The sequence below is a fragment of the Hyposmocoma kahamanoa genome, unplaced genomic scaffold, assembly GCF_003589595.1.
Source record: "Hyposmocoma kahamanoa isolate Upper Pololo Valley unplaced genomic scaffold, ASM358959v1 66, whole genome shotgun sequence".
Classification (NCBI taxonomy): domain Eukaryota; kingdom Metazoa; phylum Arthropoda; class Insecta; order Lepidoptera; family Cosmopterigidae; genus Hyposmocoma; species Hyposmocoma kahamanoa.
This window is the reverse complement of record NW_020653854.1, coordinates 2,809,800-2,874,596: the sequence shown is the minus strand read 5'-3', so window position 1 is coordinate 2,874,596 and position 64,797 is coordinate 2,809,800. Positions and strand designations below refer to the sequence as shown.

The window sequence follows — 64,797 nt, the reverse complement described above, 5'->3', positions numbered from 1 at the left end:
ATGGAAACTTCTTCTAGAACTGCCAAGATGTTCTTCTTTTTTCTTTTGCATTAAATTGCAAAGATCTGAGGGGCACTGCCACTGCGTCCTTCACCCTGAGACATAAGTTGACAAGTGCCATGAGCATGTAATTTCACCAGCACCCTTACCCTTCAGTACCGGAATACAGTAATGCTGACATTACTGCTTGGCGGCAGAAATAGGTAAGGTGTCAGTATTACCCTGAGTGCACTCTTTCACAAGGAGCTCTATTGATACTGAAATTGTATACACTATAGACGAACTATGCCCATATTTTCTTCTATGTTCTCTCTCTAAGTCTGTTTCGTTATTTTACTAACATTGTCTTAATGATCAAACTCAGTTTTTTCTTTTTTTATCTAGTCACTATATTGTCACTCCTACAACAACGTTCTCCTGTTGCACTGTTTGTCGTTATGTCTCTAAAACTCACACCAGACTTACCGCGCGATGCTTTCGTTTGTACAGTGTTCCACTCTATTTTCATATCCAACATTCATAAATATTCATTTTTCAAATATTTGGTTGCATTATGCATAGTCTTTAGTGCTGCATTATCGTTACACGGGATAACGCTTTAGGTCACTACCCATCATAAGATTCTTATTCTTACTAATATTATACTTGTATACCACAGAGATGTTCGTCATGTGACCATCACAATTATTATTTATTACATTTATACATACAGTAAATTTCATACCATAGTCATCAATATCAAAAACAAAACTCAAAGCTCAGGCATTCATAGATTGTGGAATTCTTGCTTGATAATCTGTTCCTAGGCAATTCGAATTAAGGAATTTTTAAGTCGAGAGCGTAAAGGTTTTAACGGTTTTAAAAGAAACAGGGATCCTATTGTTTGTTGTTGTTTCTTGTAAGTTGAATTATTTTTATGACGCTTTTGCCTTGTGATTACATGTATCTTTGTTATAGAAAGGATACGAAATGTCAATAAGAAACGTCACAAAGCCACCCTTTTCCTAGATGAACTAGATCCAGTATCATAACATCGCGTGACTACTAGTACTCAGAGGGTTATTTGACAGAAACAAATTATGGTTGACTGGAGCAAACGACAACACGCGTGGTCAGTTCGCGTGACAGTCGAAGTAGTTAGTTACTTGATTAGACGAAACTTGTAAACGAGACATGAATTGTCTATTGAATTTGTAGCTTTAAATATTGCAGGTAATGGAGTTTATTTTCATGGACTGTACATAATATATTTCCACGATTTTGATAACATAATACCGCGCGAGAATAGCATATTAAATCATTTTAAAAACATGCCTGTGAAATACGAATTTCAATTTGTTACATTCTGTTTAACTAGTGACGTATAAGCCTATAGTATATGCTTCAATAAATAATAAATTATTACTACAAAAATAGTTTTTATAGAGTTCAAATATAGCTTGAAATTGTTTAAAGTTTGTGAAAATTTTTATTTCTTGCATATCATGATGTTCTGTAAAAATACTCTACTAGTTGTTTTCATTATCGTACAAAGATCTGCCAACAACAAAGAAAAATTCCTACTATCTGACTGGACTCTAGTGGAGCAGAGTAACAGCAGTACAGCTCCTTGTGAACTTGTCAACTTATGTCTCAGGGTGACGGGCGCAGTGGCAGTGTCAGATCTTTGCGATTTAAGATCTGAGTGGCACTGCAACTGTTACGGACAGGTGTGTCGCTTACCATCAGGCACACGACTTGTTCGTCCCATCACTTGGTATTATTAAAAAATGCCAGGATTACCGCTTTTAACCTACTAAGTTACTGTGTGAGTTACCAGATCTCCCTACGCGCTTGTTACAGAACTTTATATCCGTCAAGTGCGTGCGCCGTCAGCGCACCTGTGAGCAACTTATTTGTGAAAATATTATCACCATTACAAATCCAATATATGTCATGTTAGGCATGAGTCGTCTCTAAGTCAAAGTCAAAGTAATTATTGCTTTTATGAGTTACATACTGCTCTTAAAATTAAAATAGTATCAACATGACCCTGTTAGAGCGCTGCAATTAAAAAATATACATTAATTAAAATTTATAAAATAAAAGAACGTAATAATAAAGTAATTTTAAAGCTAATAGATTAAAATAATAGTAAAGGTAATAATAACGTAACATGATACTTTTTATGCAGAATGGTACAAAAAGGAGACGGTTGGTAGTCATTCTTCAAAGAACTGCTTCAGGCTGTAGTAACATTTTTGTATCAAATGAACCTTTAGTTGTTTGGTGAATAAATTATATGGGGTCTGGGATGATATTTTCTTAGGCATTCTGTGGTAAATTTTAACAGCCATTACATAAGGTCCCAGACGGTATATTTGTAATTTCGACCTAGGTAGTGGTAATCTATTTTTATTTCTCAGGTTCAAAATATTGTTGATATTTTTTGACAAATTGACATATTTTTAAAATAATATGTAAAGATGGTAAGTAAGAAGTTTTAAATTTATGAACTGCGGTTTACCACTTTCTATTGGGTCGATATTTACTAGTATTCCAATACATTTCTTCTGCAAAGTAAATAACTTTAAAGCATCAGTGCTATTCCTCCACAAGGTGATACAATAACTCAATCAAGCATGCGCATAAGCATAGTAAGGTTTTTGTTTGACGATAAATGGTAATCTACAGAGTTTGCTTGATATATTTTTGATGTGTTGTTTGCAATTTATATTTGTGTCAATGGTTATTCCGAGCAAATTAAACATGTTCACTGTATCAACCGGAGTATATTAATTTTAAGATTTATATGTAATGGAGTCTCCTGATGTGGTCTAAATTGTATTATTTTAGTTTTTTGTAATTTATACGATGTTTTGTATGATACCCTGTCAAAAACCTTACTCATGTTCAGGATAACAGCGACTGTTTACTATTAAGGAAGTCTAATTTTTTTTTTAATATTTACAAACAGCTAATGCCGTTGATCTATTTTGTCTAAATCCATGTTGGCTCTCATTTAATTATGTTATATTTTTCACAGAAGAAATAGTCTTTGTGACATTGCTGATTCAAACATTTTTGCAATGATTAGATGAAGTGCTATAGGTCGATAATAAGTCCGTGAGACGCCATATTTGTATATCGGCTGGATAATAGATATTTTTAGTCAGTCGAGAGCAGTGCCCCCGGAAAAGGATTGAGTAATTAAAAATACAAGTGAAAGAAGTAGTTCATTCATACATTTTTTTATTAATGTTGGTGGTAAATCGTCCAAACCAAAGCTTTCTTTTTGTTTAGGCCATAGTCTTCTCGTTGGCAGTTGGTATGCGAGTTGGGGACTTCAAAACGTTTTCCAAGCAACCTTCAACATACATAATACATCACATTTTTTCAGTTATTAAAGTGACAAATAAGAAGTTCAATTTGTTGCTGTTTGGATCATCTACTAAGATTGAAAAGCCTTTTTTAACAGCTTCACCCATTCATTGACATTTACTCTCGCAAGCGAGAGATGGCGGTGCATGAGTATAGTTTTTTTATTATTATTCCAGAACGTACTAAATTCGGCAAAATGTAAATTATCATTATTGTCTATGTCGAAAGATTCAATCAAGGTACGTTTGTGTTGAATTCTTGTTCCATTATCCTTGACAAATCTCCCATAGTTAGTGCCACTCCACCACATGCGACACGACACCGCTCGCGACTTTACCGATGTTTGCCCATATCGCTGCAAGATATTCCATGTTTTTGTAATCATTTTTTGGCCTTCATTCGGTTGTCACTTCACTCTATCTATCTGGTTATAACAATCACGTTATCAGTTCTGCCCATATTCATTTTAATTCTGTTGTTTGATCGCCTATGTCTTAGATCTTAGTTCATTCTCGGTTGTGACTTTGATGTTGTCGCTATATCAAAGGAAAATTTATTATCACAATTACGTTTGGGCAAAAAACAAAAGCAATTTCGGCACAATTCTTAATTATCACCGCAATCACCACCATAATTAGCATTCCTCCAAATTTTGTATGGAAATATGCATAAACAGCATGAAATTATTCGCTCATTTCATATCTCGCGAATTCGTCATCGAACCCTTTACGAATTAACGCGTTCATTAAAACAGAACTCATTTGGCTGACCTTCATTGGTCGAGCATTGTTAATGTCGATGGCCATTAATTTCTCATTTATCAGGAATCCGGCAAGTCTGAACTGGAAAGTCCATTTTTGCGTCCGCATTATGTAATTGAACCTCAAAATCATCAAAATATTTGAAATGGATTTTACAATTAATTTATTGGGAACTTTGAATTTAGGGTAATTGTTTTTGTTCCGGTATTTGCATATTTGTTATTTGATGTAGGTAGTTCGTCGTATCAAGCTGATAGAAATATGAAATAATTCGGTGGAATATAAATGCGATTGTAAACGAACAAAATGCGCGGATTGCAGATGTGTTAACAAATGTAATAAATCTGACCAAATGTATCTATATCAGTATCTTGAGAGTAAAGCACCCGTCGACCTAAATTGTTTTCAAATAAATTAACAAGTCCTCATTTTCATAATAAATTAACAAGACATCAATCTAACCTGATTGTAAGAGGATGAGGTCGACGATGGAGCATACAAATCTAAATTATGCCTCTTCACAGTCGCCTAGAAAAGGCCCAAGTTACAACGTTGGTTGGTTGACAAGTCTCATGTGTAGGAAATGAAACTATTTTTCCGGATTTAAATCGCGTTGTTTTTTCAAACAAACCAAGGTTTTGAGCCTTTTGAACCTAAGAACTCGATAAGTCTCATGTGTCTACAATTTCACCAACATCTTTGTGCGCACATTACTTGCTTGGTGACAGAAATAGGTATGGTAGTAGTATTAACCTGGACTAATTGGGAGTAAAACTGTCTGACCGCGGAAAAGTATATACACAAATCGTTAATGTTGGTCAAAAAGCCGCCAGCCTAAAATGCAACTGGTCCGGACACGTTTACTGTGAGTCACCCAGCGTAAGCTGGAGACGTGTAATGGCGTGTCAAGCCAGTTGCTCATATGAGATCTAGTACGTAGCTTGTACTGTGGGTGTAAGAATGAAAGGGAGACCTTAGTCCAGCAGTGGGACAGTAACTGCTAAAAATAAAATGTATCTATACTACAATTCATTGTAGTTTGCTTTAAAACATTTTACGCCATGATTGGTATTTTTTTTTTTGTGATATTATAGTTATTTTCTGTCATTCTCACACCTGGGTTCATTGCCTAATTTCCGTGACAATTTTTATTATTTTTATTGTTGGAGGATCTTGGTGGCCCAACGGCTTTACAGCTACCAGCAGCTGACTAGCGATGTCGCTTTAAAAAAACCGTGATTTTTAAGTTTTATCGAATGTCACGATATTTAACCACCGTGATTTTCAGTTATTTTTGTGAAATTCCTTGTATTGTATTGTCTTGTTGTAATTATTAATACAAAGATCGAACACTTAGAAAATATTCCGTCGGTCCGGTTGGATGCCAACCAATGTCTCCGAGCAAACCGTGCCAGACGATAAGCTAAGTTAGCCACAGAGCGAACTAGCGGACCTTACGAATCTTTTTATGTGCTTGTTGCAAATCCTTGTTTTTGGTTTTTAACGACTTTTGCCGTAGCGCCATCTTTCCGAAAAGAGATATTTTGTTATTATACTTTAACCTTTTTTTAGTGACCCTCTAACGATGTCCATGCGTGTATTTTCATTTCATTACAACTTATTTCTGCTAAGAAATGAGTTATGAATTGTGTTTACCAAAATCAAATGCCATTCCTAACAGGGATTTTGTTTGTTTCAGTTGTCTAAGCCCACGCTCGGCGTACTTCTACGAATTCCCCCCAAGCGGTGAGTACACATATAAATTTATCATTAATGAGAAAACATTGAGAAAGCCGACAATTATAACTTTTATTTGAAAAAAACAACAAACAACAAAGACAATTGAGATATATGGAAGTCCCTCTATGGGAGTTCCTCTCATCTGTCTGCCATTTCCATCATCAGATCAGCTCTAGATCATCATGACGTTTCATTTTTATTTGAATTACATCTATGTGTCGAGTTTTATTTAAATGGGTTAACGGAAAGTAATTGACCACCTTTATATTAACTTCATATAGGAGCACTATCTAATAAAAAGAATCATGGAAGTCGGTTCACAGATGTCAAAGTAATCGCAAAATATACTCATAATAAAAAAAGTCTTGAGAATCTCTTTTTTGAAAGTCCGTTGATAAAGGGCAGTAATAAAGGACAACAATTTAATAAATTAAGATTCTAAGATTTTTCCGTAGGTACATTACACACTGGAAATAAAAACTTCGTTGTTTGTACAAATTTATTCACAATTTTTCATTGTTACAAAAGTTTCGTTTTTAAAGGGAAAAATAGAGTGGTTTACATTAATATTAGACATAACTAGTTGATGACTACCGCATTAGTTAGTCATGCCCAAGGAACCTGTAATGGGCCCGAAACGTTGGTTTGTTTGAAAAAACAAATACTCGAGATTTAGATCCGAAAGTTATTTTTTTGTGATATCAATATGACGAACAAATCATGCACAACAGTTGCTGTGTCACTTATAGCTTTAAATCGCAAAGATCCTATGGGCATAAGTTGACAAGTCCCATGCCGAACGGTTACCATGCTGGTCTGCCACGCAGAGGTTCGATTCCCGGGCCTAGAGAAATATTTATATGGCCTATGTTTATTTCTCTCGTGACTTTGGGTGTAATATGTGGTTGTCTATGTGTATGCGGGACTATGTTGAGTGTGTGTGCATTATTATTTCTGCTGCCAAGCTGTAACGTGAGCATTACTGCGTTCGGTTTCGAAGGGATAAGTAAAAGCAGTAATTTCCTGGACATACTCTTTCATAAGGACCTTTACTGCTGCTAAATTAATATTTCTATGAGTGATTAATAATTCAGCTAAATAGTGAGTTATTGAAATGAGGTAATAATTTTTGTAAATAAGCATTAAGCTGTTTTTGCGGTTATTCACGACTAACAAGACGGCAATAACATTATGCTAATAGGTATTCAAAGCATAAATACATGTCGTTATCGTGACTTACTGAGTGGTTATTCGACTGATTCCAGGCATTTCGTCTTTTTTATGGTATTCAAATCGGCAACTGCTTGTTTGACCTCAGGTATGAAGTTAACTGCCGCCTATTATTATAGGCATTTATAAAATGCATTAATAAAATAACTATAGAAAACCATTTAACAGAAATTAATTTAAATACTGTGTTAACTCGGTGATAGTAGAACTCAATTATTTGGTCGACGGTATAAAACCCTGTGGTTTAAAATATTTCAGATAGTGGAAATGTTTCAAAATATTTTTCAGAAACAAAGGCGAAGTATTCAGATCAAAATTTAAATTCAGGCAGACAGAAAAAGTAGTGCGCCGTGTCTGTCTATAAAAGAGCAAAGATCGGAGGGGCACTGCCACTGCGCCCATCACCCTGAGACATAAGTTGACAAATCCCATATGCCTCTAATTTCACCACCACCCCTACCTTCTAAAACCGAAACGAAGTAATGCTCACATTACAGCTTGATGGCAGAATTAGGTGAAGTGGCAATATTCCACAAGGAGCTCGACAAATTCCATATTTTAAAAAGTCTTACTCGTTTATTTCAAACTTTTAAAAAAAATTTTGAATTTTCATTGCCAAAGCATCCTTGAAGTAAACATTGATACAATACAAACAACACACGTACACAAAATATACATACGGAAATAACAAAAGACCACAATAGATTTACACAGACATAAAACAATAAACACATTGAATAAAGTATAACACACACGTCAAATAGAAATTTTATGAAAAGCTTTGTACAGTGAATCTTGGATATATAGTTACGATTGAAAGTTTGCGTGCACTGCACGTAATAGAAATACACTGTTGATTGAATATTGATTATTATCAGATATAATCGAGAATCTAGAATCTTACAAGGTATTTTTTTTATTAATAATGAAATAATGTATCAAAATGATAAAATTATTTATTGGTTCACTTATTGTTATATACTATAAATTAAATGTGGCGAAGATCTTATCTAATTGCATAACTAATTAAGAGAGAACAGCCTGTAAAAACAATGTAAATATGATCTTAAAACAATACCTTCATTGAAAAAACTAATATAAATGCAAGAACTATAAATACAAGTGAACAAGTATCTTGGATGGTATCTAACTAAATGCCAAAAAATAAGCTTAATAGGATTATATACTATTACGAAGTATGTGTCGCCTTGAAAAGGCTCAAGTTATAAGTTATTCAGGGAATAAGTTAACAGGCAGATAATTCTACTCCTTTGCCGTCCGCCATTTAAATGTAGAAGCGTAAAGTTTCGTGTGAATCTTTAGACAGAACATAGAGGTAGAACCCAAGCCTACATCTAGTCCTCCGGTGATGGAAAGGGGAAGGCGGAATTAAATCGTGTAATTCCATCGCACACTCTCCGTGATATATTCTGTAGAATACCGATAAGCAGGCAACTTTACGGCAGTGTTCAAGGCTCTGCAGCTTTGCCTCTACTAATTCCGAGTCACCTATAAGCCTCTTGGTACTCTTATCGATTGAATCCAAGGTGGCCATACATATTTGATACATTGCATACCTACATATTTGATACACTAGGTTAGCTTCACAAATTAGTTTGGTAATCGTCAGCATCCTGGCCCTCAACGACCAGACAATTTAGTAACATGAGACCACGTTTCGTAGGCGTTCAAACAGCTGATGTCGGCGTCGACCCGTGCGGACATATGTTTGATACAAACAGATCGACGTTGCTCAGTGTCCCGGTGTTGTCCACTTTACCTCGCTGGAGAAATACGTAATGGAGTACGGTTCGAACGTTACATCTTACCTCCAAAGTGTCAAGACTGGCCATTCAAGGATATAGCAGCATATAGTAACCATACATTCTATTGTATCAAACGCATTTTCGTTGAGTTCTATCAATCAGGAGACAGTTTTTATCCTCATAAAGACCCCAAGAATGGTGGCACTAAAGGTGTAATAGCAAGCCTAGTGGACAGTGTTCCGCAGTGGATTACGCTGCTTTAGCACTCATAGTACAGGAAATTCCCTAGTATGGACCAGGCAATTGGCGTGGTTATCTAGCATATTATTATTCTAACATTCAAAAAACAAGACTCTCCTGGAGTTTTACATAAAAGCTAGGAGTATAGGGAAACTTAAACACCTACGTGTTCGAGTGAACTTGTTTATATATGATGAACAGTATAGGTTTTTGAAGTAACGCAGATGTCCAAATTGTTTGAAAAATAGATTTAATCAATAATATCAAGAGACGGGACGAACAAGCACCTGGTGATAAGCGACACGCCTAGTTGTAACAATTGCAGTGCCAAACTCAGAGCTTTAAATCACAAAGATCTAGAGGACATCGCTGGTACACCCGTCGCCCTGATATATAAAGTTCACAAGTCAAACAGCCTTCAAAACCGTAACGCAGTACCTAATGTGAGCGACATTAAGCTTGGCAGCAGAAATAGGTATAGTGGCAGCACTTCCCTGGACAAACTCTTTCACAAGGAGCACTGCTAATACTAAACTGAGTTATTTAATGAACTGACACAATTATCAGACTTAACTAATGCAAACGTTACTGCACTCAAAACTCATCGAAGATATGCAAAATAACGTATTTGGCCAGCATGATAGGCTTTCGCTTTACGAGGGCTGGCATTTACAAATATGAGTGTTTAAATTCAAACTTAATCTCAAGAACAACCGCTAAGGCAAAGTTTAGGTCAAAGTCCGCTACCCTGGCACAATATAAGCTGGGAGCTTTGCACGTTTTCCAAATTTTGCTAACCTTCGACGTGCTGAGCTTTTATCATAATGTTTCCCTTCATTGTTAGCGATGAAGGTACAAATATTACAGGGGTTCGTTGTGGTAACCGTTCTCCAGCTGAACTTAAAATAAACTCAGCAAATTTTTCATTATTCATAAAACGTGTTTTGTTCCCAGATAACTGTCTCGGCACAGCGAAGAAGAAGGTGACGACGTTTTCAAGACTGCTACGAGGATTGAAGTCCCATAGGAAAGAGAAACACGGCTCCTGTTCGCCGAAGCATGCCAACAGTCCTCGGCAAATTCTGCCTCCACAGAGGGTAAAACTTTCTTTTTAAGTTCAATACTGTTAACAAACATCTTATGACTAGAAACGTGTAGGTTCGTCTTGTACGGACTAAGAAAGGAGAGGTAGAGCAAGATGAGAGACAATTTGTACAGACCACATATTCAAAAGGAACATACATCAGTGAAATGTGCAATTGAATGCTATATTATTTCTATTTAGTGCTTATAATTTTTGTTGGACCTTCTTTTACGGTTCCACATTGCTCTTTTATCTGATCCTAATTTTCCTACATACATGCGTATCATCACGAGACTATGGATCTTCACCTGCTACACTCGCGATAAACTTCCTTCGCCTCCTCCACTCCCATCAGTCTTTTCATACATGCCCGTTTATTCTCGATACTTTTAACCCGACCTTTTTTAAGGACATCCCTAATCTGATTGAGATATGTACGCTGAGGTCTACCTCTCCCCAGGGCTCCATTCATATTCGCTCTATAAATTTGTGCCATCAATCTACCAACTACCTATTTTTCCTACAGTTACTTGACAGCTATAGTTATATATAGTTAAGCAATCATCATTTAACTCCCGAATCTCCACTATAGTTTGAACCATTTTATTTATTTTTCTTGGCATATGTAGAGTTGTAGCGATACATGCGTGCCGGCGACGTCTATTTTTTTCTATACATTCCCTTTTGCCCTCATCCGCCATTATACAAATCCGGCGCGACGCCGGTCTTTCCTTGACATGCACTTCGAGCAATTAGTACGACGCGTTGTGCAATTCAACATGTGAATGTGTTGGGATTTTGTATGTTTCATATTTCTTTTTATCCTTATGTGCGCATTATTCATCGTATTTGAATTTTCAAAGGCCTTGGACTTTGAGGCTATTATAATTCAGAGTTTCCATCAATCTACATCATCAAGACTGGCACTAACTTTTCTAATAATACCCGCTGCTTCGGAAAAGAAAGAGTGTAAACTTCAAATTACAAAGTTTATACTAAAAAGATAGAAAAGCTAAAATTTTTCTTTCTTATCTCTTTTATTATTATAATAATTATATTTTTATTATTATATAATTATGTTAACATAAAAGACCCATTTTTAGCAAATAACAAAACTTTGGTAGATGGAACGAAAATTTAACCCGGCTATATCAGTAACTGATTTTTGATAAAATTGGCCTTTATGGCCCTACTTTACGACCTATTTTGTTTCGCAGCCTCATATTCTATTCCATATGACCATGTTCCCCTTAGCAGTTTACTCGTATTGTGATTTTCCCGACCCACATAAACTGCTTTTATTTCTCGCCTTTGTTCAGACTTGTTATCTCTGTTATGGAATATCTTAATCAACGCGAATTTCCGGAAAAAATCCGCTTACTTGGCAAAATACAGTACTCTCCTGTTTGCCTTAATCGAGTGTCGGAGAAAGTAGATGCGCAACTCATCTCCGTCGAATTAAGTGCAACATTTTTCCACGTCCACCTATATTTATTAATCTTCGGGGGTCGGGGGTACGTCACCGCATGCCTTTTGAGAAATGACGGCTGCCAAAGTTAAGTCGGTTGAGCCAAGGCGACGGCGCTTGAGTTATGACCGTTTGTTGAGCCAGGGGATAAAGGCCATTAGGGCGTGGGTATAATCCTTATCGGGCAACTTGCACTTAGGATTAGTCCTGTCAGAAGTTGCTTTTTTCGACTATTGGCGGAGTTGTGTCCAGCTGTGATTACGGGATCAACGGTGGTGGATTTTATTTTTATGGATAAGGCTAAAGCGTTTTCACTGTTTTGTCGATTCAGTAGCTTATGACGGTTTGTGATGAATTTAAGTGATCGCGTGTTTCCTAATCGTCCATGCTAATAATAATTGGACTATTATTAGCTTGGAAATTAAACCTTTGAAAGCAACAAAACGCAAATATTCTTTATGACAAAATGTGCTAATGTTGCTTACAGTTTTGTTTTCAAAGTTGACGTCGAGAGATAAATATTTGACTGCGGAATATTGGCACCTTGCCTTCATACATCGGCTTGTGGGGGGCATTATGGCTGAGCCAGTATTCGAGGATTATGGTCCTGTAGACTGTGGATATCGGCAATAAAACGTTATAGTTGCAGTACGGTAGCGTCGGAGCGTTATGTGCGCTGTAAATTCTTGACATATTGTATCGATAAGATTATTGCATGTTGCAATGTGGCGCATTTCGTAGTAACATTTTGTCTTCGATTTTATGTCTGTAAGACATTGTGTTTGCATCCCTTCATTTATTAAACCTATCCCTTTTGCTGGATAGTCAGTAGGTTCAAATTATCTGTCATAATTATTTCTTGTGTAATTATCCTTTTTTTTGTAATACCTATCTATACAATCGTGATGAAATAATAAAAATTAATTTGTAAACGTATATTGCATATTAGTAGTGCATATAATATATACGTTACGTAATACAACATAGACTATTTCGTACAAACATTTGCGATAAAGATTTCTGGGAAAATTTATTACGTAGTAGCATAATTAATATAAACGTAAATGCTACAATTACGTCGAATATTATAATGTATCCTTTTACGTTATAATAGTAGTCAATTATGAGTATATTGGTTAAGTAATTGTATGTACTCGAATTGTGCTTTATCTCAAGTGACGTAGATGTAACTCTCTGATAACAATATAATTGTATCGATACTTCGGGGAAGAAAGGTCGTAAAAGTCAAACTATAATGTTTACAGTACAACTATTTTCTCCATATCTCTCGGCAATCTTCATGTTTCGGCTGTCGTAGGATCTCTATCAGTTGCCCTTTGCACTTGGTGTAGACTAGGACGTATAATAGAGTACCCACTACTGCTTATTTTGTTCATATTTTTATTTTTCTTTATTATATTTGCTTGGTATATCGTTATGAATTACTAATGCTTGAAGCTTCTGATAAATCGAAACCATCAAGGCAGGAAAATGCAATACTTGTACAATGAGGAGTGAACAATACTCTACTACGACTCATTCAACAAGAAAAAATCCTGGCTTTAAAATTTTGCAGAGTTGTTCAACACGAGTACCACGGTACCTCGGAACAGCCAAACCATAATGATAGATATATTCGGCCTCTGGTAGGAGATGGCACCCCAAGAAGAAGATATTGTTATGGAATTATTATCATTATAAATAGGAAAATCGTTTTACAGCTGCTTACGAGTGCTTTACATGGAAATCAAAAACAACAATAAAGTAGTGAAATCTGAATTCAATTCGTAGTTCTCAATTCAAATTATTGTAGATGATAAATCTTATAATTACTAGACATTAAACTTATATTCGGGTGCATGCGGTAGTCTGAAGATTGCCTAGAGACATGAAAATATTCGAGTAATTGTACGGTACAAGCTGAATGAGAAACGATAATTTGCAAAATTTCATTTTGATTCTTTTTTATTTGAACTAATTGAATTTTTCATGATCTTAAATCATAAATCATGTATATTTGTTTTTTAAACAATACAACTTTTTGGATTCTTTACTAGGTCCCATGACTGATAGTCATAGATCCGGAAAAAACCGTTTTATTTCAAATGTGTAGCAATCATTAAAACCTAAAGACTGGATTTTAATTATTACATTTACGTAAGAAGAGTAACAAATCTTTGAGTAGACTGATCAAATGAGCATGAAAATTTAACAATTTTTACAAAAATTGTCTTTCATACTTTCTTCGAAATACCGACTGACACATCTATATAAAAATTTACATTAACGCTCGATTCAATAAATGTGCACAAAAAGCCGTAATGGTGTAGATAGCTTTAACGGAACCGCGTTGTTTTCCTCGAAAATAATGCATTCAATGTAAAGTTTCCCAACTACAAAACTTATTTCTCCAAGCACATTTATCACGTTTACCCTGGTAATATTTTCATAGCATTGTTTTTGACACACATTACTTTTCTTTGTACCTACGTTTCGTTGTATGAAATTTTGCTGGAGTAATTCTGTTTTGGTACTGGATGAAAATTAGTTTTGTACTAATTTATTGTTTATTTGGATACTACTGCAGTATTATTTTGTTCAGATATAGTCTTTGTATAGTCACTTATTGTAAGCACATTGACTTCATTAGTCCATACTTGCCCAATGATGTATTGTATAATCATCCAAAATTTGTGTACCTTTATAGTTTGCATCTTATCTTCGTTATAAGATATAACTAGATAAACATTTCAAAACTATATCCTAATGACTGTGGATTTGCGAAGTAAGGCTTCTACTTCGTCGGTCAGCATCAATCTCTTCGTACACGCTCGTTTGTACTACGTACCTTTAAGATGACTTCTTTAAAGGCACAACATTTCTGTACTTTCAATATATAAAGCAACTAAATTACTACTTTCGGTTCCCATAACACGGTGTTTCATATCTTTATTAAGGGCAACCACGAAAGGCTTGTGAGCATGTATATGAACTACTTTTATGAGAACTAATTTGTAGTGCCATAATGAATGTTCATACCTGCTCCACCCAAATGTAAGGGCCAGCACCTTTTTGAAAGTTTCCCCTAGTAAAAATATTTCGTTGTTTTTTTAGTTTCTTTAATTATTTCTTAATAGTAATACTACTTACTAAATAGTCCCTTTGTGTAGGAACATGTGTCGTAAACAGACTGATTGGCGTTTATTTGACAATAGAATTTCGTAGTATTCATGAATTAGACACATGAAATAACGATTAGATGTCTCTGTTTGATAATGGATAGGTACGTAATAGGTTTCGTCTTTGTGATACACAATTAGGTTAAATTATGCAAGATCTACTGCTATAGTTATTGGATGACGAACTTGGAGCATATAAAAAGTTTTATGTCTAGATGCATCCAAAATTTTCATTGAAACCCACGCCAGGTGACTGGCGCGATTGTTTGGAGTTTTTTTTTACTCTCGTAATCATTTGTGCAATTTCTTTCTCCCAATGAATAAGTAACAATTTATAATCGAATACAATATCAGCAAAATGGCAATTCGTTTTATAAGAAAACGATCAAAAGCCTTTCTAAAATCTAAAATATTGTATCTCTCTATATCCCCACTTGACCTAAAAATGAACGTCCAATTACACAAGCTATTCCTTTTATATTAAAATTTAAAATATAACGGTTGAATGTGATAGCCGATAAATTTTGGTGGGCTTCGGTCCGCGGGGTAGCCGTCGCGTTATGGGCCACGGCATTGTCGACTGACTCACATTATTCCCTTATCAAGTACCGAGTTAATGGGCAAGCTTTGTGCCGCCTATGATTAATTGATTCGTTCACATAGCCTCATTGTCATGCAGATATCCTTAGCTTTTTCCGTTCTTAAAGTGTGGATGATAAATGATACATTTTGTTGCTCGCCTATTTAGTAGTGTTTGTTCCGGTATGTATGGTAATTAGATATGTATTTAGTGTTTCTTGTTTGTTTTCTGCTCTGTTCAAATCTCGGTAATGATAAGAAGAATTTTTCGGGTCGGCTGTGGTGGAAGTAGAGTGTTTAACTTTTGTATTACATTAGACTTAGAGTGAATTCTCTGATAATCATTTCCGCGTTTCAAGCCTACAAAAGGGTATTTTAAAAGCAGTTTGCTTACTGAGCGTTTGCACAGAATTCATTAAAGATTTTTGTTGTGTAAATAAAACCTTATTAACCTTCGATGAAAAAAAAAGAGTTAAACAGTTTATAGTATTATTGTATTGAGTCTTTAGATCTTCACAATTGTTCCAGGTTCTGTACTCTTGTTCTCCGTCTGACATCTGTCCGAAACAATTACTGTCAGAAAAGTAATGCTCGATCAAATTACTTTTAATTTGTTCGAGTACTAATTTATTGGTAATTGGTAGTAATTGTTTTGGGCGAATATCGGACGAAAAACGAGAGTAGAATCCTTATAACGAGTCCGCAACATTGGTTTGTTTGAATAAACCAAATTTACACCGTTTAGATCCAAATATATATTTTTTTCAATTTCAATTTCATAATATTTCCTTGAAACTTGATTACCGTAGTAAGACAAAACTTGGAAGATTTTGTAAATATTTTTCGTTGTTAATTTATCATGTTCGGGTTCGTCGTGATTCGTAGAAAAGTTGGAGTTTGGAAAGATGGCAGTCTAGTTGCGAAAAATCTTTACGAGAAATATTACTATTCAGTACTGTGATTAATGGCCCCGAAATTTTGTTTTAAATATTTTTTTTATAATGTCAAGTGACGGTAGCTTACCATCAGACGAACAAGTGCGTCTGATGGTAAGCTACACGCCAGTCCATAACAGTTGCACTGTCACTGCGCCCGTCGCCCTGAGACATAAGTTGACAAGTGCCACGTGCCAGTAATTTCACCAGCATCCTTACCCTTCAAAACCGGAACATAGTAATGGTGACAATACTGCTTGGCGGCAGAAATAGGTAAGGTGGCAGTATTTCCCTGGACGAACTCTGTCACAAGGAGCCCTACTGCTACTCGGTTTATTACTTAATTAACATTTTATGTGAGTTGCTTGTGTGTCGTACTATAGGACACATAATAGATGAAATAGATGTGAAAACTAACTTCTATTGTGAATGTGTTTGAGTTTATAGTTAGATAACCACAGAATGCAAAACTTTTTCTTATATTATACATGTGCATTATGTTCTGCTGACGTAAAACATTTATCTTTAGGACTTTGAAACAAATCGCAATTGGAAATGAAACTATTTTTCCGGATTTAAATCGCGTATATTTGTTTGTACACCAGTTTGGGATCCAGTATTTCCTCTAATGAAAAATCCCAAACAGACATAAGACTGCAGTACTAATTAATATGTTTTAGTTTATTCTAATTTCTATTCATAATTAATAATAAATTAAATTTAATAAAAATTCATTCAATAAAATACTTTGTAAAACTTAATGTAGCGTAAACTGGAATGTTTTCTTTGTAAAATTAAAAATAAGGTATTTAATTAATAACTATTGTAACTATAGTGAAAAAAATAGGGTGGTGTGCATTAATATTAGACATAACTGGTTGAAGACTGTACCACCTCAGTCAACCGTGACCATGGGACCTGTAAAGGGCCCGAAACGTCGGTTTGTTTGAACAAACAAATATACGCGATTTAAATCGGGAAAAATAGTTTCATTTCCTATGTGTAACAATCGCGAAAACCTAAGAACTCGAAATCGCAATTGTCTTTAACATATCCAATGAATGACCATGGACTTACAAAAAAATATTCTAAATGTTATTAATGTTTGATCACTATTTAACACAGGTGATGATCTAAGTAGTACTGTAGGCACTGGGTGAGGAGGTCCCAGGTTCGAATCCCGGTAGGGTCAATTTGGGAAATAAATTTTCTATATTTGTTCTAGTCTGTTAAGAGATAAGATTCAAATATCAAACCAAAAAATTCCTTCGGTCCGGCTGGAGTCGAACCAGCAATTTTTTCGACAAACCGGAGCTAATGCTCTCCCAACAGACCTACGGAACGAGTTTTATGGTTTTAGTCTGGGTTTTCTGGGAAATCTCTGGGCAAATTTCATTGCTCTGGTACTTACAGTATAGGGTATTCTCTAGTTTGAAACTTGGTAATTATTGTAGTTGTCTGGTACATTATATTACAGCATGAAAAAGTTATACGAATTGTATAGAACATATATAATTACTCCGTCCACACTTCGCTCCAGTCCCTTATGTTTTTTTATCTTTATAATTAATGTTATCAGCGACGATGAAGTGACAAAGAGGGTGTTTCAATCACAACAACACAATCAAATAAAATACATCTCCTTTTTCTGATCTAAATGGCGTATATTTTTCTTAACCACCCTATACTGATCTATAATTGTTATAATAAATTTGTGTATAAGGTGGATTGCATTTATATTAGACGTATCTGGTTAATGACCCATCTCAGTTAGCCATAACCGCGGGACCTGTAAATTTCCTGAAACTTTGGTATGTTTGAAAAAAATATATACGCGATTGAAATCCACAAAGTTGAATTTCTGATAAGAACTCATACACTACGCCAACTTTATTTTTTTGGTCATGTTTATAAACAGCCATATTTATTTACTAATATTAGGTATGCTCCGAATTTGTAAAGAAGCAAAAAACAAAATTCGAAAATAAATAAATAAATAACGCACACACTCAACATAGCCCCGCACTAGGGAAAACCCTGTGTCGCGGGTGCCATGGACACACACATAGACAGCCACAAATTACACCCAAACTCATGAGAGAAATAATTGTAGGCCATACAACTATTTATTATAGAAAAAAAGAACAAACAAATTAATTTTGTGAAAATAATCTCAGTACAGAGTACTAAAATAACCGACTTCAAAAGTTCATGGAATCACATCTATTTGCCAAGTTTTATTGAAATCGGTTACCGGAAAGTGCGCAAAACCAGATTCATCCCCTAGTTCGTCACTATACGGGTCTTAACACAGGAGAGAATAAAATCGGTACCTACTGCTTAAAGTATATTGAGCGACAAACGCAATTGGAACATAGCAAAATCAACCAATAAAATAATAGCTCCTAATAAAATTTAGGCGCTATTTATAAAAATAAGTCTTCATGCGTGAACAGCCACCCTTAGATATAGAATGATTTTTTTTTATCAAAATTAAGTGGGACCACTATTGAGGTACCCTCTTTCCAATAAAAATGATGATGATAGTCATCAAAATCTGTTCACAAATGCCGGGGATTACAAAAAACACTCCTTTTTTGAAGCCGGTTAAAAAAGCAAAGAAACAAAAAACAGAACAGGTCCAAAAATAAAGTTGGTTTAAGCGTTCACTGGAGGTATCGTTATAATTCTCGATGCAAGTGTTTTTATCTAATCAAATTTGCGTTAAAAATAAAAGTCCTAATATTGAAACCCTTTGTACCAACCCATATTTCCTCCAGGTGGACACACCGGACAGCGTGCTCCAAAGTGGTCTGGGTCTTGGTCCTGGACCAGACACGGCCCTCAGGTCTATGGTAGACCCAAGGGACTATGACCGCCTCCGCTTCTTTCAAATGAGTGCCGCCCAACCAAACACCTTCGAAGAAACTATCCATAGGGTGAGCGCATCATTTTGGTTATCCTGCTATACCTTTACGACAAAAGATATAAGATAAAACTACACTAAGATAAAAGGTAATTTGAACTTGCATAAATCAAAATCGTAGAGAATTCTTTTTAATAAAATAAAAATTTTAAAGTGTAATGGACCCTTAAATAAAGCAGCTATCAAAAACCATTACAAATAAAAAAAACAAACGCCGTAATGTAAAATACTTTAATCATTTTGGGAGGAATATTTGCGTGTAAATATTTTGGGTAAATATTTTTTTAGGTAGACATAAAACACGAACGCACAATGTCAAAAGGTGTAGCAGGAAAAGCCATTAAAATATCTGTTGTGCACTGTATGGCAAATATGTTTGGATCCTATTTGTTTTGTATTCATAAAAATAAATCTTCTTTTTTACGAGTGTTCGCTTTTTAGCAGATTGAAGTTTTAAATTGTAGCAATTTTTTTTTCAAATAAATACTGCTGTAAGAGTATAGTTCAATTTTTTTAAAATCGTATCGAAAATACTCGATGTATCGAAAAGTAAGGTAAGGTTACAGTGTAATTAATTTGCCATCAGAGTGTAACAGTGTCAAAATTCAAAATTTTCATCACTTAATTTTTGGTTTCACATTTGGCATGCTTAAAGAAATGGAGGTGGATCTTCATATTACATTTTCGTTCAAAAAGTCGTTCACAATGTAATGATAATATTAATAGTGTCACACAATTCGTAATGTCTATAGCTACAATATACAAATATAGCTTTGAGATGTGTATATACTAGCGAACATTTTGTTATGTTCTATTAATGACACAATATTTACTAAGACAATTTATTAAAGTTATAAAATTTACATGGCATCAAATAGTGTATGCCTTATGTAGAAGACATAAGAAAATACATATAAATTTTCTATCTTTAAGAAAACTAAAAGGTAAATAAAAACATCTAGGCGTACGTTCTGGTGCATCATGCCCAGGAATTGGCAATAGTTCCTCTTTAGAAGGCTCAGCTTATTCTTTGGCAGAAGGAGCTGCCAGCTCTCTGGATGCCGGAGGATGCAACAAGAATATCTGGAAGGTTCTTAGCGAGGACCCAAGGATTCAGGATTGTAATATTTTACTTTTCAGGTTCAATTATTACAGCAAAATCATAAATTTTGACGATTAAAGTTTTTATTTCTGTTATTGCTGTGCTGACGTAGCATGCAAGTGAGCGAGGGGTGACGTTAGACGAAGAGGGAGAGGAGTCAACGTCCACGGATAGTGCAGTCGGGCTGTAGATGTTCGAATAAAAGAAATCAGTTCTTGAAAATACCATCAATCATAATACTGATTATGTTCAAATGTGTATACACATCTTCACAAATAGTTCTTGTTTTGGCAGTAAAATAAAACAAAAATATCTATAGTTTATATCTTTCGTTGCCTTTCTTTTTATCATACATTCATAGTTGATTTTTGCACGTTTTTTGCACATGCTGGCATGCTATTGTAAGTTTTTTATTACTCATTACACGACAAATTTTATAGAAAGAGGTAATAATGTTCATGCACAATCACATTATAATGTACTTAAAAGTTATACTTACATTTATTGTGGTTAAAGGTTCCGATAACTCTATTCCTTTTTTAATTATCACAGTTTTATTTAATTTTCATTGTCTCTGGAGTCCAAAATTATTCAAAACTGTATTTCCGTAGAAAATTATTTAAAAAAAAAAGCAATAATAATTGGTTCTATTCTGTATTTAGTAGGCTAATGTATGTTTATAATATAAATATTTTGTAGCATAACTACATATTTCACCAAATGATTTCTAGCAGATACAGTACACGTATTTCGTTAATATCTCTTTGCAACCTTCGTGGTTTCGGCTATCGTCGGTTTGTGTTAGTTGCTCTTTTCACTTGGTGCAGATCGGAAGCAGTCAATCCACTTGGAAGTAGCTATTAATATTAATTTATTTTATGTTATTATTATCCATGATAAATCTAATAATTATTAATTGTATTCGGGTGGTTCCGAAGGTTGCGGAGAGATATTTAGAAAATAGTTGTACTGAAGATACTTAACGGGTTTTGCAGGCACTTTTAGTGAACAATTTTGCATGTTATCGAGTCTTTATTGATTGTATAGCACATCTGACTCTTGTATATTTGGTTTAAAAAAAAACCACTAAATTGGGTAGTTATAAACTAAAAAGCGTTTTTCTTTGTTGCAGCTAAAAGTGCAGGAAGCAATGAAGAAAAAAGACAAAATAGCCAGGGAGCAAGAAGAGGTAACTCACTAATCCTTAATTCAACTTCGTCCGCTCCTAATTTAGTCGTTAAAAGTTAACCACTTTCATGTTAATGAGATACATTGTTTTGGTTACTTCGTTTAAACACAATATTATCTCCTCGTTGTGAGATATAAATACTAAGTTGTAATAGTATATCGAGTTCTTCGATTGTCGCGATTGTTATATATATAAAATGAAATATTTTTTTAGGATCTAAATGGCATAATTTGTTGTTCAAATAAATTTTTAATAAAAAAAACGCCCACAAAAGTTCATGTAATTACATTTACTTATCAAGTTTTATTGAAATCGGTTACCGGAACGTGCGCGAAACCGGAATCATCCCCTAGGTTTGCCACCCTCACAGTTACACTATTTTCTTAAAATTTTAATGGTACCAATATTGAGGTACCCTCTTTCCAACAAAAAAATAATCATCAAAATCGGTTCACAAAGTCGAATTGAGAACCTCCTGCTTTTTTTTTAAGTCGGTTTACAAACCAACACTTCGGGCCCTTTACATGATTTAGATTCGATATTCATTATTATTGTGTACTGAATATGCGCCGTACATAATACATAGGATTTTTCCATTATTTTTATATAAAACCAAATGATGGACGAAAAATTCGAACCTACACCTGGTAGTAGGCGACACGCCTGTCCATAACAACTGAAATGCCACTGATTGCTGGAGCACTGCTACTGCGTACCCTGAGACACATGTTGACAAGTCCCATATGCATGTCATTTTACTAGCACCTTACCTATTTCTTAGCGGCAGAAATAGGTTCTGTCCATGTCCTATTGTTCGCGATGCTTACCTGTACCTTCTTCGATACGCTAATTTTCATTATTGAGAATTATTCCCACTTACCATTGACAAATGTACGTAATTTAGATATTAAAGGAACATGCTTACTTAAACTGGGATTCGAACCGTCAACCTCTCAATTTCGTTTCACAATCTCAACCGTTAACCATTAAAACTATTAATAGACCATTACAAGTAAACTGTCTTTACAATATGCGATCTTATCAGCCCATTACATAGAGAAGCTTATAGCTTCAATTAAATGCTTCTAAATTGAAAACTACGAATGCAAACTTCTCCTGCTTCACTTATATTCATGAATGTTCTTATACAATCCTTTCCATTCTTATCACTACGAATTCCAGGCTATTCTAGAACATTCTCGAGTTGATCATTAAATTGTCAAATTTGCTTAGTCGATGTAAACGTGAACAAAAAATTTCGTAAGTATCAATAATAGGATATGGAGTTCTTTGGTGTTCGCGATTGTTGACAGTCGATAGTATTCCAGCTGAGGAATTCAAATTTTTCCCGTACTAAATTGGTTCTATAGCGCGTCAGGGACTTTGGCTTTATTTTTTTACAAAAGAATTTAAAGACATTTGAAAAATTTATATCGCATAAGTACCATAGGTGCGTGTTTTATTTAGTTCAGTTGATATGAAAAAAATCATTAGTAACTTAGAATAATAACGCATAGAAACCTAGCCCGCACACGCTAAGTGAGGCAAATTGAAGCGCTCCCACAAGGCCTACACGAGCGGGCGGGCCTTCAGTGCTCAAGGTCAACTTGCACCGCGAACAGCTCCAGAATTTTAGCTAAAAATGACGAAATGTGCGGTAAATGAGTGTAAAAATACGTCAGACAAACATAAAATAGATACTAACATCACATTCCACAAGGAAGTAACGCGTTTCAACTTGTATTTTTATATAAATATTCATAACCCACTACTAAAACTAGCCTACATGAATTTGATGTTTGCCTCACTTGTGGCAGTTCGTTTGATATGAAACTATCATTCTATGCGTTATTATTCTAAGATTAGTAATATGTAAAATACCTATTGAATAAACCGGTTTTCTTGTAAAATTTCCAAGTAAAAAAATTTTTAGGTAATCGTGTTTCACACCATATAAATAGTAATCAGTAATTCATTCAACACTTTCATTGTTATTCGGAAACAACTAAAGCCATTTGAACTTGCAACGACTAGTAAAACTAGTGTTTCGGGTTTCTTTACTGATCCCATAAGTCAGCTGTGACAATAAGACCTATAAAGGATCTGAAATATCAAACATACGCGAGTTAGATCCGAAAACAAAGTTTCATTTCAATAATACGAGTTACATTGCAGTGAATTCTTCATTAAATACTTACACTTTCTCGTAAGCTCTTCCCCTAAATACATTAGCTATAGAGGGAAAAGGTGCAACGCACTCACACATTGACGAAGTAATCTGATGTGAGAGTCAAAGTAACTTGTAATCTTCGGGCGGGCCCGAGCATCGGCGAGCCGTGAGCTAATCGTGGTCTAATCTGAAGCTAAGCCTATTACGGGCAGTTGTATCGCTTCCCTACAAAACTTCGGAAGCCCCTTGCTCATCACTTTTTGAATACCCGTAAAACTACGCAGCCCTGGTACTTACTTGGCACATCGATCATTGAAATGTTACGAACGTTATAAATTTTCGGTACCTATATAGCTTTCATGTTTTAGGGGTTGATTTCAAATAATAGAGTGCAGATGAAGGTAGCACAGTTCAATGAGCCATACCACAGAATTAATTAAATAACGGAAAAAATACAGAAATAAGTATACGATGGATTAGTATTCCATAAATTGTTGATTCGTTTTTGGAAATATCTTCATAAATTCGTCTTCAAAAATAGATAGTTAATTCATAAATAAAAAACGGTGCCTAATACTGCTCTCCTTGTCATTACTTACGCATTTACATTTTGGTGATTTTCGAAATATTGGCACCTAAAGCATTTTTTCTAATTACTATAACAAAGCTAAAAAAAATTCATTCGATCCGTGTCAGAGGCTCTGCCAATTAAGCCACGCAACGAACCAATAGACCTTATGAATTTTCCTGTTTGTTGTAGATCTTTGTTTTTTAATTTAACGACTTTTTTGCCGTGGCACCATCTGCGAGAAAGTTATTTCTACACTCAGAGAGGTACCTTTACAGCTACCATCGCTGACTAAAGATGTCGCTTTAATAACTTGTAATTTTTAAATTTATTGAATGTCACGATAATAAATATAATATAAATAAATATAAATATTACACAACATCACAAACGTCGCTCTGATCCCAAAGTAAGTAGCTAAAGCACTTGTGTTATGGAAATCGGAAACAACGGCGGTACCACAAACACTCAGACCCAAGACAATATAGAAAAGTTAGTTTTGTACACTGGCCTGGCCGGGGATCGAACCCAGGACCGCAGAGGTGGCGATACCATGAAAACCGGCGTGCAAGCCGTTCGACCACGGAGGTCATCGACCCACGACGTTTTACTACTATGAAATCCATTTTTTTTTTTGAAATTACTCCACTACTTTGTTATAATTATTATAACAAAAAATCGAAATATTAAGAAAAATTCATTCGATCCGGCTGGAACCAGCACCCGCAGGCAATCCGTGCCAGATGCCTTTTTTTTAAAATGCCAATAACGATGATTTTACTTAACAATACTGAAACTAAAAGATATGAAAAAAAACCGCTTAAAGTACATCTAAATTTGCTGGTTCCAGCTGGTTGAGTTATTAACGACTCAATTTTGCTAAATATGACGATTGGGTTAGTTGTCGATAAGGAGGGCAAAATATGAGATTGGTCAAAGTCAAAGTCAAAGTTAAATAATCATATATTCCATAGGTAAAATTTTTACACTTGTAAACGTCATTTTAAGCTACTGCTCGTTCACTACGCTGACCTCCCTGAGAAGAACGAGCAAGAAACTCTAGGGATTGCTCTTTTCAATAAACTTAAATGCTATGAAATACACTTTGAATTATAATTGTGTGGAATCTAGACTCTTGTTGTCTTTCCATACTTCTTTATCTAACACATACTCTTCAATTCTGTAATATGACTTTTCAATTAAAATACTTTTTAGGAAATGATAATCTTAATGTATTCTTCGGAATATTATTGTAAAAACTCTTTTACCTTAGTTAAACGAAATCGTGGTACCATGAGTTTGGACTTAGTTCTAAGGTTAATATTATGAATATCTTCTTTCTTAATGAAATTATGTATATTTTTACGGGTATACAAAATATTTGAGTAAATGTACTGTAATGCCACAGTCATGATACCAGTCTCCTTAAATATTTTTCTGAAAAAAAGCCGAGAACCTAAACGGTACACAGGTGGTTGTTTCTGAATAGAGAAATTGACTATGATTATGTATGACTATAATTTCTAAGTTACGTAAATATATTTATATCAACAATACCTCTTGTTAAAGATGAAACGTCATAAGGAAACCTGCACATCGAAGGACATAGAACATAGATTTTAGTAGCAGTAGAACTTCTTTTGAAAGTGTTCGTCCAGGGAAGTACTGCCATCTTACGTATTTCTGCCGCCAAGTAGTAATGTAAGCAGAAACTACAGGCACATGGGACTTGTCAACTTAAGCCTCTGGGTGACGAACACAGTGGCTATGCCCTAAGATGTTTGCGACTAAAACTAAGTGACACTGCAACTGTTATGGATAGGCGTGTCGCTTGCCAACAGGCGCACGACTTGTTCGTCCCATCACTTGGTATTATAAAAAAGTATAATTTGTGGTAACTCTCTATATAGAAAAGACTCGTGTCCGACAGGGAGACGTATAATAAGTTAACGATGAATAATAATAAATAAAAATAATAATAAATTTATTGGACATAGCCTGATCATAAAATATCTCGTCAAGGTGCAGTAAGATAAGGCGTTTAACTGAAGAATACCGACCATTGACTACCTATAGTTGAAAAAATCTGTATTACAGACTGTTCCTCCGTATCTGTTAATCAATTTTGACAAACAATTTGGAATAGAATATAAATTTACTGGAAGTGAAATAGGGATTGAAATGAATTCGTGAAGCTCGAGTAAATATGTACCAAACGCAGGTCACGTTGCCTCACAATCATATGAAGACACAGTTATTGTCATTCCACAAGCCGAATCTAATAAAACTGCATTTGTACGTCCGTATTGAAATCGCTAAGTCGACTGCATCATAAATAAATACTGAAATTGTTTATAAAGACAAACTTGTTTGCGTTCTGTTAACCGCAGTTAACAAGACTTTGGCGACATGAAATCTCATTTAGTCGTAACGAAACGTAAATCCCTTTCGTGTACTCATGCCGCCTTGGGAACAAAGTGTGCATAAATTAACTTAATGTCCAATACTTTCCTACTTACGTGAAAGTGGTCGTTTTATTACCTCCCTTGAATATTTATTGTCGTGTTCACGCATTTTTACGAAGGAAACATTTTGTGAACACTGAAAACTTTTCTTGGGCTGTTTATCATTTGGCTTAAGGTCGTAAATAGATATCTTTACGGGTTCGTAATGATTCATGATACTTTTTCTCACGCGAAGATTATGATGAATAAAAAACCTCCGTTTACTTTCTTCATAAAAGCCATAAATATTTTATGTCTTACTCATGTTATCCTGTATGATCTCCTACTACTCGGGAGGCATGAAAATATGTTAAAACTTTTCCACCTTTATTTACAAAAGACGTTTATCTAGCTAAGATATACCGTGGAAAGTTTCATCTTTTCGTTGTTTTCGTTCCAAATATGAACGTCTGTCTTTTTCACACCAATATTCTTTTAGAATTTGATAGTACCTAAAGCCTAGAGGTATCTAGAATAAAACCATTTTATTTTATTTTTTTATACTATTACTCCTTAACACGGAAAATGTTTGATATTGTTACAGATTCTTAGAGATATCCGACACGGTCTTATGAACATGGGAAGAGATGGCGTTCGAGGTCCATTTGGAGGTAAATTTGTCACACTCTCACTCAGTTATATTGGAAATAATTTGAAGTAAACGATATCAAAGTACATAATTTGATTCATATTGTGTTAGGCACATGCAGAATATAGAAACAACAAGAGTTAAAATGCGACATTTCAGAACGCTTTTTGGTATTTTATACCCCATTTTACGCTATTGTCGTTTTTGATTTTATGCTTTATTTGTTGTAAGACTTTGGCTTCAATTTTGTTCTACCCTAATTTTACTGTTTGTTGATCGGTTTAAAGTAAACTGTTAACATATTCTATTTATATTCCAATGCAACGTAACAATATTGAAGCTTCTGTCAATATATTATTCGTGAATCATGCCAAAGTAGACGTTATTTACGATAAACTTTTATTTATTTCTCGAAATATCGGAGCGTTTAAAATCTACGATATGATTTTCTTTACTTAAAATATTTCGCATGACGTATGCACGATGTATTTGTTATAATTGGCCAATATTATCGAACGCTTTTTTAAATGTTGTTCACTTAAAAATCGGTTTGCTTTCAATGTGTATTACATAAATCATGCATCATTTTTCATAAACAAAGAACTCTGTCCATGAAGTTAAAAACAAGACATAATTCATAAAAAACAATGACGAGCTAAAAAATGTTAAGTTAATTTAAAGGGAAATTATATAAAACATACAGTTAAACTTAGTTCAGCCAATTTATCACCATCCATCACGTTTAATTTGCGAAGAAATGCTAAATGCATGTTGTTTTTACAATATTTTGCATCAATCACGCACGGCTTTACGATCTTCGTACACAGCTTTACTGCAGTGTTGTCAGTGGAACCGCAATTTCTTGGATGGGCATTTATTACGGTAAAGTTTTTCGCAATTATGTTAGCACGTACATTTTATTTGCATTTTGGGACTTGCCAAGTACAGAAGTCTAATGGAAGACTCGTTTACAGACGACACGTACATGTACGACGACGAAGCGAGAGGGCTTTCTGGAAGAGGACACTGGTATGACGAACCTCCTTACGAAAGCGATCCAGAAGATTTTCTTATGGGTGGAGGAGCACCAGCGGCGACATTTCAGAATGGAAGAGTTTGTTTCACATTGAATCTTCGTAACGAGCCGCGAGGTGAAGGCGTGATATCCCTGAGGAGTGCCGGTGATATAAGTTTAGCGAGAACCCCTCGACGCGGATTAATAATTCCACAAAGCGGCCCCTACCCGACCACTGTGATCCCCTTACGAACGGCGAGAGACAGGGAAAGCGGGGATTACGCTGCCTCTGACATTCAATCTATAGGCTCGAGGCTGTCTGGCATATCTTTAGAATCTAGTCGATCCGAACGTGACTCCAGGAGAGGTTACCGACAAATGTCCGGCTATCGGATAGGCGCTGATCCATTATCACCTGCTTCGTCCGATTACGAAGATCAAGAAAGCGAAACCGATTCACAACACATAGCTACTGTGCATAAGGTAATCGATAATAGGAGCATAATTTTAATTACAACAAACATGTTAGTGCAACTGGCAAAACTGTTCGTAACTTTAATAAATTAGTTGCTAAAATTTTAATTGCTTTTAATTTTTAATTCCTTTGCCCGACTAACAATTTATAATTTATCTTACAGTCAGCCGAAGAATGCGAAGGCGTCTCAAACTTAGCTGGAAAAGTAAGAGGGCTTAGACAAGATGTTCAAAGGAAAATATCGAGGTTAAGACAAGAAAGGGGCCCCGAAGGCACCGACAGGCGAACGAGTGGGGATCAAGCGTTTCCATGTTCTAATAGTTCTTTTGAAAGTCTTCCCAGCGGATCAGGCAGTAGTGAGTGGATTTATTAAGCTATTTGTCTGTGTCAATATAAAAGTTTTGTAAATATGTTCGTCTTTCCTTTCTTTGCATCATAACGCCCCAAGTGCTACTCACACTCACTCCTACTAATGTTTGGAATAGTGACTGCAATAACCAATCTTACCTATTCACAGTCATACAAAGACGTTTCTGCAGGTATTTTACCTTTTAATGTGTTTGTGTTTAAAAAGAATAAAGTTAGTTTGCTAATAGCAATATTTATATACAGGCACACAGGCTTTGGTTCGAGCCGGTAGTAATCACTCATCTCTCTCGGCAGAAGAAAACATAGAATTAAGTCCAGCCGGGCGCAGTTTACTTGTACCGCAAATGCTATGCCGGGCTCGAGCACTCGTCGATTACACACCCAATATTTACGAGAAAGATGCCTTGAGATACAAGGTAAGATAATTTAATGCCACAGAATCCGTTCCTTTTTCTCAACTACAGAATAATGCTATAATAAAGTGTAATTTGTCAACAGAAAGGCGAAATCATAGAAGTGATCAACATGAACGCATCAGGCATCTGGCGTGGTGTACTGAACAACAAAGTTGGGAATTTTAAGTTCGCAAACGTTGAAGTCCTCTCTGAAAGAGACCCAGTGCGATCAAGATCAACAAAATGGTGTAAAAGTCGAGAAAGACTTTGGGAAACACGACCAAGGACTGTGGAGGAACTACTTAGAAGGATAGACTTACCGGAGTACACAGTGGCCTTTGCAAAAAATGGATATGAAGATATCGAACTATTCAAGGAAATTGAACCATCGGATCTGGATTACCTGGGTATAATGACACCAGAACATCGCACCCGCATCCTTGCTGCAGTGCAACTGCTGCACCAGCTTGAATGTAAGTGTTATTGTATAGATTTTTTTCGTTAACTATAAATATCGCAATATTTAGAAAAATATCTGTTACATTTCATATTAGGTGGCGAAGCCGACGGTGAGGGTGAAGGGGGCGGTTCCAGCTCAGAAGGCGGTGACTCGCCTTTTGGTCGACGTCAATTTCCTCGAGATTCGGGTTGCTACGAAGCAGGCGTGGGTGTTGGTGGCGTCCGAGTTCGTACATCCCCATTAGTCCACAGAACAGACGAGCCTTCTCACAGGCCGCCAGAGCCGGCACCTCAAGTGAAACGTTCCATCCGAAGAAGACAGCCAGATGATGCTGAATGCGACAGAATCGAACGTTATCCAGGAACAGGTGGAGAGAGAACAATCAACCGCAGCGTTGGTCTCCCAGGTGGTGCTAGAGATGATACTTGCGAGTCCGATCACAGGCTTAACGTGGTCAAATTTGTGGCGGGGGGTGAGCCGTGTGCATCTGAAAAGAGTAGCGATTCTGGTGTGAGTAGTTCTTCGCTGAGTTCAGCCCATCCTCATCGTCCCTGAGCGAGGCCCGCCGCGCCCGCGCTTGCCTAGGCGCTGGCGCGGGCGCGAGCGCAAGCCGCGCAGTCGCCCGCTCCCCCCGCCAACACTGAAGAACCTATTGCACTACCTGAAAGCGAATAGACTCCGTTGCCATACTCTCAGTGCCACAAAGTATGATCAAATCGATTGTCATAAAAGCAAAATGGTTCGCGTTATAAAGTGTAAACTCAATCGGTTCGCGTGTTTCATAATAAGATTTAGGGAGGCCTTTATTAATTAGTATTTTTGGTGTTGGTAGCTGTGATCCGTGGGGTTATTATAGATGATTATTTTTGTTTTAAAACTTTGTCCCCGACTGTTTAGTAGAGAATTTTCTTATCATATTAGTAGATATCTACTTAATACACAGAAATGTTTATTATAAAATCGTGCACGATTAATCAAAGACAATAGTTCAAAGGCCACTAGCAATGACTGTATTTTCAATTGCTTGATGTTGTATGTTTGATATAAGACTGAAACATTTCGTTGCATCGTATTGTATAATTAGATATAACTTTTAGTTACATTTTTCACCCAATTGACAACAGTATATAATGAAAATACATTAAAGTTCCACAAGCACTTGGCTGTTGTACAAGCATCATACTGCGTATGCAAAGGATTTCAGTTTGCTTTATCTTATACAACTACTATTTCTAATTCGGAGTGCACACTATGAATATATATATATACAAGGAGCAAATGTGCACGCAGGGCCCGATTCCGATAAGTGTGCGGTTAACTAAAATTCCGATCTTGTCATTTTTACAGGACTGTCATTATTACCACTTATTTTAATTCGCTTTATATCCTAAACTATCATTCCGTTAATGAATTTATAATGCATATCAATGAATGTGTTTAAGTTGCTATAATTATTAATTTTCTGTACTTTGTTCAAAATGTTTTCGTAATAATTTGTCAATTGATTCAGTTTTGGATGAATACCTGTGCAATAACAATGTATTGTACTGTAATTTGTAATAAAAAAGTGTCTCTTTTTAAAATTGCACATTAAATAAAAACAATGGAAAGTTCCATTTTCAGTGAAACACAGGTAGGAGCATACAAAGAATAGAAATACCGTACCATGGGCCACATTACCGTCGTTGTCGTAAACTACGTAATCAATATTTTTAGCATATCTGGAATCAGCTAAGCAAGATCTACAATCTCCTATTAGCGATTTTTTGTATCTTATTTAGTTTCTCTTTATTGTTCAGCAAAATATGCTCAATTGACATTCAAAGAAAATAAAACTTTAGGTGCCTATATCTCCAAAGTTACCATAATCAAAAACGTTGTTTATGATAAGGAGGGCAGCATATAATCGTGTATACAGACACTAGAAATACCGTACTTTGAACCACAGGTACGTATATACAAACCCTAGAAACACCGCACTTTGAACCACAGGTAGATGTGTATACGTAAACACTAAAGGTACGATGGATCTTCTACAATACGAAGCAATATTCTTGTGCGTTTAACACAAGATACGCTTAACACTTGTGTAATTTTGAACAGAGTACAGAAAAAATGTGTTTATTCTTAGCAATGATGGCAATAAGCTAAGTTAAAGCGTTAAAAGCGCAATAATATTTGATAGCAATAATTGTATATAAACTAGTAGATAGGTTAATTATTGTACGTTAATACATTTTTTGTAATATTTAAGAGAGCTTTATGCGGTACGCCGTATGTACATGTTAGTGAGTAGTGTCTTCGCGTGTGAAATTTTAAATTTCACCCCGGTTCTCTTGCGAGTGGTAAAATTTTCTAATTGACGTCCTCTGTATATTACACCGGTTGCTGAACTTCGTCAATTTTCGTCATCGCAATCACCGTGTTTAATTATTTAGCTATTTTTTTAATAACGCACACACTCAACATAGCCCGGCACTGGGGAAATCCCGTGTCGTGGGTACCATGGACACATACATGAACAACCACAAATTACACCCAAACTCACGAGATAAATAAATGTAGGCCATATAAATAATTCTCCCGGTCCGGGAATCGAACCTGGGACCTCTGCGTGGCACTCCGACATGGTAACCGTTCGGCCACATAGGTAGTTGAAAAATCTATGGCGACGGTATTACAGTCGGTAAAGTAATAAATACACTGCGAAAATTAAACTAAAATATAGAACAATATACAGGGTTACCTATTTGTAAATTACTAACAACCTCGTAGGACTATATTACTAACATCATAAACAACCAATTTGCTCCATAACTTTAAGAATTTATTACATTTTACTTTGATACAAAAATAAAAATATTTAACAAAACATACAATTCTGTGCAATACGCAGGAACGCGAGTAGGAGTCTTTGGGGAGGCCGCTTGCACTTTTGAACTATCTTACCAGATATGGATCTACGAAGTGTCAGATAGTATAACAAAAACTTAAAAGCTTAGTTGGCATAGCGTCTGGCACAGTTTGCTGGAAGGCGCTGGTTCGAGTCCAGCCGGATATTAGGATTATTTTTAATTTTTTTGGTGATTTAAATATTTTGTGAAAAGTCATAGTACAAAAATTATATATTTATATGTGTGTTAAAAATGATATAATTATATATGTTACACCTTCACACGAGGACGTGGACCTGCAGGATAGCTATGTCGCATCACGCCAATAACTCACGTCGTTAAGACTCATTATTGTCATTATTGTAATATCTACGACAAATAAACTGACAAGCTGGCCTAATATTTCAGGGCAGTCCGACTCGCCACGTAAAAATGTTACTAATATCGTACATTTGATACTTTACATTTCACACCCTCAATAATAAAATGACGAAACGGAAACAGATTTTTTTGACAACACATATGCACATAGTGTTATACGCCATTTTGGCTGGTGCCAAATGTGACTAAATCTATTTATTTTATATGAAAAACGTTATATAACTTTCTTTTTGTCTATTGTATTAATTTCCCAAATTGTTATTTTTCGCACATCACTTTACAATGGAGACAGCGATTTGATCTTTTGAGCAATTTATGATTTTTATCATACTCCCCATGAGTTCAAGTAGAATTTCAACGAGTTCAAGTACAATTTTATTTACATAATACAACTGAATTGACACCAATAACTCTCTTTGTTCTATGTATATGTTGTATATCTAGTATTTTTTAAAGGCTGTGTTTTCCTTTGAAAGTTCAATTTGACATTAACCTACCTTGTTGGTTACTTAAAAAATTGCTAGTGGACTCTAAACCACAGAGAACCTGTACCAACAGTTCAAGAATTTGAATAAGCCTATCGCTGGTATTCATTACAGCCAAGACCCTTATAGAACACAACCAACTATGCGGCTAGTTGTAAAAAGATATGTACTATAATCAGTAATGTAACTATGTAATTGCGGCTGTTTGTATCACTGCCTGGCTAATGAGTGGCGAATGCTGATGGACAGATAATAGGTTTAGGCACTTTTCTTTAGCTGGTTACGTAACTTAGAGCTACGCCACACTGGCGCTGCCGGTTGCGTCGTTGCAACGCTATGATTTCAACGCACCGAGTGCCACATGAACAATATAGTGTAGCAACATAACGCCGCTTACTTATGCGCCGCAGCACCCCTCCCCGCTTCGTCTCCTGGGCCCTTGTCTGATGCAGACGCATTTCGTCGTCGCGCGCCGTTTTACGCATCATGTGGCATGTAATTCTACTTTATATGTTAGTATGTACAACGCAGCGCGATACCTTTTTAATATTACCGACTTGACCAGTCTCCTCTAAAAAAGTAAGCCTAGCATAGTCTAGACACTCTGACACCATGACATGAAAAAAATACATAATAGGCCATCATTAGTTTCAATAGCCAAAAATCTTTTTTTTTTGTTCTGAAATGTTCCTACGTTTCAGTATAATGGAAAACTATTAGAGTGTGAAAATATCTAACGTCGTTTCTATCAACTGATATTATTTTTCAGATAAGAGGTCATTTTAAAAAGCCATATGTATTTAGGGTGCCCATCAAAACGTAAAATTTATTTAACTGGAGTACTTTTTTGAGGTGGAAATATTGCACCGCATATTGTCCCTCTTCTAACCGTCGTAACTGACATTGGGGACATTTTTTTAGGATAACATACTTTCGGTTTACTGCCTTACATCTTGAGCTTGTAGCTCATGCCAAACTTATTCTATCAAAGAGTTATATTAAGAGGGAGCATGCCAAAAAAGTTTTGACGTTGGCTCCGCCCAAATTTGTGAAACAAATATATGCCTGAAGTTCGCGTGACATGCGACAGGAGATGTTGAATTTTGCGCATTAAAAGTACCAAATTCGTTTTAGCGAAATAACTCTAAAACTAAAGGGATTAAAAAAAATCCGTAGTGACAGTTGTCGATCATGCATAAATATAATTAATTATCTAATTTTTGTCCTGTAGCATTTCGAGGATAAATCGAAAAAATGTGAAAATTAGAGGTTATTTCGTGATTTTTATCTATCGAGGAAACTTTAGTGTTTTATGTTTGTGATTAATGTCTATGCTTGATTATATCGTGTAGTTACGCATACAATATTTTATTTTTAACTTTAAAGTGTATATACCCCTCTAAAATCAAATCGAAGATTAGGAATTTTTCCTCTGCTCCCTCTTAACACATAAAATAGGTAGACGTAAGATTACTTGAGAATGTTCGCTTTTGATAGCCAAGTACGTCATAGATATGAAAGTTGGTAAGAAGAGGGGCAATATGTAAAAAGGAGATATTTAAAAGTGACGTTGTTTGAGTTGTAACAACAACAGCATTTTCATAATAAAGAATTTCGAAATAATATAATACACATGTTTTAAAAAACATACCGGTTATTTTACTTTTAGGTTAGGTCTCATTTTCGAATAAAAAAATTTCAAATAAAATTTATAATATGTGTTTCAATTTATACTCTCATCTTTTTGCGTCAGGGGCTAAAAATGGAGTCCATTTACTGTTAACTTAACTGTACTTCGCTAGGAGGTTCATTGAAATTCTTCGCTGCGTTAGCATTAATCGATTGCAATTACGAGGTTCAGTGACCGGTGGGTAAATAAACAAGCGAACACTTCGACTGCCAGTAGTGTTCGCTGATTTTTTTTTTTGTGAATTTTTGTATAAAAATAAAATTACTCCACACTTTTTGACTACGATCATGAGCTAGTCCGTATGTAAATGTATATAGATAAATGTTTGTTACTTGTATATTGTAGATAGACTATATTTCTTTTGACATTTATTGTATATTCAATCTTTTAATAAAATTACATATAACGTTAAAAAATAATTTATTTATAACAGATTTATGTTTCGCACATTAGGTAACATTCATGCTTCGATTTAGTTTGTTCTTTATTTTAATTTAAGACTTGTGATTATGATACATAAGTTCGTCATTATACATTTTTGTGTTAGCAGTACTTACTATGATTGTAATTTTTCGTAACCGTATAGTTATATTTTTTAAATTGAACTTATTGCGTAAGTTTACAAATCTGTTTACAAACATGGATTCTAAATAAATAAATCCAAAGTATCATTTCTGGTTTTTCTTAACAGCCTTTATTGATTTTTTTATTATTCTGTTGGTAAACAACATAACGACAGCTTTAAATCGCAAAGATGTTGGGGGCATTACCACTGAGCCCGTCACCTTCAGACCTGAAAGTTGACAAAACCCATGTGCCTGTAGTTTCGTCACCCTTCAAAATCGGAAAGCAGTAATGCTCATATTACTGCCTGTTCCATTTTATGCAAACAATGAGATGAAAAATGTTATCATTTTTCCTTGCGATGGAGTTACCACTTACATCGACCGGATTTTAACCAATCAATAGACCCCTTTGTAAGGCAACTGCGGGTCAATCTCTACAGGAAAAGGAGCTAGAGAATAACAGTAGTAAAAAATAGTAACAGTCAGAGTATAAAATGTTATTCCGCCTTCTAAAAATGTACCTCCTGTATATATGAATTGCCAATAATGGATGCGCAAATCTCAAATAGACTTCGAACTTAAGCTTGTCGGATCAAGGACAATTTGTTCAGGTGAAGACTTTCGGTTGGTTTTAACCGGGATTGTTTGTGCGCTGCGATTCAAATGGCCCAACTTACAACGTGGCTTGAGTGCCCAAGCACCTGCACGCTTGATTTTTTATTGGCGGCTACTAGAGATACCATCAGTGTGGTTAAGCTCTTGGCCGAAATAATAAAGTGTATGCCATCGAATGAGAATTTATGACAGAAAAAGTTCCCAACTAGAAATATGACCGGAGTTTGTCTGGTATTATTTTATAAAAATAGTATGATATAGAAGGAATCACAAATATGTTTCCTGTAATTCAGCTTCTTACTAAATAATTTTTACGTTCAAGATAATAACGCAGCCGAATCGTGATTTTTCTTAAAGTTGGGAAAAAATTCTTCATTTAACGACCTGATCGTAATATTTTAAAACGATATTCAAATTTTTGCTCTCTTTATTGCTCTTATATTTTATATTGCTACGGACTGCTTTTCGGCACCTTATCCTAGGAACAAACATAGTCAAGGAGTTGGATGAAAAAATGCTAATCCTATTCTTAAATGTAGAGGAGTTAAAATTTATCTACAGATAAGTTTGTTTCATGCTTTAACAGATTTTGACAAATCGTTCCTCTTTTTAACCGACTTCAAAAAAAGGGGAGGTTCTCAATTCGACTGTATGTTTTTTTTTTTGTATGTATGTTAGGCGATAACTCCAGTATTTGTGAACGATTTTCATGATTCTTTTTTTGTTGGAAAGAGGGTACCTCCATAGTGTTCCCTTTTCATTTTTAAGAAAATCACCCACCTCAAAAATTTTAGTTATACGACACAAATAATCTTAAATGTTTGTGTCATATGACTAAAATTTTGAATTTTTATAGACTGTATAGTATAACCAATAAATAAAATTTAAAAAAAAAGTAAATAATGTTTTTTTATTTTCATTTATATAGATAAAAGACTTTTTTATCATTGTGCTACACAACGTCATGAAAACATTAATTTGCCTTCTCAAACTGAACGCGTACAGTTGCGGACCGCACGCGACTGCTTATGTTCGGCGCAAGGGTTGGTCGCACCCTGGAAGGTTAAAAAAAGTCGGATCAAAATGTACGTATGAAAGCACTGGTGCGTGATGATGAGGCGAAAGATTTGTGTCAGGATCGTAGCAAGAGGAAGACTGTGTCTGTGTCTATGTCGCGATGTGAAAAGGGAGTGAAGTGTCTGAATGTTTAATATTTTAAAAAAAGGACGTGATAAAATAAAATGCTTGAACACAACGAAAATTACTGGACCCAATTTTTTTCCTCAATTTTAGTTAAAGAGCTGGCGCATTTTTGAATCTGGAATTCTTGGTTTTATACAAAGTAATTTTTATAGAACGATAATTTAAGGAATCTTATTAGCCATCAATACGAGCAACATTTATTATCAGCACCCCGTCAAAAACGCGAAAAAAATACAATATTAAATTTTTAGGCCTCGGATCAGAATGCATTTGACAGCTGGTATTTATTTTTCAAAGTTTAAGTTGTAAAAGTCCATCGAATAGATGGAGATAGAATAGAGAATAAAGGCGTTGATAAAAACAAAAACGCAGCTTGGGCAGACATCCCATTAGGTCGATCGATGAGACGGTGAAAATTGCGGGAATACGGTGGATAACTGCAGCGTGAGACCAGTTGTTGTGGCGACGTCTTTTGACTGAAATGACGAAGATGATGATTCAAATAATACTTTCATAATATGAGGTTATGAAATCGCTTCTACATGACGTATTTGTATAATTTATACCACAGACATAATGTCAGGCATGCGGCTGTCCCAGAGAGTCACTTAGGCAGTTAGTTTCCGGTTGAGTGTTGAACAGACACAACTAAGCAAAATTCTCCTTCAAGAGCTCGCGCTAAAGTTCGGATTCGTGCCACAGATGACGCCTTAGCGTGTTTCTGCACTGCATCCGATTCATTCGGAATCCGACACTATACAAATCAAATCGGACCCATTTCGGACGTCGCTTATGCATTAAGTACGAATATCGCTTGTACACCTAGAAATAAAATGATCCATATGACATTTTGGACCGTAATTTCTCTGATTCGGAACTGACCTTGTACTCTCGTTGTCCATCCGACGTCCATCTGAAACAATTACCGTCAAATAAGTAATACTCGACCAAGTTTAAAGATGCGTGATGAAAATGAAGCGTCATATTTGACATTATCTTTTAATTAGGTCGCGTATTACTTATTTGACAGTATAATTGTATCGTCGACCCCTGATACGAATCGAACGCTCTTATTACAAGTATTCATCGGAGCCAATACTCGAAAACGACCGCGTCGAAGTCTATTGGGACCGATCCGTTATCAGGACCATTCTTACGAATAAGCCTGACGTTGTAATATTGGGTTGATCGCAGTCGAGGGTATTTCTTGTGGACGTTACCATCTAACACATGATGAAGGTTTCGTGAAAGCCGAAACCGAGAAACATTGGAATCTTTCATAATCTTAACCTGATACTTATACAGATCATTGATAGATAGGATCTGGCCTCCACTGCAATTATGCTCATTGTTTTGTGTGGGTTCGTTCCAGCACGCTGATAACTTAAAACGGTTGGATTTCTGTAACGTGTCCTTGCTGTGTGTTTATATAAAAAACGGTGCTACGCGTATCATTCGCCGGCTCTTAGAACGGAGTCCTTGATCTCGGCCAATTGCATTTTTATTACATTTGTCAACATTTATTTTTATGGCATATCGTGAGGTTTTCATGATTATGATAGTAAGCCACGTTGAGGCAACAGACACTGGTTCGAGTCTAGTCAGATCGAAGGAAGACAAAGAAAAGATAGAAGGAATTTTTCTTTTTCAAGTTTACCTCGAAGTTTTCTTTTGTAAGGAAAAGGTCACGTGTACATTTTCGTTGTTGTGTGTGCAATTTATTTTTATTTATTTATAAAAAAACCAACGGCGTTACATAAGATGTAAGGAAAAATGAAACATTCGATGAAATCTTATGAAGTCATGTTTTTTTTTCATGCCCTTTAAAAATTAAATTTTTGGTTACTAATTAACAAACAAATTTAAATTTTTACATATTTAATGAAATAAACCTTACATGCTCTAAAAGTTACTCTATTCAAAATAAAGATCTTTATTTGTAATAATTTCGAGACTCTTATTGTTTATTTTGAGATTCCTCTTTACACTGAAGTACTTTTTTAGATATATATATTACCACTACTGCTATAATTAATTATTTTTAAATGTTTCTTTCTTTAATTACGCTTTACACTACATGGTTTTTTAAAAATTACTAGTAACTTAACTAGACTTGAATATGACTAGAAACTAAAGTATACATTATTAAAACTCTTATTATACTGCATATTGCAATTCCGTAACTAAAACTATAGTCAATTCATGTAATCGTTGTTATACTTCACGGGTTTCGTTATGGTGCGACCTCGTTTTGTTATATATGTATATTGTACGGAGGGGTGGTCTTTGTATGGCTGTGGTCTGCACTTTCCGTGGTATGTGTGTCGTCATCATCAGAGTCATCGTCATGTCCATTGTGGTCACGTCCACTAGGCATCTCATATGTACCTGAAAATGCTGAAAATAACCTGAAATAAAGAGAAATTATACCCGAACGTGATATTTGCAGCTAAACGTGCCGTGTGCAGTCATGTAACGTATGACTTTTCAATCTCTTGTAATCCGTTTTATTTTAGAACGTATTTCTGCATTTTTATTACACAAACGTTAATTATATCTTACTTTTAACTTTTTTTTCTATTCTTTCTTTTTAAACTAAGACTAATTACTCTTTTTTGTAGTTTTTGCCGCAGCGCCATGTAAAGAAAAATGAAACGCTCGATGACATCTTATGAAGTCATGTTTTTTTTTCTTAACCTAGTGTTGTCCCTTATGTCCTTACAAAGATTTTTTACATAGTATATATTAATATGTTTATACAATATCATGTGACAAGACAAACAAGTCGTGCATCTCATGGTAAATACAGGTAATAACAGTAACAGTGCTACTCAGAGCTCTAAATTGCAAAGACTTTAGGGGTACTGCCACTGCACCCGTCACCCTGAGACATAACTTGACAAGTCCTATGTGCCTGTAATTTCATATAGGCTAAGAGTATAGCTAATGACAGGTTTCCGAAATATTATTGGTAAGTAAGTACACTTAACATTAGTACTGAGTGAACAAAATGATGCTAGTTTTAGATGCCGAAATCACAAACATAAATTCTCGCTTGTTGTTTAATGATAAAATAATAATCCCAGTAATGAGATGTTAATATAAACTACTAAAAGTAGTGACCCCAACTACTGTCTTTCGTATTATCACCAGAATGGTGATAGATACCGCCAAGGATGGATAGACGCATTTTTAAATTACTTAAAATAGTGTGAATAGTTATAGCTTTTAAATGCAATATACAATAAATAGTACAATGTGTATTGTATCGCACTGTAATACTAAAGAATTCTCAGTCAAAGTCGAAAGTATTTATGTAGAGCCCATAATAGATTCTCGTTGCAGCAACGAATAGAAAATGCACCTCGAAATAGTACCGACTGGATTGATAACGATAATACATCGCAGTTAGAGCCCGTGTTCACTGGACGCTAATGCCACGACATAAATATCTTTGAGCTCGAATAGCTGAGAGAACAGCAACGGAATCTATGTGTATGTTAAACATATTGAATAGGAACTATTCACTATTGTTTTTTTTGTTATAGGAAGATATTGTCACATAATACATATACCAGCACATTTAGCGTAACGTATGTTTATATTTATTTTATATACATAAGAATTAGACACAAAGTAGGTAATATATCATCAATTTAGTACAAAACTTACTCAAACTTTATAAAAAATATCGAAAATTAAAAAAATGCAATTTTTTTCAGATCTTACGACAAATCACAAATAGCTGAAAACTTACAAATTGTAAGAATTTAGCATTGATCAAATGAAACATAGATCTCAATAGAATGAAACTTTAATTATGTTAAATAAATAAAAAACTTTTTCTTTTCACTGTACTTACAAGAAAGTTAAAACAAATTAATGAAAAAATTATAGTCGACTATTTTTTGTTTTCAAATTAGACTTATATACATAGTAAGGAAACCCTAAAGACTAGTAAAAAAAAACACTCAGCTATTTTGGGAATTTACACAAAAATAGTCTTCTGTTAATGCTTTTATAAAATAAATTATTCATTCGGTTTAATTGTGATCTCGAATCGTAATACATACGCTATACGAACGACCACTTGAAATTTTGAAATATAAAGGAGGATGGGCAAATTGGTCCAAAATGCAAAAGTCTGCCCCCAGAGCTGACACATAGTGCGTTTGAAAGAGCATTTCAAATTAAAAAAAAAATTGTATGAGACCGTAAAAATCGAACCTGCACAAAAAAAGATATTCAAGTTTTCGAAGTAATTAAAATAAGAATTATTGTTTTTTAAGTCGGCTTATTGGGTTAAACCTGAGATTTTGAAATAGTATTTTATACATCGCACTTTTTTGTATGAGATCGTAAAAATACAACCAATATAGTATGTAACAATCAGGCTTCAATATTAATATTTACTTAGTTGATCTTTTTAGCCCTTGGCTGTTCAGTGTACACGCTATATAGCAGGTTGAATAATAATCGAAGGAATTGTATTATAAGACCACCAAGCAAACAAATCCCTCTTTTGAGTTCATACAAGGATTTTTTAGGCTATTTATTTATAATTTGAAAATATTTATTATGTATTAATAATTATGAGAACGTAGTAACCGTTGCAAGCTTGGTACAAGCCACATGCATATTCACTTAAACAATAGGTTGTGCGAGTGAAAAGGCGTTATTAGCCACAAACGCTGGAGCAAGTCACGTGCGTATTCGCTTAAACAATATATTGTGCGAGTGAGAAGTCGCTAGTCGTATATTTTAATAAACTTAGACAAACAGGGATTGGAAGCTTTGGAACATTATTATTGTTCATGTAAAAGCGGCAGGCGTACTTTAGGTTCTTGCTCACATACAATGTCTATTGTGTGGTTTCTAGGATGGGCGCGCTACGATAATATTAGCCATCCAGCAGCATTTTTAGATTCTATTATTGTAGATGATGATGTTCCATGACCTTTATGTACCCTTTTAAAAAATAAAACGTGTATAAAACCAAACCTTTGCATTTTTATTTAATATTATTTTTCAATAACCTATAATTGTTTATTTTTAATTACTATATGGTATATTATTTATTTTCATTAGTTTGTGTAACATTGTTTTTCAAGCATCATACATAAAACATATTAATTGTTACAATTGTTGTATGGTAAAACTAGATTTTGACGAACTTTTCTTTTCTAAAAACCGAAAATGTAACACTAAATATCTCAGCTACTGCGGGTTAGAATTCAATGAGATTTAACATACAGAGATCTGTGAACGTATTGTATCAGTTAGCACTAGTGTCAAATTTGGGGGCATTTGGACCAACTCCCATACAATTTTGCCCATCCTCCTTTAAGAGTATAACTTGTGTTTCTAATAATAATTTTTTTTAAACAAATATATATAATGTGTATATTTTATACACAATATGATATTGTTTTAGAGCTCTCTTAACCATTATGGACTATAACAGAATATCAGCGAGAGCTTGTACTCCATTGAACTTTGTCGCTGAGTCACACACTTTCACATTTTAATTTATTATTGATTTGTATTTTTTTTTATAAACATTTCTCTCACCAACAAAAAAATCATATGTTGCATAAACATATTTATTATTTGTTCATTCATTCAATCTATCATTTATTTGCTCAATACCTTAAATATTATAATGCAAAATGTACAGCCGCCTTAAAACTCGGCACCTATGCCTGCATAATTACAAACAGACATGACTTATGGCGGTTCATCGTTCGTCCTTTATCATTCCGCGGCATTCATTTTTCAGTTTGCAAGCGTATAAATCTTTGCAATTGGATGGCGCCTATGGGAATGAGATCTTGCGCAAAATTTTCTATTACCACCCAAGTGAGTTTATTTTGAATACATTTATTTATGGCTTTACGTGGAAGTTTAATTAGTTTCCGTGGATGTGATAATAAACGATATCTGTGTATTGTGTGAGCGATTGATTTTCAAAGGCGACATTCGAACAAAAGTGTGTAGCTTGATGCTGGTGACTGTATTATCAGCAGAGTTGAAACCTTCCCAATTTCAAAATAGAAAGAAAGAAAAAATACTCAACAGTAGACGAACTATTTCACAAGTTGGTAACAGAGCTCCTTGTGAAAGAGTGCGTCCAGGGAAGTACTGCCACCTTTCCCAATTCTTCCGCCAAGCATTGATGTGAGTATGCGTTTCGGTTTTGTAAGGTAAGGGTGCTGGTGAAATTATAGGCACATGGGACTTGTCAGCTTATGTCTCAGGGTGACGGGTGTATTAGCAGTGCCCCTCAGAGCTTCGTTCGGCCGCGGAGGCAGTTAAAATCGGTTAATTAAATTAATTCATTATTTGTAATTGGTCATCACTAAACCGTCCATGGTCGGGTCAATGACCCGTCTGTTTACATTTTTAATAAAATGGATTGACACCAGGTCTCGAATACCCTGACTAGAACAATTTGGAAAACCTCATTTTCCAAACAGGTCCTACCGGCAATCGAACCTGCGACCTCCTTGCGATCGTCAAATGTATGTATACGACTTCAAAACACATTAATAACGACATTTAATTTGAAAGTTTACTAAAATTTATCGTAAAATAAAAATTACTTAAACGCCATTAAATTATTCCTTTATCACCTTTACATTCATAATAAAATATTTTAAAACATAAATTATCCAATTTATTGTAAACGTAAAAATTTGCATGACATAACCTGTAAAGTATGTAGTAAAGTTTTTATATAAATAATATCTTTTCGAGAATCTTTTTTTAAACTAACTATAAACAACCTTGTTATTACTTGCGTGCTTTGTGCTAAGGATAATTTAAAAGGGAGAGGTTTCATCACGATCTTTTCCGTCGTAGACAGCGAGAGAGCCGCACCCTTGGTATATCTATATTAACAATGTTCATATTGTAAAAGCAATATGCATTACCCCGTAAGTAAATTTGTGATTTTATGAAGACCACTGCCACCACACTCAATTAAACAATATTTACGGACTTTTGTTGTACCATTGACAAACTAACGTAACATAGAAATGAACCTACAACCTCTCAATTGAGAAATAACCAATCTCTCAATGGTAGTAGGGTTGTTGCGAGCATCCGCATCCGCATCCGCATCTGCATCCGCATCCGTACCTGCATCCGCATCCGCATCCAATTCCGTATTCGCATCCGCATGCGCATCCGCATCCATTGATGCTGATATTCATTGCGACGTTCGAGTCGTGACATAACCTAAAAGGCACGCTGGAACAATTGTACAAACCCTCCAGAAACTGACTGTGAAGACGAAAAAGTTGCTCAGCTGTTGTTTTTAACCGACTTCAAAAAAAGGAGGAGGTTATACGTTCTACAGTATGTATGTTTTATGTATGTTTTCAGATTTCTCCGTCAATTGTAGACCGATTGTGAAAATTCTTATTTTGTTTAAAAGGGTGCACTCTCGAGGTGGTCCCTTTGTCACCAAGTCAGAATCTGATGAGGGGATCCCATGGAAATCGAGGAAAATCCTCAAATTTTATAGACATGTACATTGACGTACAGATTTCTCCATGAATTGTGACCGAGTTGATCATGCTAACGATGCTGTTCCGGGTTCGTTTCGGCTATCACAAATTTAAAAAAATATTTTTCGCAAATAAAAATCGACTTTTCACTTGACACAATATATGTAACCAACAAATCACCATCAACATGAGAACCAGAAAAAAAAAGTATGAAATGTACAACGGAGTCCGTAACAGTTCTGTTTTCACTAAGAAGTCAGAATCTCATGAGGGAATCCCATGGAAATCAGAAAAAATCAATAAGCAAATTTTTTTATGAAAAAGGTCGGATTTTTTTTTTTCAATGAAAGAATTACAATAATTATTAACATATGTATAACTTTGATAAAATTCTACGATTAAGGTAGGTAAACTGATTGTTTTCATGAAGATTGAAATATTGAAAAATACTGCGTGACATTTATATCACAAAATTATTGATATAATATTTTATTACAATACCATACGACATAGAAAGCTTTTTCATGTAGATAGAATTAATGATGTACATGTACCGCATTTTTATTTTTAAATATCTAAAACCAGCATCCGCTATAGCATCCGCTGATGTTAAGGTAAAAAAAAATCAATGTATAAAAAACCTTTATTTACTAAGACTTCAAGTGTAAAACTGCCTTCGGATTAAAATTTGCAAATTTCCCAACGATTTTAATGACGTCCGTCAGTCGCCATCGGGCGCTTGTTGACGTCAGAACTATGTCAAACTTTCTCCGGCTGTTCTTATTTTATTCACACCTGACTACCTAAAATCTAGACTCGCGATGAAATACCTGGCCTTCAAATTTCTTAAAAAAATGATGAAATAAGTGATTTTACTCTCTTCACATTGGTCTACTCAATACCCAATAGTCGAGTCTTTTACTTGAGCTTTTCGCTAGCTTGAGTTGGCTGAATACACGGCGTAGAAATCTGCCTTCCTCGCTAAGGCGTTCACGAGTCTTCCGCTTTGCGTTACGGAGAGACTTGCACGCATGCGCCTTGCCTCTGTTTGGGTTGTCGACACTCTCGAACCGGCTACTGTTCTGTGCTGTTATTGCTTGCGTGGAAATATCAAGCTTGCTAAAACTCACGCAACAGAAAAGCCCTACCTGCTCGTACGCGACAGATCTTTGCGTATGCGCGAGGCGAGTCACGCAAGTGAGAGACTCGTGAACCGGCATAAAGGTATGAGGTATCTTCAGGCATCGACTGTACCTCTACAGCTATCAGAAAACTGTTATGTAAGACCCCCATAAATTACAACAAATAAAGGTGTTACTTAATATACCAAATTAGCAATCATAGTTCTTTGCTTTCTCAACACTGAGTAGATTTAAGCATTGTAAGACTGACTGGTTATTGTATGGTTTAATCGGTGTTGCAATAAAACCATTGACTTACAATTATATGGACGTCGGGTCCGCGCTAAAAAGTGTCCGCACTTCTAAGGCGCTAAAATCGTATACAGAGCGCCAAACTCCGCTTTAGTCTTCATTTGTTCTACTGACAGCGCGATACTGCGATGACATTACAATTTAAATTTCGAATAGGTTGACTTGGGACATTTTTTTCGTGGTTTTTGTATTAGACCCGTCGTCCATTTATTTGTAAGTCAATGAATAAAACAAGTAATTTAGTAATTTGTGATCAATTTGTGACTCATTTTTCAATTTGTGTCAACATTTCTGCAACTTTCGAGAACCAGTTTATTCAATACATGGCAGTAAACTAAATGCTCGTATTTGTTTGTATAGCGTAACTTCTTACGAATCGAGAGAAAAGGCGGGTATTAACTAGGGACTCCAAACCATAGAGAGCAGGAACGAACGAACAGAGAGTGAATGAATATTTTTAGTGAGGAATGTAATGACTGAATAATAAACAGTTACTATACAGCCAAAAGATATAAATAAATAATGAAGTTTCCATGTGAAATATTTGTTACATTAGTTTTCCTTTTTAATAAAAAACATTTTTTTTTAACTCACACACTCTAGTGCGCATTTGACTTTCATATCACTTGATGGAAAGTGACGATGATGAGGTCGATGATGGACCATGCACACCTAAATAAAGCCTTGGTAAAAATATATATGTCAAAATTTATTTTAATAAACTTATAAGCAAGTCGTCATCCCCAGAGAACAAAAAGGTAACTGCCATTATCACATTTTAATGTTATGTCATATTCAATATCTTTAGGTACCAATACATCTTTTAAATCTTTTTCGTGCTTTTTAAGCAGTTACTTACGGAATAACAAAACAATACAATATTATTCGAATTTTGAAGAAAATGAGTTACGTTTCTTATTATGACAAATGACAATAGAATTACGTTCCCGTAAAAATAATTACGCGAAATAACGATACACGCAGTTGTTATATTTTATTCCCGTTTCAAACTGTTCGGATGTTCATATAATAAAGCAAAATAAAGCAAAAGTTGATTATCATATAATGGTTTCATTATAACAGCAGAATAAAAGACCTTTCCAAAAAAATATCTTACTATGTTTACGAGAATAAGATGATATGTAATTATTAACTTCGCCACTTGTACTATTGCAAGTCGTAGAATAAAATGATAAGTCGACGGTGCAATAGTTGTTTTCGGTTCAGACACAACGAGAATAAAATGATAATCGACAATATAAATCCCACATGATGATTGATTTTGACTAATTATTGAAATATCTCCATTTTCGCTTAACTTACGGCTGTTTTATTTATAATATAGAATGCACAAAAAATATTCTTTCCTTAAGGCTAACTATTAATCTACCTACGTTCAGTATTTAAGAACTTATCAATGAAAACATGTTTTTTATTTTTCCTGAAATATTACTTTGTTGCGATTATCACGTTGTTCTCCGGGGATGGCGAAATGTTTTTTTATGATACGAAGTGACTAGACAAACAAGTCGTGCACCTGGTGGTAATCGATACGCCTATCCATAACAGGCGCATGGATTGAAAGCTATTTTTGTAACAATGTACATAGATAGCCTAAAAAAGTTTATGTCAATTGTGTAACACAGAAACTAGATACGAGACGGTAATGGCGGGAATCTTTAAGATTTGAAGAGAATTCTCCGGAAAAAGCGCGATTTGTTTTTTAGCTCCTTTCTAGTTTGTACAGTCGATACGCAAAGATAACTGACCGACCGACCCTTAACCGACTATTTGGTTTTGAGTAGATCGGTGTGAAGAAAGATGTTAGACAAACTTAACCTTTAACCAATGATCCGTAAAATATATTTTGGTATGATTTCCTTTGTGTGTGAATATGGGCCTCATAAGAAGGCTCAAGGTCATTCAGAGGGCAACGGATAGGACTATGCTCGAAGTTTCGTTGCGAGATCGAATCAGTAATAGAGGATATCCGCAAGGGAACCAGAGTAACCGACAAAGCCCTAAGAATTGCAAAACTTAAGCGGCAATTGCTCGCAGAACAGATGGCCGATGGGGCCAAAGAGTTCTCGGGTGGCGACCGCGTACCGGAAGAGGCGGCGTGGGCAGACCACCCACAAGGTGGACTGATGATCTTGGGGAAGGCTGCAAAAATCCGCTGGACGCAAGCGGCGCAGGACAGATCATTGTGTCATTCATTAGGGGAGACCTATGTTCAGCAGTGGACGTCCTTTGGCTGAAATGATTACGATTTTCTTATTGTATCATTAGTGAATGACGTTCTAAGAAACTTTTTAGGTCAATTTGATCTTTAATTACATTACATAAATTTCAACCAAAAAGCGGAAATTCCTTTACACTTTTATGTTAAATACTAAGGGTCGTATTCTAGAACTCTACTCTATGCTCAAGTCAGGATTGCACTAGAAACAAAGGCACTGGAAATACGACCCTAATGGCAGGGACTTGAGTATGATTTCGAGTGCTTTAAACCATGCTCAAATCCTGACTTGAGCATTGAGTAGAGTTCTAGAATACGACCCTAAGGCTCTCAGGGCACCGACTGTAGGTTACACAAATTGGTATAAAGTTCGTCATGCTATGGTAACAAAAATTTGCTACCATTCCGTTCCGCAACAATGTCAATTGAGCCTAAGACAGACTCTTGCGCTTCGGAAAAAAATGGACGTCCCTAATTACTTATCTTGACGTTAGTTGAAAGTTTTCGATATTAGAAAGTAACTGCAAAATGTAGCCGTGCGTTCTTCTTTCAAAACAAACAGTAAACGTAATTACTAAGTTACTAACTTTCTAGACATCCAAAGATCACTTAGAAACTTCTGTCTACCTTCAAGATAGAAACACACTTAAAATAATATCGAGTTCTTAGGTTTCCGCGATTGTTGCACATAGGAAATGAAACTATTTTTCCGGATTTAAAAACGGAATAAGACGAGTTATGCCCTTTTGTTTTTATTGCACCATTGGCTTCAGCGTGTGCGATTACATAACATATCAAAAGGACGCCTCTCTAGCAGTCTCCTAACGTCGTTCTTTTTATTGCACTAGGGGCATAACTCACTGTTCCTAAAGGCATAATTTTAGTTATCGGGCATTTTTAGGAGTCTAAAGGTACAAGTGCTCTTAACTCAAAAAATACATGCACGTTTTTACGATTAACAGCAGATAGATTTTTACATAAAGACACTTTTCGTATTGTTAAACCACTGTGAGGAAAAAAGTAGGACTAAAAGCGACTATTAACTTATTCCACAGTGTCCATAAAGTTATAAGTGAGCTTTCCGTTTGTTCCACTGGATACGATTCGTCATACCAGTGACTATACCGTGTTGCTATTGGTTAATAGATTACAAACGAAAACTTGTCGTTTTATTCCTTTACCAATTTTATATCTTTTGTCAATGTGGTTAGTATCATAAGTATTGTTATAATCATAGAACAGTCGCAGTTAAACGTATAAATCATTTTATATCTTAAAGTTTGTTAGCATTAGTCGTGTTATTACCGTTAAGCACTCATAAACAAGGAAGCAACTCGAAAAAAACTTAAAAAAATATAGAAATTATGACTGAATTTTTTAAACGAAAGCTTAGATGTATACCCAAAGCTAGAAATCATAGAAAGTACTAATAATAAATGCGAACAACCAATAATCAATAAAAGTATGGTTTCTTGCCTCTCCTGAAAAGTGTCGATTTTGAGTTATTCCCTTTTTCACTGGACACACTGATATGTTTTTCAAACAAACCAACGTTTCAGGCCCTTTACAGATCTCATGGTCACGTGGCCAATGCCACAGGCACCGTGTGAAACCACCAACAGTCGAGCGAAGACCTGCCATTTTACCTTACGTGAGAGGTGTTACAGACAAGATCGTAAGAGTCAGGCGTGCATCTATCAACATCTATTTGAAGCCCCTGAGGAAGATTTCTAAGTTCTTGACACCCGTGAAATGTAAAATCCCCTTACAGGATGCAGGAGTTTACAAGCTTGACTGTGAGTGCGATCTCTCTTATATTGGACAAACGAAGCGAAGCCTTTGTACCCTCGCCAAACAACATACAGCTGATGTCAAATACTGTCGCGTAAACAAGTCTGCAGTCTGCGAGCCTGTCATGAAAAAACTTACACATTCAATGAAATTTGACAAACCCCAAGTCCAACCAAAAGAAGTCCGTTATCTACCCAAGATGATGCGAGAGGCCGGAGGAGTTTCTTCGTACCACCTGCTTGGGATCCAGTAAATCCTCTGATGAAAAATCTCAAACATACATAAAACTGCAGTACTAAATTTATTCTAAATTTCATTAGCGTAAATTGGAATGTTTCTTTGTAAAATTAAAAATAAGGTATTTAATTAATAACTTTTGTAACTGTAGTGAAAAATAAGGTCGTTTACATTAATATAGACATAACTGGTTAATGACTGTACCACCTCAGTCAACCGTGACCATGGGGCCTGTACAGGGCCCGAAACGTTGGTTTGTTTGAAAAAAAAAGAAATAAATATACGGGATTTAAATCCGGAAAAATATTCATTTCCTACACTTAAAATAAACAAGATCGAATCATAATTGAGAAAATTAATTAAAAATTGTACCATTCGTTTACTAAGAGACAAATAGAGTACTAAAATTGAAATCAGTACGACTTTAGATTATGTACAATGTACATAATATGGATGATACGTGTTTAACCAAAATATACATCCACGCTATACGTGTACTAGCAGTAGAGCTCTTTTGAAAGATTTAGTCCAGGGAAGTACTGCATCCTTACCTATTTTTGCCGCCAAGCAATAATGTGAGCATTATAACGTTTCACGTTCAAAGGGTAAGTAAAGGTGCTGTTGCAATTACAGGCACATATGACTTGTCAACTTGTCTCAGAGTGACATGGCGCAGTGGCAGAGCCCGACAAATCTTTGCGGTTTAAAGGTCTCAGTGGCACGCGTCTGCTATGGACAGGCGTGTCGCTTACCACTTGGCGCACGATAAATAAATAAATAATAAATAACGCACACACTCAACATAGCCCCGCACTAGGGAAACCCTGTGTCGCGAGTGCCATGGACACACACATAGACAACCACAAATTACACCCAAACTCACGAGATAAATAAATGTAGGCCATACAAACGTTTCTCCCGGCCCGGGAATCGAACCTGGGACCTCTGCGTGGCAGTCCGGCATGGTAACCGTTCGGCCACGGAGGCAGTTAATGCGATTTATTCGTCCCATCACGTTCCAATTATAAAAAAAGGATTAAAATGCTACTGTTTATGAGATAGATGCCTAAACTAAGAATGCTCATTAGGAGAGTATTCCAGAAACTCATGGTCTCTACATCTTAGTTGAACAAGTGTTTTTATTTAAAATTATTATACAGATCAAATCTTTTTTATAAGCATTATAAAAGAAAATTCTATTCTTGGCTCCTTGTAAGACGATTAAAGAATTTAGTAATAACAGATCATTGCTCTGAGAATGTTTCATGGAAATAAATAGGATAGAAAAGTTAAGAGGTTGAAAAGAAGTAATAAGATTTTATTTCTTTTATATTTATTTCGTACTTTTTCCGCAATAAGTGTATTCGCTTTGATGTACAATTACATACATAAGTGTTGTATTGATTGTTCTCTTTAGTACAGTCAATATCACTCTGAGTTTAACACTTGATATTTATTTGTTTGGAAAACCAACAGCACTACACATTAATAAAGGTAAAAACACAATATTTGATGAGGCACAGTTCTTAGCGAATTATCAGGTATCCACATCACTCAATATATACCCAGTTATATAAAAAACATTATATATTTTTTTCTATTTATCTTCTATGAATTCCATTGTATGTCGGTGACGTTAATATTGTTTTTGGGTGGGCTTCGGGATCTTTCAAGTCTCATGATGACAGCTGACTGATTAAAATCCGAAAAGAAAAGTTTAATTTCAAAATCTTATATTTTCTTATTTTAAATCAACAACGTCAGCTTATACGCATCCACTGCTGGAAATAAGCCTGAGCACGTCGACTGTCCCGGGCCTGTGGCGTCCGCATCCAGCCGCAGCGCCTTTCTCAGGTCGTCCTGTGACCTTGACCTATGGCCTCTCCTTTGAGGTAAATGGGTTGATCTAGTTACATTTCGTCTAACGTGGAGACTATTTGTATGTATTCTATTTCATGTCATGTCAATATGGTTTTTTCCCTTTAACTTTTTCTTTTTTTTAAATAACTTTCGCTAATCATTAAGAAAGACATAATATGAAGTCAACAACGGCATTAGGCCTGCAAACTGGATTATTTCCTAAACTCTCTCCTTAAAGATGCTCAGTATAACGACTGCATCAAAAACTATAAACTATAAAAAAATATATTAAAAAAAACAAGCAAAAAGTACATAGCCAATTGCAGTGTTATTTCTTTTTAATTTTGTTAATTCAAAGATCGAATTTGCTTCATCAATACACCCCAATCAGGGAACTTAATTACTTAACCACAGACTTAATGCAAAATGAAGTTGGTAAGACGAAAGGTGTTTTTTAAACAGGGAATCTGATTCAATTTAAGAAATGTTTGATGAAGACAAAAAATGACTGCTGAAATAAATACTATTAAATTAAGTTTTAAAACTTAAACTTAATTAAAACCAGAGTTTAATTTTAAAACTAGATATAAATATTTAACTACCTCCGTGGCCGAATGGTTACCATACCGGACTGCCACGCAGAGGTCCCCGGGTTCGATTCCCGGGCCGGGAGAAATATTTGTATGGCCTACATTTATTTCTCTCGTGAGTTTGGGTGTAATTTGTGGTTGTCTATGTGTGTGTCCATGGTACCCGCGACACAGGGTTTCCCTAGTGCGGGGCTATGTTGAGTGTGTGCGTTATTATTATTATTATTATTATTTTAAAACAGTCATTATAACCAATGGTCGGAAAAAGGTATTCCACATATTATATGGATATATGTACAGACATTTTTACAAGGAACGACATTAATTAATTGCATTTTCGAATTCCGGATTTCCAAGTAAAAAATGGAGTAGACACATAAAACCATTTCCGGAAATCCTGAATTCGATAAAGTAATTCTTTAATATTTGGTGGTTTTAACTAGCCTATGTCGCTCCTTGTAGCTATATCTATACATAGTCGTAGCGCAATCTATGAGAAATCTATGAAAGATTTATCACTCAGTACCTTTACAGCTACCAGTCCTGGCGAGAGATGTCGCTGTTCACTGTATTAATTAAATTTTTATTGAATTGATATTCAATTCTTCTTTGTGAAATTACTCCACTAGTTTGTTATAATTATTAATACAAAGATCGAACACTCAGAAAAATTCCTTCGATCCGGTCGGATTCGAAACGACGCCTTCTTGCATACCGTGCCAGACGCTATACCAACTAAGCCGCAGAACGAACCAACGGACCTCACGAATTTTTCTAAGTGCTTGCGTCGTGTCGTTGTATTTGGTTTTTCAACGACTTTTTTTGTCGTAGCGCCATCTATGAGAAATCTATGAAAGTTTTTCACCCAGTTAGTACCTTTACAGCTACCAGTCCTGGCGAGAGATGTCGCTATTCACTGTATTAATTAAATTGTTTAACTACCAAAAACAAATATATGTGGAACACTTTTTTCCGATCATTGATTATAACTTAAAACATGCTCCCTGAAAAATTTCTTGAAATAGCGCTTTCGCCCTTTATACAAAACATAGACGACATAAGAACCTAATATACAATGTGTCAGGTCATTATAAATGAGCGGAAAAAATACTATGATACAACTACCGTATTCTGTGTCCAACTAGACTGTGTAGGGAATGTTGTAGTTGTGAGTGTAGGTATTATCATAACATTAACGCCTAAGCGTTGGATATGACATTTATTTTTTGTTTGATTAGAAAAAGGAAAACAAAGACCACCACGGAGTGGATCCCACCAAACGCAAGATGAAGCCGTGGAAGACCTGGAACGAGATGGTGTGACGAATCGGACGCATATATGAGGTCTCGGCCTGTAGCGGCGTTAAATCGCGAAGAGCGGAAAAAGGGAAGGGCGGACTTTGCCCTGCAGTGGGACAGAAAAGGCTGAAAAATTTTATGAAATGAATGAGAAAAAGGAATGACTACAAGCTTCTTTTGATTTCATGTTTGTGTTTCGTATGAACGTTATTATTAAGAGTGATTTACACACGCTGATCTTTTTTACGCTTGCGTAAAGATTGACTATTAGCGGCTGCATCGCTACTGCATCACGTTTGCATCGTTTCTAAAAGTCGTTGTGTGTAACCGCTAATTCAAAAGTTTTTTTTTGCGTTCCTCTAAACACGTCCACGCCACGCCTTATAGTGTGTGACGAAATGGTTCAAAGACAATTTGCTATCACGCCAATGAACAAGCAAGGACAGAAAAATTGTTTTCGAATTGAAAATGATTTTTCATTAACTTCCCTTGTTATCACGACTACGGCTACAAGCAGATTTATCGTCGAACCTTTTTGCCATACCCTGTACAAACCCTAAACCAATCCACAAAGGTCTAATCAAACAAAGCAAGTTAATAAATTGTTAATCGAATCGTCGCAATCTTGTTTCGGCGGCGACAGCTCTGAATAGTCCGTTGACAGTTGTTCGATAATTGAACTGGGAACAATTAGCCATCAAGTGGTTAATATCCGCGCCGCTGTCACAACACGATTGGGTCCCTTGGCAATGGACACTCGATGTCGAGTGCAAATCGATTTCCTCGTGTAAGCGATGAGATCGTGCCGAATTGTAGCGGAGGTATTTTAATAAATTCCTTTTATAAATAACGGACTACAAAGTCTGGAACACTCATCATTTGTCGTTGATTTGTAATCCGTTCACGTGATGCGTTTTGCTTCTTCCTTGCATTCATACGACATCATTTTTTTTAAAAATATATTTTCAAGAGACAGGACAAACAAGTCGTGCGCCTAGTAGTAAGCTACAGTGCCACTTAGAGATTTAAATGGCGAAGATCTGAGGAGCACTGTCACTGCGCCCATCACCATGTGACATAAGTTGACAGGTCCCATGTGCCTGTAATTTCACCAGCACCCTTACCATTCAAAGCCAGAACACACTAATGTTGACATTACTGCTTGGCGGCAGAAATAGGTAAGGTGGCCCAAGGAGCACACTTTATACGCTTTGAAACTGTTATGTCTATAAACAGTCTTAATATGGTATAGATTTAGATAATAGTTCTCTATTAAATGGTTTTAGAAAAAAGAAATTGTTCTTATAGACTTATTTCACTCAAATCAAAATTTTTAAACCTTTTTGATACCAAACAACTTAATTATGTGTAATCTCTCGTCCTTATTTTAAGTTCATCTGTAGAACAACTGATTATTTTTAGTAAAATTGTTCTATACACATCCAGTGAAGTCTATTAATACTCTAAAAACTGGTGCTCTTAAGTTTATTCTAGATATATTTAATTTATAGACATTCTGTAGTATTTGTACTTATGACAAACACGTTATAGCGCGTCTTCAGAAGATTTTATTTAAAAAAAATTCTACAATTAGGGTTTTTACTCTATTGGATGTTGTAAGAGCTCATTTCGTTCGTTCAAGAATATTAAAAGATCTGGTGGAGGTGGTGAACCTTGGATATTAAGTCACATCTCTCGATATAATCAGCGTTGACAATGCCAATTGTTCAAAATCCCCAAACATCACAGTTAAAATCCCCAAATTTGGGGAGAGCAAAGTTCATATTCCCCACAAATTCCCCACATCTCGAGTTTTCATTATTTATTAGAAATACATCGCTTAAAAATATAATAAAGAATTAACAAACTCAAAATGTAATAATCTATTATGTTTGCTGTGAATGTAAACAGAATGTAAAATGAAAAACTAATTATAAAATTAGATGACCTTAAAACGTTTATTTATATTAATTAGATTCAACATTAATCTGTAATCAGTCTTTGAAAAAAATTTCATTTTTCTTTGCCTTACAAAATTAAGTAAATTGATTATTTGTTGTGTATTTGGTGACACTATGTTAATGTTAGAAATAATCAATGACTTTCGACCTACATTTAATATTTAAAGTTGACGAGTGGTAATTTGTGGTGTGGAAGTACCAACTGCTCCGCTCAACCAACCGGGGACCGTCCGCGTCCTAAGCGGGAGAAAGGATCGCGAACGCAACACGCACCGACTGGTAATTTTACAATTCAGAACCAAATGCTCTAATAATAATTCTATTTAAGCTGCTTGTTAATAATGCGAGGTATTATTAAGAGAATTGCGTCTTACGTTTGTAACGCTTTAGTTACTTTCTAAGAAAACTATAATAGACTATAAGATAAGAATCACTCTTAACACTACCTACAGATAGTTTCTCAAAGCACTCTTGTGATCTACTAATAAAGTTGTGCCTACTTTTACTTTAAATGATCTAGAAACCTTCTTCAAGATCTCTTGAAGGAATTAGAACTCTTAAAATATTCAATCGAATGAAATTCTATTAGATATCTTATAGTGTATATTTAGATATGGGTGTGTTGCTTGGGGGTACTACTTTTCTGGACAAACTCTTTCACAAGGAGGTCTAATGCTACTAAAAAAATGTAAGTTGTGGCTATTCAAGAATACACTCAGGAAACATTTTTTAGACAAATGCATGCTTTAGTCGGTCACATCAGATAAGATTGTGGCCAAGTATACGTTAATTTTTACATAAAAAAATATTATTTTACCTCATTAGCTCGGAAAGGCTTTCTTTTCTAACCGACTTAAAAAAAAGAGGAGGTTCTCTATTCGACTGTATGTTTTTTTTGTATGTATGTTACGCGATAACTCTGGTATTTGTGAACCGATTTTCATGATTATTTTTTTGTTGCAAATAGGATACCTTCATGGTGGTCTCATTTCATTTTGAAGAAAATCATCCACCTCTAATGGTGGCTGATCACGCATGAACATTCATTTTCATAAATAGCGCCTAAATTTTACTTAAGGTGCAATTATTTTAATGGTTGGTTTTGCTATTCTCCAATTCAAGGCGTTTTTCTCTCTCTAGATGTAATTCCACGTACTTTTGAGGTCGGTTTTTTTAGTACTCTGTACTGAGATTATCTAATTTCAATAATCACTTAATTACACAAAATAAAAGCACAAACATGAATAAAAGTTGATGAGGTGTAAATTCAGAACGCATCCGAAGATAAACTTTTTCTTTTCATTAAAAAAGGTTTTATAGTTCAACTGTCAAGCGAGCACGCTTCGCTCGTGGTTCAATCTTAGCTTCCTTCGCTTGATCTGGTTTCAATACAAGCACTGCAAACAACAACTTTGCAGCCTTGCGACTTCCGACTTCCGTCCGAAACAATTACTGTCAGTAAGTAATACTGGCCCAAATCAAAAAGCATTGTCCAAGTATGAAGCTTCATTCGTATAATACATCTTTTATTTTGGTCGAATATTTCTAATTTCACTGTAATTGCTTCGGACAGAGAACGAGAGTAAACACCCAGCTCCCAACTGAGCTGCGGAAGGAACCTGCAGACCTTATAATATTCTCTATGTGTTTGTGAAAGATCTTGGGTTATGCTATGTAACGACTTTTTACCGTAACGCCATCTGTGAGAAATCTATGAAAGTTTTTCTTCCCTTATCCAGTTACCTTTACAATTGACTATAGATGTCGCTTTAATATATTCTTATTAATGTTCGAGCTTTATATTAATAATTATAACAAACTAGTGGAGTAATTTCACGAAAAATAATTGTGTATCATGGTAGGTTGGTATAGGTAGGTATTGACATTTATTGACGACAGACGCAGGTTCGAATTCTGTCAGATCAAGGGAAATGTTTTTTGTGTTCGATGATTGTATTAATAATTACAACAAACTAGTGAAGTAATTTCACATACAAAATAAATGAATGTCATTGAAGTAAAACATATAATCAATATCTTAACATAAAAAACAAAATAAAATAATTTTGTTTTTTTTACGTACCTTTATGATACCGGTAATAACATCAATCTCGGTGGTGTAGAGCGCGCTCTCAAAACTCCTTTAGTGAAGATTTTCCAGATTCCATTAGGTTTTACAACAACTCATTAAAGTGTCTACGAACATGATTGCTAGCACCAGCCAAGTACTAATCTCAAGATGAATAATGCAGGCAGAGCTTGCTACCGGTACCAAAAATACATTTTAAAGCATTATAGCTCGTTGTGAAGCTCGTCCAGGAAAGCACTGCCACTTTACCTATGTCTACCGCCAAGCATTACTGCGTTCCGGTATTGAAGGGTAATGAAATTACACTTATGAAATATTACAGGTACATGGGACTTGTCAACATATGTCTCAGGGTCTTAAGTCATTGCGATTTAAAGATCTTAGTCATTTGATATTATAAAAAAATAATATCTTATAGTAAAACAAAATAAAAGAATCACATTTAAAATATAGAGTTCTTAGGTTTTCACGATTGTTACACATAGGAAATGAAACTATTTTTCCGGATTTAAATCGCGTATATTTGTTTTTTCAAACAAACCGACGTTTCGGGCCCTTTACAGGTCCCAAAGAACATATAGCTCGTGTCAAATACCGTCGCGTAAACAAGTCTGCAGTCTGCGAGCATGTCATGGATAAACCTACACATTCAATGAAGTTTGACAAACCCTAGGTCCTTGCAAAATAAGTCCGTTATCTACCCAGGATGCTGCGAGAGGCCATTGAAATTAAAAAAACATCCTAATTTCAACAGGGAAGATGGTTTCTCCGTACCACCTGCTTGGGACCCAGTAAATCCTCTGATGAAAAATCCCAAACAGACATAAGACTGCAGTACTAATTAATATGTTTTAATTTATTCTAAACTTCATTAGCGTAAATTGGAATGTTTCTTTGTAAAATCAAAAATAAGGTATTTAAATAATAACTATTGTAACTATAGTGAAAAAATAGGGTGGTTTGCATCAATATTAGATATAACTGGTTGAAGACTATACCACCTCAGTCAACCGTGACCATGGGACCTGTAAAGGGCCCGAAATGTCGGTTTGTTTGAAAAAACAAATATACGTGATTCATTTCCTATGCATTTAAAATGTTACCAAAATGTTCTCCAGTCAGCTTTTTGTAACGAGTCGTGGCAAGACCTCATTCCGCTGGTTTTCAGTAAAGTTGAATATCGGTAACGGCAACGAAGAATTGATATTATGTTATTTACCTAAACGTATTGGCACTCAGTACTGTTTCCGTAACGTAGCCAGTTTGCCAAATTACGAAAGTACTGTTTTCATTACATTGACATTTTCACTCGTGAATTTTTAGTGTGAAACTAAGCAATTGGACGAAAAAAGTAATCACGTGTGTGATTAATTTGAATCAAGTACCGGTATATGACATAGTAATGTTAATGGTTCCTGAAAATACAGATATATTTTTTATCGGTAGTATCTCAAGTACCGGTATTTGTAGCAAGGTTATCAATACCGTTTCCTGAAAATATCGATATTGCAAGCCCTGGTGTGTTACCGACATGCAGGTGGCCCAGTGTACACGTCGTCCTCTATAATCAGTTTAATCGATGTTTACTTCAATAAGTCACGGAGCTTGCGACTGGATACCGGTTTCGTAGTGTTTGGGTTGGTATACGGATTATCTATGATGTCTAGCCTAATTCATAGGTACCTAAGCAAATTACATACATTTGAAATATTCACTTTATTTAAACATTGCTTTCCACATGTTTGCCTGAACCACTCTTGGGGTTGCTCTTTGTAAACAGACAGTTCTAATGTATCATTTACAATATTTATTTCAAATATCATTTTATTGTACTGTAATGGCGTTGTCACGCGATTTTGAGCGTCTCACTCGGGAAATTATATAATCTTAAAATGTAAAGATTCTTCAGAGTTATAATATATATGTTTAACTTGGAAATAAGCAGTTTCAAATTTTGTTTAAATTTAATTTATTTAATAAAACAAACGTTATATTATAAGGGCGCGTTCATTCGACTCGAATTTCATCGCGCTTACGCCGCGCAGCGATCGCGTGCATTTAACTGTCATGGCAAAACACTACTACTATTTATTTAGATTTTACATTAGCGTCTCGGGCGCCCGAGCGAGTCTGCCTTAAGGCCCATTTAGATGGAGAGAGTTTCTCGTCTCGTTTCCTCGTCTAAACATTTGCGATTATCGACCCTCCACGTGAGCGATAATCGCCTCGCCTTTCAATATTGAACGTCTCAGTGTAAACAGAACTCGAAAGCAAAAATCGTATTTCGAGTTTCTGTGCCAGCCGTTTCTACCACGAGTGCAGTGCGCGAGGACGAAGAGAACGAAAAAAAATTTGTATTAAGAAATGTTATAAAATTTGAAAAAAATACAAAAAAATTATATTTTTCTACAATGCAATGAACTTAATATTATATATTATACAATATGTTCCAAATTTGAATGATTCTTGCGTCATTTCGATATGTCCATAGTCAATACCGCAGTAATCACTGAACTCGAATGGCGATTCTCGCACTCAAAACGATTGGAACCGATTTGTACGATAATCGTATGAACTTGAAGAAATGTCATACGAGATCGTGTTTGGACAAGTCAAAAACTCGTAAGCAAGAATCTCCTTACTACATATTTCTCCGTGTAAACAGTCGAGGAGGCGATTAAGTTACTTGCGAATCTCTTTTGACATAATCGTAGGCGAGATTTTAGTTCTTGCCTGAATGTAAACATTATGATACGATAATCTTATGGCGACTATTGCTTACGATAATCGCGTACGAGTTTTCGTCACGAAGCGTGCGAGAAACTCTCTCCATCTAAATGGGCCTTTATCTTTGGTCTACGCGACTATCACGCGGCCGCCGCGCGGCGACTGTGCGGACAGCGACCGCGCGTTTGTGTTATTCCGAGTAATTTAGATATTGTTGCCCAGTAAATAGAATTCAGATTCGCCTTTGAAGTACGTGGAAGCACGGTAACTGGGCGGTCGGCGCGCGAGAACTCTTGCGTCGTGTAACTGGGCACTAAAAGTTTTTTTTTCACTATATTTTTAATTCTCGTAAATTTTGAATAATAAAAAGGAACCTTTTTATACATTGCCCTTCAAACGCCACTCTGTGAAGATGATTTTTTTATGATACTAAGTGACTAGAACAAGTTGTGCGGTGGTAAGGAACACGCCTGTTTATATAAGTTGCAGTGCCACTCAAAGCTTTAAACCACAAAGACTTCAGGTGCTCTTCCACTGCGCCCATCAACCTGAGATAAATTTGACAAGGTGCGCCTGTAATTTCATCAGCACTATAACGTGCTGACGTACTATACAATACATTCAGTAAAACTTAATTATTAAAGTGACATCTCTAGTCAGCGGCTAGTAGCTGTAAAGGTACCTCGCTGAGTGAAGAAAAACTTTCATAGATTTCTCACAGTTGGCGCTAAGGCAAAAAAGTCGTTAAAAATCAAAACAAAAGATCTGCAACAAACACATGGAAAAATTTGTGAGATCCATAGGTTTGATCCGTGGTTTAGGTGGCATAGCGAATCTAGCCGGATCGAAATGATTTTTTCTAAGTGTTCGTTAGTTTAATAATTATAACAAACCAATCATTGACTTACAATTATATGGACGTCGGGTCCGCGCTGAAAAGTGTCCGAACTTATAGGGCGTTAAAATCGTATACAGAGCGTCATTCACGCTTTAGTCTTCGTTTGTTCGACTGACAGCGAAGCAAGCAAAATTAGACAGTACTGCGATGACATTACAATTTAAATTCAACGTTTTAGCTTTTTCATATTCCTTTACATGTCACTACGTTTAAATAGGTTGACTTGGGACATTTTTTTCGTGGTTTTTGTATTAGACCCGTCGTCCATTTATTTGTAAGTCAATGAAACCAATGGAATAATTTTACAAAACAATAATTGAATATCATGATGGTGAAACATTCTGCCAGTTAATAAAACATAATAATTTATCAATAGGTACTACAATTTAGAAAGATTCGAACCCGGGGCCTCCTCATTCAACGCCCACGGTACATACTCTAAAAGACATCGATTTTAACAAAATCTTTAGAACGTTAAAAACAAAAGTAGCTTAAAATAAATCAAACCCAAACCCACATACGCATGAATGGGGGATTCGGAGAACTTCCTTTTTTCAAAGTCGGTTAAAATAACATTAACAGTTACGTTTATCTACTAAAAACTTTGTAGCATCTGGGTTTGTAAAAACTGGGCGCATTTAACCGAGGCCGAAACGTGAACAATGATTGTTCCTTTTTATTTTCAACGAGCTCCCTGAATGCCGGCGAGTTGTGAAAAAACAGAAGCATTAAAACATGTAGTGGATACCACGGGATAACGTTTTGCGCCTAGTTCAAAAGAATTCGGAAGGATTTTCCAGTTGTGCCGAGTGAAATTATAAAAACATTGTTTTTGAAAAGCTATAAATAGTAATCCATGAAATGCGGTTTACGTACTCATGTAAGTGCTACATTTAAATTTCGCGCTGTTTACAGTGTCAAATAAGTCATTCACGAAGGCGACCCTAATCCCGAATTACGAAATCCCTACTTATGGCCGTTTTACCACTATGGATGACCTAGAAACTTCGGTTTCGATGACTGGAAGTAACAATATCGACACGGAAGACAAAAAACAATATAAGTTCCATAAGTCTCGATTACTACCAGAATCGCTGTCGCCAAAACTCACACAATCAAACGTTAAACGCTATAAATATATGTATATTATGTGTATGCAAGATATTATAATTAAGTTAGCTGTAGTTAATCCTTAATAATAGTAACAAAAATATCACAACATTTAACTGCCTCCGTGGCCGAACGGTTGCCATGTCGGACTGCCACGCAGAGGTCCCAGGTTCGATTCCCGGGCCGGGAGAAATATTTATATGGCCCTACATTTATTTCTCTCGTGAGTTTGGGTGTAATTTGTGGTTGTCTATGTGTGTGTCCATAGCACCCGCGACACAGGGTTTCCCTAGTGCGGGGCTATGTTGAGTGTGTGCGTTATTATTAAAAAAACAAACAAAAAAAAACATTTAAGTATAAACACAACCACGTATCCCCATTCCATTACACGATTTACATATTTTTTTACCTAAATACTCCATTCTTTATTTTCAATTTTCACTGAACAAGATCCCTTGTACTGCCTACATTTTTCATTGTTTATTTATTTCACACACGCATACATACCGTCAGGGGTATCTACCACAATAGAGGTATAGATATTATGTACTTCCTCCCTATGTGCTTCACTTATAACCACTTGTTACATTAGCGTGTTCGTTTTTCAATTTCTGTTACTCTTTACGTCGCTATTATCAACAAATTACACAACAAACTCTCATAACTAGAATTAGGCACATTTTTCAGGTAACGTCTTCTCGCTTAGCTACCTTTGATTTGACGTCCTCGGTAACCTAACGGTTGGTAATGTGAACGTTGGATCAGGAGGTCTCATTATCACAAACGAACTGACTCAACACGGTTACTTAACCGCGACCATTTAAGGACCTGTTAAGGACCCGACACATTGGTTAGCTTGAGAAACAAATATAGGTAAGTGATTTGGATAAAAAGAAATAGTTTTATTTCCAATGTATAACAATCGCGAAAACCTAACCCTAATTTCGAATAGATATAGACATGTTTTTATTGGAAAAAATACAACAGCAGAAAACCACACCAAAAACAGTTTACATACAAATAATTATTAGACATACAATTACACTTAAAACTAGTTTTTATAGGCAGAGGTATAGTACAGTCTGTGTTGTAGCGTTATGCCAACACGGGACCTA

At 35.5% G+C, this 64,797-nt stretch overlaps 1 protein-coding gene across 1 annotated transcript; it reads left to right on the top strand.

Moving 5' to 3' along the window:
- The first annotated feature begins 5,755 nt into the window (after positions 1 to 5,755).
- On the top strand, positions 5,756 to 34,984 carry LOC113231842. The gene is made up of 10 exons (XM_026466377.1): positions 5,756 to 5,867; positions 10,052 to 10,194; positions 19,123 to 19,281; positions 21,503 to 21,559; positions 27,346 to 27,412; positions 28,365 to 28,888; positions 29,044 to 29,236; positions 29,493 to 29,665; positions 29,748 to 30,117; positions 30,199 to 34,984. The coding sequence occupies exons 1-10, from the start codon at positions 5,756 to 5,758 to the stop codon at positions 30,657 to 30,659; spliced, it is 2,259 nt and encodes a 752-aa protein (XP_026322162.1). The 3' UTR covers positions 30,660 to 34,984.
- Positions 34,985 to 64,797: the final 29,813 nt, after the last annotated feature.

Coding starts and splice junctions, on each gene's coding strand:
- LOC113231842 (XM_026466377.1), top strand. CDS start 5,756: ATGAGTTATGAATTGTGTTTACCAAAATCAAATGCCATTCCTAACAGG. Junction 5,868..10,051: donor CTACGAATTCCCCCCAAGCG/GTGAGTACACAT, acceptor TTTTGTTCCCAG/ATAACTGTCTCGGCACAGCG. Junction 10,195..19,122: donor AAATTCTGCCTCCACAGAGG/GTAAAACTTTCT, acceptor TATTTCCTCCAG/GTGGACACACCGGACAGCGT.